We start from the raw sequence: 72,089 nt of genomic DNA on the forward strand, positions 1-72,089 counted from the left end.
CGACCTGGACAGGTGGGCGTCAGCTGCCTCGTCCCCGGGTGGAGGAGCACCTCACCTGCCCTGCTCGGTGGACACCGGCCGCTGAAGCAGCCCGGCGGTGGAAATCCATCTCTTCTCTGATGCTGGACTCGGCTCTCTGTCCACGTCGCGAGCCCTGTCCCACGTTCAAAACCATCAGCATGGTCAGTGGGCGCCTGGCGAGGCAGACGGGGGCTGCTGCGACGCGGTCCATCACCGTGGCCCCTAACGAGCCGCCTCTTAGGAAGCCTGGGCCTTGTCTCCGGAGAGCCGCCTTTCAAGGAACTTTGCCTTTTCTGCCAAGCGTGGGCTCGGAGAAGGAGTCTGCAAAAGAATATTCTTCCCAATAGTGACCCTTTTGCGGGGAGCTTTTGTTGGTTTCTCTTATCATCACCTGGGCCAGCAACCTGGAGAATTTGCTCTTTTAGCTGGTGAACGTTGGGACGCAGGGGCGTTTTGGTTTGGGTGTCGCCGGAGAAGGAGCCACGACGAGACACCTGAACCTGACAGCTGACCCCTGAAGTCCTTCCCGAGGCACGGGAGCCCTTCTATCTGCCCCTCGGAGAACGCGTATGCGACGAGCCCCCGATTTGGGGTTGTTTTCGCAGGGCAAAGGGTGATGCCGCCTATCTGATTGCACTTAGTGATACATTTTAATCTGTGATTTATGCCACCTGACATTGACATTCATTTAGCTCAGATTACAAGCAAAGTAATTCACTCCTTAATGAAGTGCACCCTGCATGACATATTGACCATGTGAGCTGACAATCATTGCTTTAAAGCAGACCCAGGTTACATTTTCTTTTGCATTGAAAGTAGGTTGTCAGTTAATAAACTTAAAACAAGGCCTCCTGACCTGCTCTTCTTCCACAAGTATTTTATTGGAGCGTCAGGGGAGCGCAAATTAAAATCAACTATTGTTAATGTGGGGAAAGAGCGAAGAACGCCTGTACCCAGTGTCGTTCAGACCAAGAGCTTTTCCAGGCCTCGATACACGGTCCCCTGAACTTCTTTCTTTATTTTTTTTTAAAGATTTTATTTATTCATGAGAGACGCAGAGAGAGGCAGAGAGATAGACTCCCTTGTGGGGAGACTGTGGTGGGACTCGATCCCAGGACCCGGGATCACGACCTGAGCTGAAGGCAGATGCTCAACCGCTCAGCCATCCAGGGGCACAGCGTTTTTACTTCGAAGACATTTCAAACTTACAGCAAAGTAGAACACATCCTATCACAAATACCTGATTGCCTTTCACCTGGATTGGCAAATTGTTCACATTTTGTCACATTTGTGTGTCTTCTCTCTCTTTCGTGGGTGTGCGTGTATGGGTTTGTACCATTTTATTTTATTTATTTTTTTAAAAAAAGATTTTATTTATTTATGAGAGAGAGAGAGAGAGAGAGGCAGAGACACAGGCAGAGGGAGAAGCAGGCCCCATGCAGGGAGCCCAACGTGGGACTCGATCCCGGGTCTCCAGGATCGCGCCCTGGGCTGAAGGCAGCACCAAACCGCTAAGCCACCCAGGCTGTCCCGGTTTGTACCATTTTAAAGTGAAGAACAGGCGTCATGACTCTTCATTCCTAAAACTTCAGCACGTGTCCTCTAAGAATTAGGACATTTTCCCATATGGCTAAAACACCACTAACACACCAAAGAAAATGAACAATGCATTAGTATAATCTAATACACCGTGCATATTCTAAGTTTTCCAGTTGTCCCCAAAATGCATCCTAGAGTTGCCCTTTAAAATCCAGAATTAGAAAAAAAATTAAAAAAATAAAATAAAATAAAATCCAGAATTAGGGACGCCCGGGTGGCTCAGTGGTTAAGTGTCTGCTTTCGGCTCAGGGAGTGACCCCGGGGTCCTGGAATCAAGTCTCGCATTGGGCTCCCTGCATGGAGCCTGCTTCTCCCTCTGCCTGTGTCTCTGCCTCTCTCTGTGTGTCTCTCACGAATAAATAAATAAAATCTTTAAAATAAATAAGTAAATAAGTAAATAAAATCCAGAATTCAATCCAAATTTACATCTTGCATTTGGCTGTTAATCATTTACATAGAGTTCAATGAGTAAAAACGCAAGCACGGGAGATTTGATCCACAATCCTCGGAAAAGGCTAGCGATAAAGTGCTCATAACGTTTTGTACCAAAGTATTCCTAACTGATACCACTGGAAAGCATATCGTGCGCATTAGTGGTCTTTTCCTAAAATATTTCACACTTTTCCTCGTTTCACTATATTTAAGTTGGTGGGCGTTTGTATTAATCTGTATGCATCATCTTAAAAAATCCAATTTCATAGACCTGTGTTTATTCTAAGGTTTCAAAAACAGTTGGAGGATTCATGCCCCAAATCTAGAGGATTCATTGCAGCTCCACTCCGAAAGGGACAAGAACCATGACCTTTCCTGCTTCGAGCCCAGTTTTCCAGCGATATGTTGTTTCAGATAATTGAGTTTTCTTCTCATTTAGACTTCTACTTATTCTCTTGAAGGCAAACTGTGTTATAATTAAAAATGGGGAGAAAAATTAATTTCAAAGCATATTCACTGGGGCAAATGGTAGTTTTATTACTGCCACGGACATTCGGAGATCAAGTTGTGGAGACGGCGGTTGCATTCCGTGTTGCAAATGCGCTTCTCGTCTGTGATCACACGTGCCTAAGGGCTGTAAAGTGGCTGTATCGCTGCTTCAGAGCTTAAAGGAAATATTGAGACTCTGCATTTTTTTTAATTTTTTAATTTATTTATGATAGTCACACAGAGAGAGAGAGAGAGAGAGAGAGAGGCAGAGACACAGGCAGAGGGAGAAGCAGGCTCCATGCACCGGGAACCCGACGTGGGATTCGATCCCTGGTCTCCAGGATCCCGCCCTGGGCCAAAGGCAGGTGCTAAACCGCTGCGCCACCCAGGGATCCCGAGACTCTGCATTTTGTGAATCAGAGTTTGTGTGGCTCTTGGTACTTCATTTGATGTCATATTTTCATCAGCAGTGCAAAAACTATTGCAGAAAATGGAAGAGGGGGGCAGTCTGGGTGGCTCAGCGGTTTAAGCACCTGCCTTCAGCCCAGGGTGTGATCCTGGAGTCCCAGGATCGAGTCCCACGTCAGACTCCCTGCATGGAGCCTGCTCCTCCCTCTGCCTGTGTCTCTGTCTCTCTCTCTCTGTCAAGAATAAATAAATAAAATCTTAAAAAAAAAAAAAGAAAATGGAAGAGGGAGACTGTGACCTCTTATGTTCACTTTGCGGAAGACAAAAACTTTTTTTCTTTTTTTTAAAGATCTTATTTATTTATTTGACAGAAAGAGCAGGGGGGGCGGGGCAGATTGAAAGGGAGAAGCAGGCTCTCCGCTGAGCAGGCAGCCAGACCCCGGGCCGACCGTGACCTCAGCTGAAGGCAGACTCTTAACCCCCTGAGCCAGCCAGGTGCCCCAACAGCAACCTTGTTTTTATTTTTTATTTTTTAAAAACATTTTTATTTATTTATTTATTCATGAGAGACACACACACACACAGAGAGAGAGAGAGAGAGAGAGAGGCAGAGACACAGGCAGAGGGAGAAGCAGGCTCCATGCAGGGAGCCCGACATGGGACTCGATCCCGGGACCCCAGGATCGCGCCCTGGGCTGAAGACGGTGCTAAACCCCTGAGCCACCCAGGGATCCCCCAGTGACCTTGTTTTTAAAGAAGTGGAACAATATTCTCCTCTTTCAGATTAAATCATAAAAAGGTAATCAATGCAATGTATTTAAAAACAGCATCAACCTTCCCCTTCCCCCAAGAAATCCTTGTCAATTGGTGATTTCTGTTGAATTTTAAAGTTAGCTAGAAGTTTCTCCTACATTTTTTTTGATAGTAGGAAAAATACATATTTCAGCACAGCTGAGATATGTTTTTCACCTTTTTATATCTGAAATAAGGCTGCTTCTTAAAAGAAGTGTCATGAAATTTTTTAAATGAGTTTTTTCCCCCTTTCTTAGTGATATTACATGTAATCCTTGTGCTTCTCCTTATGCTAAGCAAAATAAGTCAGAGAGAGAAAGGCACTGTGTGGTCACACGTATAGGTGGAATATAAAAAAGGCAAGTCCATAAAAAAAACAACAACAAAAAAACAAACAAACAAAAAAAACAGAGTAAAAAGGTGGTTACCAGGGGATGAGGATGGACAAGATTGATGGTGTTTAAGGGTTCAACCTTTGTGACCAGTAGTAAATGAGTCCTAGCGATCAGTATCGTGAATCTAGCCATAATATTATAATTATGCAATTGTTAATTAGTTGTGATATATAATAAATATCACTGCAATGCAATCGTATTATACAAAGTATGAATGCATTAAAGTAACAACTTGTACACTTTAATCGTGCACAGCGTTAGATGTCAAATTTTTCAAAAAAGCATGAAAAAATAGTAATTGTGCTTCTCTGAGTTGATGCTTCTTTAGTTTCGAGGACATATGATACCGGACAATACAACACTGTGCTATACTACAATCTGCCCACCGAGGTGTAATCCATATAGAAGGGACGTAGGTTTTTTTTTTTTTTTTTTTAATGAGGGTATTAGAGCCAAGTATTTGTATGATTGAGAAATTAGAAGGTGGTCTTAAAGAATTGATATTACAAAGCATGGGATATCTTCGGATAAATCAACGCACATTCAACTAGTTTCACTCAAAAATATCAGTGGCTGATTCATCAAGTGCCTTTTTTTCGGAGAAATGTAATTTAATGGTTTTAATCTAGTCGGCTTCCACCTTGCTATTTCAGGCCTTATTGAATTTATTAGAGATACCCACTTGCCACTCGGAGCGTCAGCCGGTTCCACTACCAGAAATAATGATCTGAGGGTCCGAGCAATGGGGGGTGTCAGCCTGGTATTTACTCAGTTTGAGAGGATTGTTTCTGTAGACAAACCGTGTTGCTACTGAGAGTGACCTTAATACTTGAAGGACTAATTCATAGATTATTCTGAAGACAGTGAATTTGTCACCATCGCATTTCTTTGTTTCGAAGAATGTTAAGACGAGCTGAATTCTTCTGTTGGAAAATATGTGGTAGCCCAGGGAAAGCAATTGTTTCAATACTATGGCTGATTCTGGACACCCAGGGTGACTTAGTGTTGCTACCGGCAGCCGATGGGTGGTGTCCTGAGGGCTCCCCACCCGTCCTGGCTCATGGGGCCTTCCAGATGCACACACGAGTCCTGGCAACTATGGCACTGTTCAAGGGGTTTAGGGTTATTCTGACCTCTCAGATGAGGATTCTGTGTTTAGGATACAGCCTCAAAGTGCTGCATTGCTGCTGTCCCTGGCAGGCAAAAATTCTCCAACGGCCCCGCTCAGCCCGGCCAGACCAGGCCTCAGCTCAGGAATATTCAGCTTGCACGAAGAACCTTCATCATTTCACGAAACACCAGATTTGGTCCGTGTAATTTTTTCTATGATGAATCCAAGATCCTCCCAGAGAAACATTTGCCCCAGACTCCTGGACACTAAGGCTCATGGGGTCAGGGGCTTCCCTTGGGAAGAGAAGAGGATCTTTTTTTTTTTTTTTTTTTTTTTTTTAATTTTCAAGGCTCTTTTCTTGATGTATAACTATATTCAGAAAAATATATCAATTATAAACTTAGTGAATTTGCACAAACTGAATATATCTGCCTAACCAGCATCCAGCTCCAAACCCAGAACCTTTCCAGCACCCGGGCAGCCTCCGTCGTGTCCCTTCAATTCAGTTTCTCCCCCAGGAACCTTAGGAACTTACTGATTTTAATCTCCTCGGAGAAGCTTGCTCTACCTTTTGCCGAGTCCCATGAATTAAATGGCCACACACTCTTCATTCTTAGTAACATCCTAAATACGGAGGGCGCTTTCTCTTCACGCTTGCATTTCTCAAGGTTGCCTTCAAGGAGTTGCTAGATGCAGTGAGAAAATGATGCCTCAGTTTTTTTTTTTTTCACAGAAAATTCTCAAGTGGTACAGCTATGGTTTTTCACCTTCGTGCTTTCAGGGTGACTGCTACTTCAGACTCCTTTCTGGAAAGGAACCACTGAGAAAAAATGAACTAGGATGTTGGGGGGGGGCATCTCCTCAAAGAATGTAATAGAGGAGTTTGTGAAATTATGTTTTTCTAATTCTTTTATTTTTTTTTACATTGTTTAGCATTCTGTGAAGGTTCTCTTTATTATCTAGAACTACTCAGTTATCCTAAAATAAATTTTTACTGGAAAAAGCAAAATAAATGCTTAATATTGTCCCTTTAATGATACCAATTTTCAAAGTAAATCGTTGTTTTCACAGTTGCCTTGAGAGGATTGGTCCTGGGGCAAGTACACTGTTGTTTCGCGTTGAGTATCTTAGTGATGGCAGAGGGAAAGCTAGGGTTTCCTGAGTTGAATAAGCAGAGTATGTAAACACATAAAATGCTGGGGGAAATGCAGAGTCAGGAGGAGATCTTGGAAAATTAAGTCTTTAAATGCGCAAAGCTGATGGGGACCACCGTTCCCATCCGCTAGCTTGTTGTCTTCGTGAGCTCCCCAATATGACCGGCGCTAGGATCAGAAGACTCGCTCTGTGGAATAGTCGGGGTTCTCTTTCTTGTTATTAATGGGACAGCAAGGTGGGTGGGGAGGCAGAGGGAATGGAGAGGTCAGTTAGTCTCAGCCCCACATGCTGAAGGGGTGGTGCGGAGGGAAATGGACTGGAACCATCAACTCCTTTCCATGGGGTTGTCAATACAAACTCTAGAAAAATAGTTCTGGGGATGTTAATATTTGACTCTGGGGCTTTTGTGTATGGCCTGGGACTGGGGGCAGGTTGGGCATGTCACTGAAATTTGGAGTGGGCGCATGTCCACCGTTCTGAGAACCGTATCCCCTGCCTATATGATTTAACATGACAACCAGATTACATTTATACAATTAATTAATGTTTGCTTGACCACTTTTATCCAATTTCTTTCCATAGCACATAAAAGAGAGCCTGACATAAATTTCTCTTTCAAAACAATTGACTTAGCAACTGCTGACCTTCTGTTCTGTCATTCTAAGGATTGATTGGATATTGTTGAATTGTTTCATTCTACAGTAATTAAACATAAAATTAATTATGCTAGTAACCCATTATTTCTCTGAACCAAGGACTAAGTCATTTGTTTTTGCTTGGTTACTCTGAGAATCTGCCATCAGATGAACAGAAGGAAAAATCACACTGTTGCAAACAGAAACTAAATATTTTAAGGCACATTTTAATGGCTAAAATATAATCTGAAAGCTTCTAATTTCCATATGCACAGCATATTGAATTTGTTTAATGTAATTTAGGCCATAAATCTTTTACCTTATGATATGCTCATTTAAATATTTTCTCAGGTGGCTAATCATTTAGAAAACATGTCAAAGAGGAATATATGTTAAGAAAGAGAGACGGATGGATAAAACCACCAGCGTCAGGAAAGTCATCATGAATATACAATCCTTGATTTGGTTTACTGCTCAACCGAGGTGAGATTTAGTTCACAAGTCATTTTCTTTGTTAGTTTTTGTACAGGAAACACTTAAAATTACCCTGATATTATGAGCATTGGATCTGGTACCAAGAGGCATGCAAGCCTGACAGGACTAAATTATCAAAATGTATGTGCTGATAGAAACCAAAATAGGTTTTTGCGATTTTCATTAGTGCAAGCCATATTAATTTAATTAACATGATTGAAGATAATATCACTGGATGAAGCAGCAGATACCTAGCCTTGACCTATTACTCACCCGTAGGCCATAAAATGATGCACCTGACAAATGGGTATGCGATCTCATATATTTCATATTTGGAATCGGCCTTTTGCTACGGGTTTCCCTGTGGCTGTGGGGTACATTTTGAACGTCATCAGAGGAAATTCTTGGTGCTTTTCAAAATTCAGGATTATAAGCGGTATTTTAAGTGTTGAACAGATTCTTGGACAGAGTCTTGGATATAGCTGGGGGACAATTCGGACTGTCATGATTTCTATGGTTGCCCCTGCTGAGCACCCTGTCCTCTTACTTGGCCATTGTACCTCCTCCTTATGTCGAGAATCCTCTCCCAACCTGCCTGTGGCTCTAGCTGGGGCTGTGAATCATGATATCCCACCAGTCTGGCCACAAGGGTGGCTATGGGGCCCAAGAGGCCAATTAATGGCCCTTTTCAGGATTTGTCTGGTTGGAAATAAGAGGGATGTCCTGTGGCAAACAAGTTGCCTACTCTATATTTCACTTCTTCTTTTTTTCTTATGAGCCCACCATTATTAATTGATTGGTTTCTTTGAGTGGGAACATTCCCAGTTGAAAATATCCTTCTCCTTACACTCTCTTGAAGCCAAAGGTGACCTTATCTCCCGTTTGCCAGCCAATGTGATATAAATGAAAGTCTACTGTGTGGGGCTTCTGGAAAGCTATTGTCTCAATCAAAAGGGTCACACTCAGCTGACAGGTGACTTTTGCTCTCACTCCTCTTCCTTCTTCTACTAAAACATGGCACGTCCAAAGCCTCAGAACTACGGAGTAGACACGGGGAGAGCATTGAATCGCTGAGACCATCTCGAGTAGTTGCTCCAGCCTTAGTCGTTGCTCACCTTTCTAATTCTTGCTATGTGAGAAAAGTAACACCTGTATTCAGGCATGGTCCTGTGTGTGGGTTGCTGTTATGTTCAGAATCATGTGGTCCGGTTTGCGTACTCCTGTCCCTATTTCAGGGCAGCTTTATTGAGAAGGTCAGTCTGAGAAAATGCAGTCAAGCCCCCCCAAAAGAATGAAGAGACCAAGTCTCTTGTGTCTAGCATTTCTGTGCAGCCTGGGGCTGTATTATATGAGCCAGTGGAACCTTGTTCTGCTAAAGTCTCCTAAAGTTTGGTTTCTGACATTTGGAGGTAAAAGAATTCCTGGAGATAGGAAAATAAAAGCAAACATACTGTTCATGCAACAAATATCCACAACTTCTTACTGCTTCCCTTAACTCTCTATCTGCTGGGATAGGAAGGAAGAAAGTAGGGCTCCAGGTGTGACAGAGCCAGGTGAAGGGCTTTGAGACGCCACCTTATATTCTGAGTCTTAGTTTCTTCATCTTCAAAATAATAAGAGTGAATCAGATGATCCCTAGGGTCCCTGAAGTTCCAAATGACTATGATTCGATGCTCATTTTTCTGAAGTGTGGGCTGGGAGGGCAAGGATGGGCGGCATAAGTATGAAAGAAACGTATTTAGAGATTTTCCAGAAATGCCCACTCCTACAAATTAATGAAAAAGAACGAAGTTATGGCCACATAGGAATTTGCTGTGGATATGGTCCCAAGGGCCCTAAGTGTTATCTGTCTAGGAAGGTGGTATGTAGAGAGTGAAGGAATGAGACAGGCTTTCCTGAGGATTAAATTACTTCTAAGCACCTAATTTTAGATCTGAAGAGGACTTTCATCATCACGTACTCAATAACAATAACAATAATTACCTATAACTATGGCCTATGAACTCTGCAAGGTATTTTTGCATGCATTATCCCATTTCATCCTCATAATAATGCTTTGAGATATATAATCATATTATTCCCTTTTTGTAGCTATTGTTTTTTTTGTGTGTGTGTGTGTTGGGTTTTTTTGTTATGATCTGAATAAGTCCCCATTTGAAAATAGTTGGAGTTTAGTATTTGCCTTTTTTAATAAAGCAGAGAAATCTGAATACCAATGTTGTTGACTCCAAAGCTATTTCTCCATTTTCTCACTGCATATTAAGGGAAATAATGGGTTCCAAAGGAAATGTTGATTGGGAGTTAATTACATAATTGCATCCAAAACAATTTAGTTTATTAATGTACCAGTGCAAGAGAGGCTTTTCTACCACACAGGCTGGTGAAAATTCAGAGGCACTCATTGAAGCAAAGTTGCATTGACCTGGGAGAAGACAGGAAGTGGATAAAGATTTATACGCAAGATTGTCTTCGTAACATTGTTGAATCAGACTTAAGAGCCATCAAGTGGCTCCTGTTCAGGAGCCCATTTTCCCCTCATGGACTGGGGTTTGAAGGGAGACACAACTGACATTTGTTGACCTCCTCCTGGGAGGCAGGCCCTGGGCTTGGTCCTCTCCACACTGCATCTCATTTAATCTCCAAGGGAAATAGGTAGGATTGATTCCATGTTACAGAGGAGGAACAGAGAGGTCCACTTGCTCAAGGCCACACAGGCAGGAAAGGTGGATGGAGCTGTGAATCCAGGTTTGTCACCCACCAGAGCCCAAGGTCGTGAAATGCGGCGGGAGAGTGGTATGTCTGTTTTCCCAGTTGCGTGATGGGAACCATGTTTTATTCTGTGAGCCGGCAAACAGCTGAGAACAGAGTTTAACCCCAAGAAAATTAGTTGAGTAGGCCCTATAATAACTAAACCTATTTTCATTCTCCAAAGGTTTCCTCTGGAAGCTCCAGACCCGTGTTGAAAGCAACCTTCTTGTAAGCTTTACTGAGCTGATATCTGGGCTCTGGGCTTTTTGCCTCAAAGGATATAGATGGAAACCTCTTGATTTCCTAGCATGAGGAAGAGAAAATCAGACAAGGAAGATGCCCTGGTTGATCTGCTTTTGTTTTTCTGTTTTTTGTTTTTGTCTCAAGGAAAGCTTATGAATTAGGTCATTTTATTTATTTATTTATTTATTTATTTATTTGGCCATTTCAATATGATGTTGAATCAGAAACACTCTCCTTGAAGTGAGAGGAAGCGGAGAGAACAGTTGCAGATCACTCTGATTGGGGAACAGAGGAAGAGAAAACGTTTAGTTATCCCTGTTCAGCAGAAGGTAGTGGAGTGGGCTTGGTTCACCTGAAAGCAACTAGTGCTTCTTAGGTCAATTCTCTTCCTTCCCTTCCATTCAAGTTCGGTTTGTAAATTCCAAAAAATCTCCAGGGAGGCAGATAGCAAAAACTTCCTCTTAGTAACCCTCTAAGCCCATCTCAGCACTTAATAACCCTTCTGTAAGGACGTTTTCCCTCTAGAGCGAACCTAAATCATTATGCTGCACGTTAATTCCATTTCCTCTCTTTTCTCCAGCGAGGAGAAGGAACAGCTGTTTACCATCTTCCTGAGAGTAGAATTGAACACACCGAACCAAGAGGCACCAAATCACCCTCAGGCGTCCCTCACTGAGGCAAAGGGGCCCTGATAGGTCCGTGGTCCTCGCAGGGGTCCTCTGACCACCGGCACCAGCGTCTCCTGGAACCTGACAGAAGTGCAGATTCTCGGCCCCACCCCACACCTGCCTACTCAGAACCTCGGGGGGTGAGTCCACCAGCAATTGGTGTTTTAACAAAACTTCCAGGGGATTGTCACGCTCCCTGGTGTCTGAGAACTGCTGATAGGGTAGCCGTTTTGATGGATGGGGTGATTATTACTATTAATAATCTTAATAATTCATGATGTTTTTGTAAGGTTTGTGTGCATGTCTACATGGCAAAGCGTATATCTGATGTATTTATTTAGGTAAGACTTACCTGCTGGCCATAGGACCCAGGTTTTTGTATACTTGAAATCAAGTAGATGTGAAGGAAGGCCCACTCCCTCTCCAACAAACGTTTAGAATCGAATCGACAGCCTGGCTGCACCTCTCAAGGTTTATGTAACGAAGCTCCTACCTGGGTTTCAAATTCCAAAAATAGGAGGAAGTATAGGTGGGAAAATAGAAAATAATGAGAATGTAAAACCCTCCAAACAGATACCCATTATTCACTTTTCTGTGTTCTTAGATTTTTTATTTTTTAGGCAAAACAGATGTGTTTTCTCAAATGGGGTCATACTATGCATAAGGTCTTCTCACCTGCATTTTTAAGTTAAGAATATGGCATGAATGCCAGTAGGACCACACACACACACACACACACACAGAATCATTTTTAATAATCAAATGGCTGGTTGCCTGTTGATGGACAATTAGGTTATTTTCAGTTTTTTTCCCTTTCTTTTTAACCGTTGTAGAAAACCAAAGTTCTGGAAAGCAGTGAATAAAGTGAAGATAAACATCAACATCCTTAGACTTGTGAGGTCAGGCCCTCAATGTTCTCTACCAGCTTCGTGGACGTTAGGAAACCAGGTGTTAGCTGGGCTTCCATTTCCTTAGAAGGCCCTCCATTTCCTGGGGAGTTTCTTTCAGGTTTTCTTTGGACTTTAAATCTGATTGGAAAGGCTTTTCTTAGAGAATACTAATATGTGGTACATCCTACACGCAGGCAGTTCCGTTTGTCTTAAGGAATGTATTTTGAAAGTTTTTTTCAATTTATGTGTAAGTGGATTTATTGCTATCTTTCCCTTGATTGGTTGTGACCACAAATATGTAATTTTAGATTATGTACATTTAAGTTGAATTAATAGCTGTGAGATATGGAGACACTAACTAGACCAGTTTACACTTGTGAGATACGGCAAAACCAACTAGACCAGTTTATAGCTGTGAGATATGGCAAAGCCAACTGGAGAGCGTGAGAATTGCGTCATTGGCTTTGGCTTCAAGAGTACGTGATTGGAGCCATCTTTAATGGCTTTAGTTGCAGTACAACCTGTGAAGAAGAGTTATGGCCTGAGGGAAGTTTGGAGACTCTCCCACGCATCCTAAATTCTGTTGCTGCAGTACATGGGCAGCTGGTCGCACTCCCATCTTGAACCTTCTCCTTTACAGAAACTTTCTTGATACCGCGATCAGCAAAATGTAAAGCTGCTCTTGGGCCACAGGAACACTTAATCTTTCTAACTCTCCTTAGAACTGAGCTGTATTAAAGGACTCTCCTTGCTTTTCACTCGAGCTTAGCCTTGGGAACTTGGTAATACTGAAGGAAATTCAATGTCTTGAAATGTTACCCAAATCTCTTAACTAGAGTCTTGAATATTCACAGATTGTATTGGCCCAGTCACGGTAACCACTGGAAGAGGCTGAGGAAACACGTCCAGGTTGGAAGACTAGAGACAAAAAGGTATTCCAGCATTCTCATATGGGTATATGTTAGTTGTCAGGGAATCTGTGCCAGTCGTGTGCTTTCGGGCATGGGTAGTGTCTGTGTAGTTCACTGTTGCATAACAACACCTAGTGCAGGCCTAGCCCAGGTGGAGATTCAATGAATACTGGCTGAAAGAGTGAATGAAAGAAAATATTTTCAGGACACCTGGGTGGTTCAGTGGTTGAGTGTCTGCCTCCAGCTCAGGGGTCCTGGGATGGAGTCCTGAATTGGGCTCACTGCGGGGAAACTGCTTCTCCCTCTGCCTGTGTCTCTGCCTCACTCTCTCTGTGTCTCTCATGAATAAAATAAATAAAATCTTTTAGAAAGAAAGAGAAAGAAAGAGAGAGGGAAAAAAAGAGAAAGGAAAGAAAGAAAGAAGAAAGAAAGAAAAGAAAGAAAAGAAAGAAAGAAAGAAAGAAAGAAAGAAAGAAAGAAAAAGAAAGAAAGAAAAAATATTTTCATGACTATTTCAATGGGCAGCCAGGAGTGCTGGTTTAAATGGTAGCTGTAAGGCTATGTGAGAAAGCGTGTGAAAATTTATAGAAACTTCTACCCAGGTGCCATTTTATGTAATGCTTAAAATGAACATGTCTATTGGGGGTGGAGGGAGACTCAACTACTAAAAATATTTGTTTTGGGATCTCAGCTCAGGTTGTTAAGATGTCCCAAAATATGGCATTTATTTGCTCAAGTCCAACTTCTAGAAATAAATATTTGCCAAGGTAGATATAGCCTAAATGTCCAACGGCTTATTTAGCAAAATAACTTGCCTAGAATAATCAAGAGTTCCCAAAGAACTATTGGTTATGACTAAGGTAGGCTGCTAGGACATGAAACACATCATATCCTTTTCCAAATCCTTTGAACCCGTACAGATATATTTTTCATGTGTTTCACATATTTGTAATTTTTTTGACCTTGCATATTCTTCCCTATTTGGGACAGAAAAAAAACCTTCTCCCACTATTTTATTTCTTTTCTTCCCATGCTGTCATCTTAGGATGTAAAGTGCTTTTCTTTGAATAGAGTAGGGAAAGAGAGATTGTATTTTCAAACTATCTTGGTAAGGTATAGTTTTTTAAAAAAGAAACATTCTAATAGCAGACAGTGCTATATTTAAGAAATATTAATGCATTTAGTATTTACGTGAGTTGGGCATGACCATTATTCTCATTTTGCGGGGGAAATTGAGGCACAGAGAGGTTAGGTAACTTTTCTAAGCTCACACAACTAGGAAATGAAGGAACCAGGATTCAGTCTGGCTATAGTTCCTGCTCTTACACTTGTGCTGTGTACTGTATTACCAAGTTTTTCTGGGATTATTGCTCTTATTTAGGTCATCTGAAGTCATTGCCTTCAACCTTGGGCTTGAGGCAGAAAGTTTCATGTTTGAGGATTTATGGATTAGGAGGCTGCAACAACTGCCTAGATTTTCTATTTTTTTTTTTTTACATTAAAAGTGATTATAATCACATAATAATTCCTGAATTGGGAAGGGAGATTTTTTCTATTATTTAAGTGGAAATTTTATGAGAATGAATGAATTCACTGAGAGAAACATGATGTTTTGTAGCTGGATTCCAATTATGTTGTTGTTTTTCTAATAAAGGTCAACATTTCAAAGAGATAGTTGGTGATGAAGGCTTGACCTAGAATGGCAATGTCTGCAGGTATCTCCCTCTTCTTTTGCTCTTTCTCTTCATACATCCCTTTAGAAAGTGAAAATGTCAGGAAGAAAAATGAGGAAATTTAGTACAGGTGCTATTTTCATAGGTGCTGGGAAGTTTTAGGTCTCCTATTTTTTACATTCTCCATAAAGCTTTATTACCATTTTTCAGAAATACACATATTGCAACAGAGCCCCAGACTACTAGGGAAAGGGGTTTTATTAAGCTTACTTGTTTTAAGGAGGAGCCCATTATGAAAGAGGAGGAAAACTGAGCAAGAACCTACTAGATCAGGATCTATCCTAACTTGGCATTCAACTGAATGAAATTTTTGGAGTGAGGTAGAGCTTTTAAATTTAATTTAATTTTTTAAATATTTTTTGAAAGATTTATTTATTTATTTGAGAGAAAGAGAGAGAGCATGAGCAGGGTGGGGGACAGAGGGAGAGAGAGAGAGAATCTCAAGCAGACTCTGCTGAGCAAGGAGCCCAACTCTGACTCAATCCCACAACCAGAGCTGAAACCAAGAGTAAGAAACTAAACCGATGGCACTACCCACCATCCCTTATTTTATTTTATTTTTTAAATGGTGAATCTTGTTCAACTTTCTTATAGAAAAAAAAAAAAAAAAAGAAAAGATAATCGCCCTGAGTTAGTTTCAGCTTCCCTAAGACCAGAACTTAATTTGACAGCTCTCCAAAATATCCTCCTAAGAAAAATCTACCAATTCTATTTTCTTTTTTTTTTTTTCAATTCTATTTTCAACTAAAGTTAGGAAGGAAAGATATCATGAGGTGTTGAAATAGGGTTTTATGTAACTCAACATACAGATTTGAATGCTCTGCAAATTAAGGAAGCAAAAGGTTGAAGCCTTTCAACTCCAGTCAATGGATAAAGTCTCCATCCTTAATAAGTAATGAACAAATGCAAATTACGGGAAATATTTTCTGAATGCTGATTTTTTTTTTTTTTTTTTTTTTGGCCACGTGTTAACCAAGACTGTTTCACCGTTTCAAACCAGTCATTGAAGTTAGTTTTGCTTTCTTCTCTTACCTTAGTGGAAATATCCTACATTTGTATGCAAAATCCCCAGATCCTTCTGACTTCTGACCGAGAGTTGACAAATATTGCAAACAAGCAGTAAAGGCCTGTCCATTAAAACTTTTGACAATGCTATTTGTGTATGTATAAACTTCCAGGGTATATGAAGGCAGTTAATTAATCCCTCTGTTAGGATCTTTCTTTTTTTTTTTTTTCCCTTTCGTTTTTCAAAAGGAAATTGATAAGGAATAAAAATGACTAGAACCAGCATGATCTCAGACCAAGTTAGCTGGATTTCCAATTGGGTAATATTCTACTGAAGGGTCGCTTACAAGGGGGCGTCAGATGCACATGTTAACGGTAGTGTTGAGGAGGAGGTGGTCAGGAATGGGGGAGTTGGGGGGGGGGTGAAGTAGAGAAACAAGACAAAAAGAGACCACAGCATTCTACTCTGCGCTGCTGGTGTTTTCAGATTAAGATGGGGGATTAAGGAATTTTACTCAGCAATTTGAGATGCTTTGTTAGGGACTGAGGAGATTTGAGCTGCTTTGTTCTCAAACCACATGTTAGTGAAAAAGCAAACAGGCACTTAATCCTGACAGACAGGAGAACTTGACATCAATTTGCCCCTTGGGAGGTGACCAGGAGTTCTAGTTGACGGGCTAAAATGGCCAGCCCTTGTTTTCTTGGAGCCTAATGCCAACATTCCATCCTAACCTGTGTTTCTCAGCAGAGTGGCCATAACACAGACGGTTGGGCCGACCAAGAGTTTCTAGATGTTAGAGACCCTTACATGTTTTCTAAAAAACAAAGCAACCGTTGAAATGCAAATAATCTACAAGGTGCCAACATTTAAATAGTTTTCAAACAGGTCTCCTCTTTTGGTGACTCAGCTTTGAAAATGAAATATGGAGAAGCTGAGCTTCTGAGCTTCTTTCCTTTGGAAAATAATGGGTGGTTTCTTCTAACAATAAAATCACAAGGCAACATATCAATTTTGAGCCTATATGTGATTGTGAAATAAACATCAATTCTTATGTAGATCTTTGAGGGAGTTTTACTGAATAACCAATTATATTTTATGTCCTTCAAAGTCACTGAAGTAGGACAAAAGCAAACAAAATAAAAAGAAAAGAAATTAATGGCTTCTTGAATTGGATTTGATACATTAGTAAACTTAAGTGGTACACAGTCATACAGTCTGGCACATAATCTGAAATTGCGGTAAAAAGGCTAATTTTGCCATCTTGAGTTTGTGCCACCCTCAATCCACTGACCTAAAATGCACTGTTAGTAGCCTCTTGATTTACTAGACTTTGGCATATGTAGGGAAACCATCTGAAAATCAGAATTGAAGCAGAAAATTTATAAAGCATATTTCAAAACAAATTTTATTACATTATAAAGATCTTTTGGTTGAATATTCAGCTGGTCAGTGGCTCTTATACTCTGGTGCGGTATAAAAATCTGTTACGTCTTAACGATCAGAAAACAGGTTTTGTCATCAATGCAAGGTCGTTATAGTTTTGCACTATTTACACACACCGCTTTGAGCCAGACCATCCCTCTGCTCCCACAGCTCTTGCCGACTGCTCACTCACTCAGGGAAACCTACCTCTTCGTTAACCAACTATGAACTACTAAACCTACCTCTACACTAACATTATAGCTGATTTTTCTCCATTCTGGTATGAATTCAAAAAGTTCTTAAGTAACCATCGAATTATATTCAGATAATCTGTCTTCTAGGATTGGTGAGGCCCTCTTTACGTTTAAATAGCACCAAACTCATGTTCAAATGACCATGAACACATGATGATGGTACTTTTTGAAGAAGAACATTGACATTACTTCAGATTACCAAATCTGGTTGTTTTGGATTTGAAAACTTTAATTTGAAGGAAAAATGTCTTCGTGTTGGCCAGTGGCATAAACCCCTATAGGTGTTTGTATGCTTACTTGTCAGATCTGAAGAAGAGAGACCATTTCAATGACTTTGTACGTCCTTATTTATTTATTATTACAAGCACCAGCAGGAGAGAAATCCCAAAACTTAAAATACTTCACAAGGGCACACATTGATTCGCTTCATTTAAAACATCTTTAGATGGCCTTTGAGTTGTGTTGTGGTTCTTTGTTTTTAGGGAAGTTTACTGGGCATATTATAAGGATCAAATGCATGGTGAGCTAAAATCAGAATGGTATTCGTTCATTTAACTCTGGTACAGTAGAGCAAATTCAGGGTGACTCAAGGGACGCAATGTCTTGTAAAACATATGTACTTAATATAAGGGTCATAAAACTTATTAAATTAAAAGCTAGGTTAAAAATAGGAAGAAAATTTATGCTGCTGTCTAAAATAGCAATAATTTCCCTTTGGCTTTTCTCTTTCCAAGTAATATGGATTCTGGTCAGGAGGAAAAAAAAAATAAAAAGCTAACTTACAAAATCTTCATTTTGTAGGACCAAATGCAAATCTCTTTTAACCTCAGCGTGTGTCGTAAGGGACAGGTGATAAGGCTGAAAGTGAAGGGGTGGGAAGATAAGATGGTAAACCTTGACGGGTGCACTCGTGCCTGGGTCTCCAGGTGACCTCGTCCGTGGCCTGAAATAACAGACTCTTAGCAGGTGTCCAGGAAGAAGAGTTTTAAGGGTTAGGAGGAAAATAGGAACAGTTTTTTTTCAGTAGTAGATCGGGCCACCGGGCAGCAGTACAGTAAAGGGGCGTGACTTGACTTGACTTCGAAGCACCCGTGTCCCCTGAGTCCACACGGCTCATGTGGGTTTGCTCAAATGTTTGCTCAAATTTTTATCCTCAGCGTGATAGCCACTTTCCCAGTTGGTGCTCCCAGAGAGCGCACCTCAGGAATTCGAAACCCAAATAAATACCAATTTCCTTCTACTGTACTCACCCAGGGATTCATTTGGGATTTTATCTTCACGCAAAAGTCTGAAGGCTGTCGAGAAGGAGCCTTGTCTGGTCTGTTTGTTCTTAGACCCATTCCTGCTCTTTCCTTGCTCTTTCCTAGTCCAGGGGGCTTAGCCCTGCAAGGACGTTGCCATCTGCCTTCTGCAAAGGTTCTGCCAAGGAAGCCTCTGAGTAGAGAGGACGGGAGTGGCTGGGATAGTCCACCCCCCGGCCCCATGCGCTTTCAAAGAGGTTCTCTGGCCACAGCGGCATCTCCTCCGAGGTTCCCCAACCTGTCCCCTTGCCTTGGTCCCTTCAATCTAAGGACAGCAGTGGCTTCCTGCTATTGCCAAATTCTTGGTGGGTTTCCCTTTGACCTTTCAGTTCTTTCAATACCTTTGTACCCTAGTTTAAGTTCCCCTGATGAGCTCTCTGGTGGTGATTCTAGTTTTCTGACTAGATCCTGACTCCTACAACAACCAACTGCTTTTTCATTTAGAGGTCATGGGTTCAAAAGGCAAGTGATTCCGTTTGAAATCTTCGGGGGTGTCTCTTTGTCTGTTGGTCAGCGAGTAGGCTGCTGGGTCCCAGTGGTCACCTTGGCAGTCGGCACTCTAGTTGGCACAAGTGGAACAAACATGTTGGAAGGCACAATGAGTAAGAACCTCCAAGGTCCTTATAAGGTGGGTGTGGTAGGGGTCCGGGAGAAGGCACATTGAAGGGGACACGTGCACCCAGTGTTGACCTGGGCTAACTCCCCTGAGCTAGACAGCCCTGAACACGGAGGCTTCCTACACCCCTTAGAAAAACCTCTCCCAAACCCCCATAATATGTTTTCCTTTTGTCCGTGAAGTCTTTTTCATTTTGTTTTATTTTTTAAATTCTGCAAGTAAGTATCCTGTGAAAGCAGCCACATTTGAGCCAACGTGGACAATTCACACACACACACACTCAGAGGGTCCGTTAACTTCCTTCGGTCAATGAAGGAACACTCAAAATCCTAAACCAGTTTCTCTCTCTCTTTTTCTTCTCCCTCTTTCTCTACTTTTGGTCACATTCCTAACAGACCTACAAGTTGGTTTCCCTCAATAAAATTCGTAGACTGGTATCTGACATGAATTTGCCCCAAAGAATTCTAAATGCCAGGGGAGAAAATACCCAAACCCCAAACCAGAGCGATTTGCCATTCAAAATACACCTTCTTGAAGACGAACGTGGACAGGGAATAGAGTACGCGGGGATTTTAATCCTGTTTCTCTAGTGACAGCTGGGCCTGGAGCAAGCAGTTCGGCCACTAACATCGTCATGGGGCGGGGGGGGGGTATGAGTGGAGCTGGGGGAGACCATTGTTTTTGCTTTGAACTTCAGAGCCTTTGGGCATCCGTTCCCCATTCACCGGACTCCCACTGGCCTGAGCCGGATTTCCATCGGGCTCTCAGTAAGGCTTGGGAAAGCTCAAGAATGGAATGCTCATTTTTTTTTTTTTTTGAAGTCTTTCTTTTGAACCCACTAATTTTATGAAATTTAAGCACATTGTTCATTGTGTAATTATAGATGAAATATTAGAGAAGTGGACTAATTATACACAATGCACTCAAGCCCAATTAAACTAGCATCTGTGGTGAATGTAAGGGTATTCTCTTTCACTAATAAGAAATACTTTCTGAACAACAGAGAATAAAATCGTTAAATTGGATATGCTGTGGAGATTATAAATATCCTATTAGCATAGAAAATGAGGGTTAACCTTACTTAATCACCGAATGCCAGATCATGAGAAGTCATATTGAACCCCTGTAATGTCACTGTATCTGTTCTGGAGAATAATAATAAAAACCCCACTATTAATAAACATAGCTCACGAGCTGCCCTTCCCGCGTACTAAATTAAACTGTTGGAGAAACTCAAGTATTCCCTTAATTGCTTAACAAAATGGCAAAAATGCTTTTTGTCCCTTCACCGCCATACGAGGGCTGATTGAGGTCTATGTCATCTTAGTAGCCGGAAAGGTGTGTCTCCCGAGCTGGGCAAATTAGCCCGCTTCAAAATAAGTCAAATATATAATCCCTTCTAGCGAGCACCACGACCTTTGGAAAATGTAAATTAAGTGATTGCACACACCGGGGGTGTGTTCAAAATGAAAATGTGTGTGCTTGAGACGTGCAGCCGCTGTGGCCTCGGGTGTTAGCAGGCAGCCCGTGAACCCAGGGACGTCTGTGTCCCGATCTGGGTCCCAGGATGTCGTGTGACTCTTGCTTCTGTGCTATGTCATTGGGTCTGGGCACAGCAACCACTGTAGTTCAGCAAGAACGAGGAATGACCCCAATTCAAGTTCTACCTTGTTAAAAGTGTTGGTTATGGGCATAACAGGAGATCCGTGACTGTAGACTCGAGGGCAGCGTGGCCTGTGACCCTCCCAGCTCAGGGATAGAGACCTGCGAGCTGGAATGGAGCCTCACCAGAAGGCCTTGGCTGGGACAGACTCCAGGAGCTGAGAGCAGTCTTCCTTTCTCCTCCTCACCCTCCCTGCTGGTCTCTCTTTTTTTTTTTTTCCCTCCCTCCTTTCCAAAGAGTTCTTAATTATATCCCTTCCAAGATTTGAAGGCTGTTTGCCTTATATGCTGGTGAAGATCTTAGGGAGCTTGGAAGATGAACAGATTTATAAATATTGAGAATGACTGTGGCCATTACAACGTCATGTTGCAAATCAGGTGCATTTATTATTATTATTTTTTTAATTTATATTGTTAAGTAGGCCCCATGCTGGGGCCTGAACTCACCGCCCTGAGATCAAGACCTGAGCCGAGATCAAGAGTTGGACCCTTAACTGACTGAACCACCCGGGGCAGGGCCCCAGGCACATTTATTTTTTTAAAAAATCAACATGTACACCTCTTTAAATTATTATTTTATTTTTTTAGCGGGGTCCCTCCTCTTACTTTGCTTACATCTTCTCCCCAAGGAAACAAATTCAGGCCAAGCCTCTGTGGAAGCTCAGATGAAATCTCAGAAACGGAGAAGAAACTGGCGGAAAGGGGTCCGCGGGGGGCTGGGCAGCACAGCCTGTCCACACCTGACCTGCAGGGATGGAATCCAGGAGCACAGAAACGTCTGCACGGGAAGTTGACATCTGAAAAGGCAAAAAAGCACAGCAAAGACACAAATACAGGCTGATGTGATCACCTATGTTTCGAGATGCCAGTGCCAAGAAGGCCAGGTGCGTGTGCAAGAGAAACTAGAGGGAACTCCTTCTGTGTCCTCGGGACCGAAGCCTGCTCAGCCAAGGGCGGAGCTTTTTTAAAAATTTTTATTCTTTATTTTTTTTTATTTCAGTGCCAGATGCCATTCCAGTTTCTCTCTAGGTTCCTTGGCTTTTAAGGCCACTTGTAAAAGCAGTGTAAAGGCAGCCTGCATTTCATATATATTCATACATAGACGCACACACACACACATAATCTTCTATGGCTTCTTTCTGCTACAGATATGGAATGAATAAGGAATTAATAATAATAGCTGTCTTTGCCCCTTTGGAGCAAACCAACATGTAAGAGTCTCAGCTTTGATTTTCGTTCTCCTAAACCCAGTGAAAAGGTGCTCTGCGTACAGGGGTGATTTCTACAATTCATTGGGAGTGGTGGGTGAATTAAAGACCGTGCTGTGCCCACACGTTTCAGTCGACGTTGTGAGTCTCTCACGACAATATTCACTTTAAGTGGACCTTTCTCCTTTTCTTTCTTTATTCTCTTCAGGTCCAGCTTGCTTAGCAATTTAGCCAGACCTCAGCATCATCACATTATGGGTAAATGGTTTGGTGGTGACATGGGATCATTTGGACTTCAGAAAAGGCAGTAGTCAGTGTCTAGAAGGGGGTGAAAATAAAGCAAAAAAAAAAAAAAGCTCTTTTTTTGAGACGATCAAAAGGGACATAAAGGCAAAAACTGACTTTCACTGCAACAGGACTGAGGACCAGGCCTCCAGTGTCCTTATTGTAATTCATTGCTTGTTTCGAGGCCCCATGATAAAATTCTTCCATAACAGACAGAGGACTTTGTGAAATTGTAAATGAGTATGACTTCAAGCACTCTGTGGAAATATATTCTCCCCTATAGCCCATACATTATTTCTGCTTAGTTATGGTGGCTCACATTTCCCGTAACTATCAGAGAGAACTTAATTCAACTCACACCACATCACTTTAAAATTGTGCAGCTCTCTTAATCAACCTTTGTATCAGCCACAAATGTGCAGTATGACCTAATTTGAAAATGTCTCAAAGTGCTGACTCAAACTGTTAGTGAATAAAGGCTAGTCATTACCATTATGACACTAATGTGATGCAAAATAAAATTGAGTTGCATCAGCTGAACGTTAGTTTGCAAAAATATTAGTGATGGAAGCCATTTTGTGTTCATATTTTATTTATACTTACAGATATGTATCTATACGGACATATGCATATAGTTATTTATTTTTTTGTTTTCCTGAGACGGGCTCGCAACAAAATTTTCAAGTGCAGAGGGAGGAAGTCACGTTTCTAACGCTGACAGAGCCACCGGATTAAAAGTGGATCGTGCCTACACCGTGATCTCCCCTCTACGAGGTGAAGCATGTGCTTGCTGAGTTCTTGCTAGAATATTTATATGCACATGGGCACTAATGTATGAAAATTAGCTTTTCCTCTGTACTTTTGGTGCTCGATTCTAAGATTTTCAACAGCCCCGGAACTATTTATTGCTTACTGCTTTGCATCACTCACAAATTCTCTGACTTGTGTGTTTTGGGATGGCAAGGGTTTGAATTTATTTCTTGTGTGGACTCTCCCGATTCTTTATTGATCCCCAATTTTTTTTTTGTTGTTGAGATAAATACTCTGAGTAAATATTGTCGTTGATGACTTTTGAACAAAAGAAAGCAGGGCATGGGACTGGAAATTATCCAGCCTCACCGCTTCTGATAATACTTTAAGGAATGCATCATTAATTATTTTTTCCTTATACAGTTTAGATGTTTTTCAAGAAACGTACGTGTGCTTACTTAATACTTATGCCTTCCCCGAGCTAGTATTGGTTTCGGTCTGTAAGCGGATCATTAATAGTTGAGAATAAGTCGGCGTGAGTCTTTCCTAAATTACAGAAATTGTCCCGGGGGTCAGTCAGAAATTCTGCTCTGCATCCCAGTTTGGGGCTCCTGAATTCTGAAAATTCTGAACATAAAAGCTACGCATGAGTGATTGGATACTTCAGATTTTATGTATTTAACAGTGAGAACAGGCCAAGCACAGAACTAGAAGGGAGATGGGTTATTCTCTAAAATTTCCAAGGACCAGAGGTTTTGGCTATCAAGAAATTATTTAATGTGATAGAGTGTCGAGATATGTCCACTCTTCATAATATATCACTGCAAGCGATCGCTGGAAAATACGGCTAAATTAAAATGCTGACAAGCTTCGTTCATCCACTTCTTAGAAAAACAAGTAAAACCTTAAAGCAAGATGTGTAGAAATTTGCTACCATGTGATGACTTTAGCGTTTTAGTCCGTTTTACATTATGTCACGTGTGGTTTGGGCTGTTTTTATGACCTATGTTTTATTTCCACATTAAGATAATCCAGATACTGAAAAAGTAAGTTTGAGAAATTTCAGAGTGGACTTGCCAAGAAAACCAGCGTTCAGAAGCACGGGTGCTTTTGAGCACACGCACAGGCGCACACTTTCAATTTACCTAAAAGAGGGGAAGGATCGCCTTTTTCAGCTAAAATACCATTGTTCTTACTTTCAGGTTCCAGGGGAAAAAGGTGTGTGGGTGTGATCGCTGTAAATGGATTGCCAGTCTCTTAACAGTCCATCATTCTTAAATGATAGAAGTGTAGCAGCACCCTCTGAGAAAAATCTTTCCTGTGGGTTTGACTTTGTCCATGCCACGACAAATTGCGTGCAAAGTTGGAACAATTCTGAGGTGTAAGACACCTCCATGACTGTCCTTGGAATACTGAGGAGCTGACATTCCTATTTGGAAGATGAGGGGAGCATGGCCCCTGCCCTCTTAATTGATGATTTACCGTGCTCTCCCTAGGGCCACAACCGATGATCGGTAAGCTTGTTGAATTTTGAAGCAAATACTAAATATAATCAATATACAAAAATTAAAAAAGAGAGAGAGGAAAAAAAAATGCAATGAAAATTTATGACCTTAACATTCCTTCAGGGTCAAGCAATTTATCAAATTCTCTCACTTTCTGGTTTCAATTACACAGCCATTGTGGAAGGAACTTATTTTAGCAGGTTCATTTGCCTCAGTGGGGAATACAGGACTTTGGCCTAATGCTTCACCTTTAGTGCAGGCCATTTGAGCCTTAGAACAAATACCAATCATCACTCTTTGGGAAAAAAGAATCTGCATCGGCGTGGCCTATTGGAATGGGGTTTCTGTCAAGGTAAACGGTTGTCGGCAATGACTGTGGTAGAGTGGCGATAAATCCCATTTTATTGCTGAAAAATTCCAGCTTCTCTCCATGCCTGACAGCTCCCCACATTCTCATACCCATTTGGGCAATTTCTGCGCTATGTCCATCTGGTTCTCATTACCTCTCAACCTGCCTGCGTCTGATCCAGAAAAAGTGCAGGTCAGAAACAGGGGGAAAGAACCGAGGTGATGGACAAAACAGAAAGCAGGGGGGTGGCCCTTGGGGGTCGGGGTGGAGGTGAGCAACAACAGGGAAGGGGGGGATCCCAGCTCAGGGTTGGGCCAGTGGCTGGAAGGGGCCGTTCAGACATTCTTCAGAATGATAACGACAGAGGCCCAGCCAGGAGGCCGGAGGAACCTGAACCTTTCGATTCAGGCCTTTAAAAGGCACCTGCTTTAAGGTGGAGGAGGGAGGGACAATAGGGTGGGCGGATGGCGGAGGGCGCAGATTGAGAGAAGCAGAGAAGGGACGTCCAGCCCCTTCCCTCTATGAAGGGCTCTATATCCTGGAGTGGAGGCCCTAGTCCAGAAGAGACCCGAGCATCAGGCATCTAAGGAGCTTGGAGTGCCACGTACACAGTTGCCATGCCTCTAAATATGGGGATAAAGCTCTGCTGGGGATTCTGTTTTGGTTCAGGAATATGATTTTTTAGAAGAAGAAAACTCTAGGGCCTTCTACAGAGTTGTCTTCATGTGTTTTCCCGAGAAAATTAATATTTAAAATGAACGCATCCTCATCGGTGCCTTCAGGATGGGTTCCTTCATGGAATGACGGGACCAGCACCGAGTCCCCTGGGTATTCGTGACCCCACTCGCGATCGCTTTCAGAACTGCTGTGCATTCGTGCCTGCAGAAAGTCGGCCCCGGTCTCTGAAGCTGAAATCCTTTGGATCATAATCGCTCCTTCCTTAAAATGACCTATAGTCACCGTAAGCTGCCTCCTGGGGCCAAAAAAAGGAATAGAAACAGTAAATATCTGACAAGAGGTATTAGGAAAAAGCCCCCTTAAAGATCACCCGATGGTAGACTGGGATGAAACTATGTATGTCTCTACGTTTAATATAAAATTTACTTATTATTACTGTGCTGGGGTAATCGCAATTAATAGTAAAACAAAGTTTATGGGAAGTGTATTGAAGTACAAATGATGGAGATCTGAGAACTTTTAAGAAAGAAAAAAAAATAGAACTAGCTGAATGGTGAGTTGGATGGTAGTTGTTTTACCACCTGTTCCAAAGGCAAATAATTCTACAGGCAAGTGTCTTAAAACCAGGTTGGGGGGGGGGGTGTTCTGAAATATCCTGGAAAGCTCTGGCACTGCTCTGATTTGCAAACCGTGTGCGAGGCTAGGTGTGTTTGGACAGACCCCATCTCTTGGCCCCTTCTGCATCTCGGGGTGCACGCTGCATCTCAGGTCCTCAAAATTCACTTTTTTTTGGACAGTGAGACCCCTCGGGGCTGCCATGAATATCCCGGTTCTACTCCCTCCTGAACTCTAATATCAAGATTATGATACATTTTGGTTGCTGAGCTGGACCTCGTGGACGAGAAACACTGGCTTCCCAAATCCGAGATTTAGTTTCTAAAACTTTAAGCCACGGAGGCTCGGAAGAGGTTCCAGAACGTGTGTCCGAAGGCCGCGTGGGACGTTGAAGTGGAGAAAGAGATTGTTTGAGATTTTCAAGTAACCGGATAATCTGGACGGGAGGACATTGCAGGTGATCAGAAGTAGAAGTTAGTTATTTGTCAGCTTTAACGTGAATACCTTCAGTCAACGAATACGGTTGTAAAACAGACGTTTCTCCCACGTGCATATCGAAAGGCATAAACTCCTGGCCGGGCCCTCGCATCCGCCGTCGAAGGGGCCTAAGGGACGCATCCCTAACTGGGAAAGGGATTTCAGATGCTCAGCCAGAGAGCATCTCTCGGGCCTGAACTTTGCTTCTCTGGGCTGTACCTAGATCAGAGACGTGGTCCTTTAAAGGGTATTTGTTTCTTTTAGTAGCAAAGCAGAAAAATTAATGGCCTGGGGGTGGGGGGGGAGTGACAACTTAACTTGATGCTTGATAGCTGTTTACTTATAAATGTGTGTCCAGATTTCAGCGTCCTGTGAAGGAAAGGGAAAAATAAAGACACCAAAGCCTTCGTCTGGTCTTTACGCAACACATGGAAGAAAGTGCTTAGAAGGCTAGTGAAATATTTACTAAACAAATCATTCACGTTAAACTTTTATATACGCGAAACCCAGAGCACCTACAAAAAGAGAACCACAGTGAGCTATAGGAAATATTTCGGCATCAAAATGGTTAATGGTATTATAGCTTCAAAAGAGCCTATTGGCTCACCCTCAAGGATGCCCTGCAGTTGTTGTGAAAGTCATCAGATGAAGCTAGCCTTCTCAGCTAGCCTTCAGATTTGTCTGCTAACAGTAAAAATACTATAATAAATCGGTAACATATGTTGCCAGGCAAGGAAAAGTGATATAAATAAAGAGACCAGGAGACCCAAACCAAGTACAATGTGAAAAGAATTTAACTTTCAATCTCTTCGCTGGCTAATTATCATTTGAAAAGTAATTTGAAAGTGTTACAGTTATTTGCTGATATGCTTCCTCATTTTTTCTTTTTTTCTCTTCAGATTGCATTCTTACCCAAATACTCTTCGTGATTGTTGCCTGCTTTGCGGCTTTGGGGTAAGTCCCAGTTTTCCACAACCTTAAGGAAAAAAAAAAAAAAAAAGATGCATAACATAAAAGATGCCAAAAAGACTTATGTGTCCTGATGTGGTGGTGGGGGGGTGGTTGTGAGATATACGTGGGTTGGCTTGGAGCGGGGGTGCGGGGAGCGACGTTGGTAATGAAATAAAGAGAAGGGGTTTGTTTCTGCAAAGGATCAAGAGTGTGCGAAAGTGTGCATTGCAAACGAGGCTCCCTTCAGGAAAGCCACCTCTGGCATGGAAATGACAAAGCTTGGAACACACACAATCAATTATTTTCACTAGCATTTAAAATACAGAAAACAAAATCTGCTTTGGGAATTGACTGAATATTTTATTTAGCTTTTTTATTGAGACATCCTTTGAAAAATGGCATAATATAAATAGTTTTGCAAAGCAACAATATAATCAATCTCTAAACTAGAATATAAATCAAGGATTTCATTAACTGCTAGTAGCCAGTTTAAATTGTAGTCTTGTCCATAATGTCTATCTATCTATGTATGTCCAAGTTATATTAAAAACCTTTAAATGGCTTTGTAATATCAGCTACATCTAGCTATTATAATAATTAATGGTACTGTTTTATAAATCAATACATGTATTCTTGATAAATTCATATCCAGTTAATGGTGTAATTTAAATAAAAAATTAATGTAATAAAGGACGTACAGAAACAGGCAGGAAATCTTTAAAGGTTAAGAGACAAATTTGTCTAAATTCATTTTTAAGCTGTTTTGAAAAAGTTTATACTTAAAATCAGCTGAGGTTTACCTTGTTTCTGTAAAACTAATCTTGCCATGTCTATTGGTAGCCAGTAATGAATCTGCGAGTTATTTTCTTTTTTTTTAACTGTGAAGTTTTAATTACATACGTAGGATGCTCTGAGATAGTTTACTACCATGATACTCCTGTGCAATTACTGAGCATTCTTTAGAAAAAGAGAACAAAACTAAAAATCTCAAGCCGGTAATTTATTTTTAATACATGTATTAAGCGTAAATGCCTTATATGTGTATGTATATATTTTTGTATCTGTAAAAGAACTGCTCTGAGAATCCCCAAGGCCATATACAAATTTTATTTAAAGTGAAAAAGGACTGATTAGTTCAATAAATTTGCATGCGCAAGAGGAGAGCCCCGCGTTTTTTTTTACTGCTTTCACCGAATGAACATCCTAGGAATTTTAGAAAGAAGAGAAAAAGGCACTGAAGGGTCTGAAATGCGTCTTGACGCTGCACCCGGGTGCAGAAGCACACCACAAAGAGAAGCGTGTATCATTGCCCCGATTGAAAAATAAAATAAAAAAATAACATACCAAAGGCGGATGAGGGGGTAACGAGATTTAGAACAACAACTGGATGTTGTGTAGTATCAAGTGCAATCTCAAATCTCTCCAGATACAATTTCATCTGGTCCATAAAGTAAGCCTTTCGCGCAAAATATCTTTCAGAATTACGCAGACCAGCCCACCCTGCCCTGCTCCGTGACATGGTGCAGAAATGTTACTTTAATCCACTGAGCTTTTTCTGACATTTTTCTTAACATTGCTGAGCCTTATTTGGAGCAGCAAAGGAGACGTGTGCAGTTTCCCCTGACACTGATGGGTGTTGCAAAATGTTACATGAGAGAGAGAGAGAGAGAGAGAGAGAGAGAGAGAAAAGATTTGCTGCCACTTTATCAATAGAGCTCCAGGAGCAATTGCTATTTGTTAAAAGTTTCCATTTCAAATGAAGCTAAATCTTAAAGAAGGCTCATCCTTTTAAAAGCCCGCTGCTTGCAAGGGGGAAACTGTGCGATCACACGTTAAAGTGCACCCGGCCCCTGGAACCGTCTAGCATGTATTGTGTTTTTCGGTGAAACCTGCAGCAAAACCACTCCTAAGAGGCTTAATTTAGGTTTTATAGGAGGGACATAAAAAAGACCGGGTTACAGCAACACGCTGAAATATGGGGTACATTTTAAATATCTTCATTTAAAAACGTATGTTTATTTTCCCTCCTGGGATCACTAACGTGGGTCTCGACAGAGGAAGCAAGGACATGCTACATTCTTAAAAATTATCTGCTGAAGGGATCACATTCCGAGACAGGTCTGAGCATTTTTATTACTACCGATAACCTCTTAATTATGTCACTGCCTTCCACTTGTTAATCAAGGGACATTCAACATGGTTAACCGGTGACTGGTTGCCTTCAGACGACTACATGGTTATTATTAAGAATTAAAAACTCATTTTACTCCCACCCTCATGTTGTTGCCTGTGTGATCTTAGCACTGCGAAAAACTGCTTTTACCTGCTTTAAACACAGAACGCCTAAGAATGGGCTTAGATGCCCCAAAACGATGCTGCTAATTACTTCTAGGTGCGGCTCACGGAAAGCTTCAAGGGGTAGATAATTTTCCGCTTCCTGTCTCAGCAACACCCCCCCCCCCCCGCCCAGCACCCCCCCTCACCCCTGCTGCCTCCCCCACCTCTCCCACAATTCCTAGTTGAACCAATTTTAGGTTTCTTCTGCAGCCACCAGCATCTGAGATACTCAGAGACGTTTTCAGCGAGCGAGGCATAAGTGGAGTAAATAAAATCATGTTTCACTGTGGCTTTATCAACCCTCCTAGGTAGTTTTCCTGCCAGCGAACCTGCACTGTTAAGACCCAGAAAATTATGCAATAGTGACTTCTTGGAGGTTCTCTAATCAGATGATGGCCGGTGTTAGGAGGGAAGGGCCCAAGGCAATGTGGCTGGCACTTAACGCGGGCCTTGGTCATTACTTGTCTGGTAGAGACCAATAAACAGATGATTACTATCCTGTAAGGAGCCAATATTTTACATTTATCCTAGTTATTTCTTTTCTTTTCTTTTCAACGTCTTATAACAGCAAGTGTTTGTCAAGAAGATCTATGACGAATAACCTCACAGGCCCCTTAAAAATAAGAATTTTCCTAGCGTGAAATGATGCCCTTTGTGGAATGCGGAGAGTGATTTTGGCTTTCATGAGAGCAAAGGTTGGATTGCTTTAAAGTCGTTTTCTTTCAGGTGTGGACAGTCCCAGACACCTCCCCTGACTCTCCTGTCCCCCCCTCTTCTCTCTCTATGACAGGTTCACAGGCTGCAACCAAGGGGTTTTAAAATGCAAATATTTATATTGGAGCTCTGGCAATAACCGAGTCATTTTGCTTCCTCTGTTAGCCTGTGATAATTGATGCTTCATACCTGGAACTACGTTTCATTTATCTCCTTACACATAGAAGATATTACATAAATAAGAGGTAATTTATGGAAAGGAAGCAGCCATTTGAAACAATAATAATCCCAAATTTGACTATATAATCTTGAAAGACTCTAAGAGTCAAAGATGCAGATTTCTACGGTCTTAGAGAAAACTTGATTGCAACTGGGAAATATGTGCATTTTTGAACACTTATTGAATTTGAATGCCTGCATGGATTAAAAAAAAAAAAAAAGAGGAGGAGGAGGAGGAAGAGGAATAAAAAGGAAGGTAGGAGAAGAAAGGTGTGAATTTTGCCTGTGCTTAAACGCACGCGTTCAGCCACACGTTCAGACTTCTCGTTACAATTTTACGGACTTTCCCTTCAGATCTGAAAATCACTTTAAAAATAGCCAGCGCAGATTGCAAAACAGCGAGGCTCCTAAAGTGCCTTTTCTTCCCTGGGATCCTCATCTTAGAATGAACAGAGAGGGGTGTGCCTAGACCTGGACCCTGATTTCACCACCTCATACAAAGCCAGGCAGATTCTTGAGCCAAACAAACAAAGGGGGTGTAAGCGATTTCATTTATTTTGATAATCCTCCTCCTGCACAGGGGCATCGTGCCGTCTTTGTCAAAGTGAATGACAACAATTTGGCTAACTCTCTCTGAGCTGCACTCAACAGTGACAGGCAAATTATCAGAGGCCCTGCACTTCTTATTATCAGAGGAGAAGCCATCAGGGGGACGCACGGAGGATACCTCTCCCTTGTCACTATTTGTCAGTGGGACAAGGGCCACTGCTATGGGTAGCTGACAGGTAATTTCAACAATAACAATTACTCCTATTACTGGTGTCATAAACAATTCGCCCAAGGCATGACAATAGCAAAGCTTTATAATTCAATGCCATATAAATAAATGCCAGCAGGTAACAAGTAATTTAGCTCCAATCAAGCTTTCACCCCGGCATTAATATTGTTATTGCAAGAAAATGGAAAATTGAAAAAAATTCAATATGTTAATGAATTAAGAGAGGTTCCGGGGCCGGACAGAGGGGTTGAAAAAGGGAAACCAAAATTATGATGGTGTCATATTTGGTGCCATCCTGAGGGCCAGGGAGCAGCATAATTACTTCGAGGTAAGAAGGGGAACCAGGAATGCTGCTGCCTTTGACTTCAGACCTGGGAAAAATATGACATGGCCTTTCAAATCCCCCTCTCTCCAATTTCAGAAGAGTAGAAGTAGAAATATGAGAATGTGTATATAATGTAGCATTTCACTGGCTTTTTTTTCCCTCCCCCCCTCCCCACCTGAAATATTTCATATGAAACAGAGGCACGAGTATCAAAGGAACATTTCCGTCCGTTTAAGAAAAATCGCATCAGCACCTGCTTCCTTTACATTAAGTCTTGTAATGAAACTATTTTAGTAAAGCCTGTTTTTCTCTGCGGCGAAGGTGATGCTGAAAACCCCCCTTTGCTCCCCAGCTGTCCACCTCCTGGACGTGGACTGCCCGGAGGACACAGTCCAATCTCCCTCCATAAAACTTCCCGATCAAACGCATTTGCCATTCCAGGGTTTGTCCGGCAAGACAATGTGCCATCATGGTGACAGCAGTAAAAGAATTTGAAAATCTCTAATTAGGAGAGCTGCAGAGCAATTAACGCATGTCAAATTTTACTTCATCAAGTGCCACTCTAATTTTCCTCTAAAAATTAATGGATTTTTCCCCCCTTTCCTTTTGGTATGTGTGTGTGTCCCCTTAAGGCAATGTTGATTCAAATCTGCTCAAGATGCAGTGTTGCACAGCTAAGCATCTTCTTGATTACAATCCGCCACACTTCTAACTGCGCTCATTCTCACTGCCACGGATACTTTGTCAACAGTCAAATTACACCACGCTGATAACAATGCATAATGGTGTTCCTCCTCCGAGGCCCCTGGCAGGAGACGGGGTTCATAAAAATGGGATGTTTTCCTCTCAACTGTTTCTAGAGGAAGTTTGTATGACCAGGTCACTCGTCAGGCGTTAATTTTTTGCAATTAATTTGCTGATTTCCAGAAAAGGAATGCAAAGACGGAATATGAAAGCATCTCCTTGAAAAAGGAAATCAGAAGGCGAATGAGCAATCGAGACTCTCTGTGGCCAAAGTTTTTTGCTTAAACACTTTGTTCGGAGACATTTTCAAGAGCGCCCGTGTTGGTAAAATACCAGGGTTTTCTTTTTTTTTTCTTTCTTTCTTTTTTTTTTTTTTTCTTTACTTATGAGCTATAAACATTGGAAGCCTCTCTTGAACAGACAGTATTTAGATTGTGAAAGAAGTTTGTTTAACTGCCATATTTGCCAGAATCCTCAAAACATCACAGGACACAGAAGATAAATGGCCTTTTTTTTTTTTTTTTTTTTTTTCTTTTAAGGTCAGGACTGTATCTTCCAGATAAATGTTGATTCATTTTAACTATTTTTTATCCCACTTGCTTGTTGCAGATTCATGAGCCTGAGTCATCAGCACAGGGGAGGATTATTTCTCACTGAAAAAAAAAAAGAAAGAAAACACAGTGATTAGATGATTTTACAGTCAGTCTTTTTAGAGATTAGTCAGATTTTCGATTTCTGCCACAGGATCGGATCCAAAACAAAAATGGGGGAAATCAAACAAGATGCTGAAGGTATCTCTTTTTGCAGATTCTCCAGGGAGTGGACAACATTCACGTGGACCGACATTCCAGTTCTCTCATCCTGTGAATATATTTTTGATTCTATATTTTCTTTGATCATGTTTATTCAGTAAAAAAAAAAAAAAAAAAAAGAAATCTAAGTTCATGGAGTATACACTTCATTTTTTTTTTTTTTTTCAATTCACAGGTATAACCCGGCCTTTTCATTGACGGACAACTGAGATCAAAAATCTTAAATTTGGTATTTCGAGGTTTGTATTTCCAGATATCCCCAAACTCTTCCTTTTCTGGTGGCCCCTCCCCAGCGTGTTCTGACGTGGTCTATTTCAAACAAAAGAAAATGACATCCCTCTTTCAACTAGTAAACGTTGGCTTCTCCAAACCGACCAGGGGCAAACTGGAAGTTTTGCCATTAGGTTCACACAAACTGAACTGCGTTCAACATTCCCAAACATTCTCCTCTGAACTTCACAAATGTGACGATACTGAGTTTAGAGTTTCCTGTGGCTTGTTGACAAATAAAGGTACCTCGGTAGAAACCAAGCTCTGTGCATTTTTGGGAAACGAGAACGTGGAACGATCCCATATTAAAACATTACAAAAGGACTGTAAAGGGAAATTTAAAAGGGGGAAAACTTGATTATATAATGCAATCCAGCAGTAATCAATTTTACCTTCAATATCTTGCTTTTGTTTTCAAAATGCTAAATAAACAATACATAATGCATCCCTCATCAGCCAAACCATGGAGGCTCTGTGCTCAAATAACAGGAAACATATTCAATTTTCCTAACAGAAGACAGTTCATTAAGCTGTGCCACATCAAATAAAACTTTAATTTCTCCAGCATCAGAGTCGCAATGAAAGCAATTGAAGAAGATGAGCCATATGGTACTTCTATCAGCAAACACATATTGCTCATTCCCCCAAAGTTTTCTAATTCTGCTCCCCAGACCTGTGTAATATAGATAATGTGCTCCGAGAGCAGCAACCATGAGCTATCTAGTGTACACTTCTAATACTGTATTTAATGGGAAATAATGAATCATAAAAGCCTGGAGAAGACGGCTTTTGCTAACCTAAATCTCAGCTGTAATTTCATTGTTCTGTGCCTAAGATGCTGTTCGCCCTTTCCAAACAACAGCAGTTGAACATAATTATGCTGCTTCAAACCTGGGCTTGAAAAAGCATCCCTAATAGAACCAAGTTTCTATTAACTCCTGAAATCCTGAATTTAATGATGCGCCGACGCAGCCACTGAGCTAACTGGGCGGATGTCATTTTAAAACCCAAATAAGCATTTTCGCCTTCTTCCCTTTGGCCAGACCGCTCCATGCATTTATGTTCCCTCCTCCACCCCCCTTCCCCACCCCCCACCCCCATGCAACAGGAGTGGCGTGATTAAAAATGAGGAGATTTTCTTGTTATTAGCAAATTTGACATTTGCCTGATGAAATGCACATAAAATGTGAAAGCTACACAGTCCTCAGAAGAAACGTCTCCACTCCAGCGCAAGCAACCGGGATGAAATAATTTAGGCGAAGAGAATGTAAAGATCCTTGTACATCCCTACTGCAGAAAGCTGGGATTGTGTTAAAAATGAAAGGACCAAACCTCGCTGAGCTTCTAGAGCAAGGGTACTTGGACACACGTGAAGTGTCTAGTGTTTCTGCTCTCACCTCAACTGCTTTGATTATTAACCTAAACGTCAGACGTGCGCTCAGATGCAGCAATTTCCGTGTCATGGGTCCAGCCTCTCTCTGGCAAGACCTTGGGGCCGGGGCCTAATTCCTTTTTCAAGAGAAATGTTCCCCGTCCCCACCCACCCCCACCCCCTGCCCCCAAATAGGTTGATGATTTTAGCTCTTCCATTTTTTAAAGCTCATCAAATCAATATTTTACCAACACGCTGCTAATTTAAAACACTATCAAATAACACCGCAGATACATATTGAAAACATATTTTAATGGTTTTGTTTGTTTTGGCAGCATAGGAACCAAGGACGATTAAATTAAAAAGAGACTTTTAAAAGTTAGAGATTGCCTTTTTAAAGCTTATTACAATCAGCATGTTACATGCCTGTCTCCGAATTAGCTCTACACACTTGATTGCCATCATTAAAAGTAGTTGTTTGGGTGCTGCTCTGTGATGGTTCCAACCCTTCCTCGAAGCCGATCTGGGCTAGTTACTAACTTGGAATCTCTTTCCGTTGAAATTTAAAAAAAAAAACAACAAAAAAACAAAAACCAAAAAAAAAAAAAAACAACCAAAAAAAAAAAAAAAAAACAACAAAAAACAAAAAACACAAACCCATTCTCGCCAGTGGCAGAAACAGTCCCCAGAAAGTGAAATAGCACAGCGAGGCAGTAACATTAAACCCCCGAAAAGACCAACAGGTAAAATAACTACAGCGACATCTGAAACACACTCAGGAAAAAAAAAAAAAAAAATCACAACAACAACACAGAAGCAGTCCATTGATTATATTTCATGAATGCCTTAAAACAAATGTTTAAACAGTTTTCTGAAACAGTGCAGAGAACCTCTGCATGCTCCACTGGGTTGCAATGACAATGGTCTATTGCAATGTAAAACACGCTGGAGGATAAAAAGGTGCTTTTTGTTACCATTTTATCAAAGCTGTTCATCTTCGAGCTGCAGGCAGCATTTTGCTGGAATTGCAGATATTTCTCTGTCCAGGCTCCTTTGTTTGTGCATCTCATTTGCATATATTTATCTCCAGCTGAGGGTGCTTTCTGCTCATTAAGGCCTCCCTTCACATTATTTCATAAGCCAGCTGCTAAGAGGGATTTCACCTGTGGTGACTGAGAAAAGAGGGGTGAAAAACTAAATTCTTCATAAAAAAGGAAATCTTCTGAGTCTCTTCCCCTATAAATGGGCACCATTTGTGTTAAACAGCCTCTTGTCATGATAGATGCCTCCAGAGGTCAGGGGTTAAAGTTGATTTGAAGGTCAGCAGTAAAACAACAGACAAACCAGACGCCAAACTGGTTCCTTAGCTGTCGGTGGGAGCTGTGGTACAAACAGGTCTTGAACCTTTTTCAACCTCTAATAAAACAGGGGATGAATCTGAAGTGGATCAACCAGGCCCCTGAGGCAGCGGCACAGAAAAACACAAATAATATCAATATCAGGCAGCCACAGGAAACAATGGGGCATTTCTCCGTGCGACATGCATGCTGCTATTGTTTCAAGGGCTGGGGAATTAATTCCACTTATTTATTTAAGGCGTGTCAACTCACTGCCTAAACCTGTTTCAGTGTCAAGATGAATAAAACTTTTATGGCTCATAAAATAGAGCCATTCATCTCAATGTTCTTTGTGGTGCGTGGTGTGTTTTTTGTTGTTGTTTGTGTGTGTGTGTGTGTGTGTGTGTGTGTGCGTGCGTGTGTTTTCCTGGCACACCGAGCTAGGCCTCTGCTCCTACATGGTTACATCTGAACCCACGTTGCTGTGATCCGCACCATATTAGAGAGAGAGAAAAAAAAAAAATGATTTCACCGGCAAACGGACCTCAACAGAAACGACAAGGGAAGCATTTTAGCTGTGATGTAATTGTCCCAAAATTCTTCCTAAACACTCCTCATGCGGTTGCATCTGTTTGGAGCGTGGATTATTTACCAAGCGGAAGTCTCGGGTTTTAGAGGAGAGAGAAGCTCAGACATGATAGCAATAAAAAAAAAAAAAAAAATTGTTTCCTGGACTATTCTCGATCTGCATTTTATTCCAGAAATGCAACCTTGTTGGAGCAGCTCTTCCCATTCTTTTTTTTTTTTTTTTTTTTTTGGCCCAACTCTTCACTGTCACATAGTCAGCTAGCACCCAGCTAATAAACCAATGCCTTTTTTTTAGCTCCGAAGGTTTGACTTTTATGTGCAATTTTCAACCTAAAATGCCAAACATAAATGGAAAGGAACGTGCATCGAAGTGCATTTTGTATCATAAGTTTTTTCAAAGTTCAGTCGTAGAATTAACTTTACTTTTGATATCTAACGATCTGAGTAATCACAGCACACGTTAGCATCACGCAAGTTAACAAACAAGTTAACATTTATGAAATGCCACACACAGTGCTAAGCATACGCATTTTCTCCTGCAATTATTAGTGATAATTCAATCCCAGTCACAGGAACCCACGTAGAATGGGCTGTAATAACAAGCCTCTTCATTACCCAGGCTATATCTTAGTCAAAACAAAACAAAAAAAATTCCAATCAAACAGTTCCATCATTCCTGCAGATGCCTTAATAGGTAACATCATGGGGCTATGATTGCTTTATATGAAAAGGAGCAAAAAGACACAATTTGATGATGTTTCACTCATGTATGTGACAGCCCTTTGCTCTATTGCAATATAAATTGATTTGTGGATGAATCACCGTGTCATCCCAGGCGCTTTGCTCTCGGGGCCTCCCGTGAATATTGTACTTGACTTCTGATGCCACGTTACTTCGAATTTGGTCAGTTTTTCCACACAGACTCAAGTGTTTCCAGCAAGTAGCTTATTTGTGCTTTCACCTTTTGCCCATGCACAGAGGTGCAGGAAGCCCTGGGGAAGGGGGGGTTTGCTCAGTTTCTTGGGGTGCCGATCACAATCACTGCTCAAGACTTGACGACTCTGTGCTTCCCATTCGACCGGGCGCGTGTGCCAGCGGCCTTGTTGACGAGGCTGCCCCGTTTGAAAATGGAACTGCTTTCAAGTGGCCAGAAAAAAACATTTCAACTCAAAATTGATTGGGTAATCTATGTCAATGTGTTCTCATTTAAGCATGGAGCGGGAGATTGTTCTATAACCAATTACAGTTTAAAACAAAAAAAACGCAAGGGGTCTTGCTTCACACGAGGAGCACGACTCGTGGTCAGAGAAAATTTCCAACTTATTAAATATTGTTTGTATCCTCATCTTCGTAGACTCTCTGCCTTCCCAAAGCATTTTGTAGATCCGTCTGTCTGCCTTCGGACCTTCCACGTTAAATCCGACCCCACTCAATCTGCCCCCCCCAAACCTAGAACCTCCGAGTAACTGGACTAAAGTAAAAATGCACAGCTGACCCCCCCCCCCCAAGTGTGCACCCATATCTCTCGTTTTTCTTTCCCTCTAATCTAATCACTAATTCTTAAGCTTGGCCAAATAGTTAAAAATGTTAAGTGCTAGCAGAGCCTCTTACCTCCCCCTCCTATCTGTGTCTGTTTATGGAATGGGCCTGGTTTCCTCCTCTTCTCCTTCAGCCCGGGGTCCTCAGGTCAGAACACTGTAAATACTCACGGCCCTGGCCCGACCCATAAATCTGAGCAAAGGGCAGGCTTATATATTCAGATAAGCGTGGGTGAGGGTGAGGGTGAGGGTGAGGGTGCGGGCGTGGAAGGCGCGAGACCCAGCGGAATCTGATGCTTCACAGCCACGTTCAGAGATGAGAACTGGAAAGGCCAAGAATCTTTAGTGGGGGAGGAAACAACAGTTTTGTCTCAAAACATCTCTCCTTATTCCTAACGGATGAGGTTGGCACTGCTTCCTCTTTTTTTTTAATTTTGTCCACATTGCTTATATTCATATCCTTACCAAACATATGATCCGAGAGGCAATCAAATGAAACAACACATTCCATTCATTTCCAATGTCCTGTTTCCCCCTTATTTGTGTTTTGAACTTGGTGCGGTGTGCAGGGTGCGTGCGTGTGTGTGTGTGTGTGTGTGTGTGTGTGATGTGAATCGGAGTCACTTTACCAGAAACTCTTCTCCACTGTGATTTCTCAAACCCAAGGTCTTTGACTTAAATAACCATGTTGTTAGTCACCACATTGAATTGCAAAGAAAAACATGACTGAAGAAGTTGGAAATGACAAAGTGGATCCACAAATGGGCTGCGTTTCCTTCAGTCTTCAAGGCTTCGACTTCATGCCCCAGCCCGGATCTTTTGGGTTGGAGGGTTAGAGCTCACGATGGTCTGGGACTCCCTAAAGTCCACACCCCCCGCGGGAGACGTGGCCCTTATGAACATGGATATTGTCATAGCAGAAAACCCTGAGCAAGGTGACCTTGCCTGATGATGCACTTTCTATCACTCCTCTGCCCTGATCCTCCTTTACACGCAAGGAGCTGCGCGCCACACGTTTGCCTTTGTCACGTAAGACACTGGGGAAAATGTGGCACTTGATGTGTTTTCATCACGGTTTTTAGATTTTTATCACACGTATATGTCCTCTTTATCTGATTTCTCCAGGCTCTGATTTCTATGAGCTCTTGGCTCATAGAGAACTGATGGTTCCAAAAAAGGGCTAATTCACGTTCCTCAAAAGAGCTGCTTTTCCTGGGTGGCAAAATGAGCAAAAATTCCACGTAGGTAAGAGAATCTTGTGGGAAAAATTGTCAAGAGAGTGATTGGGCTGGCAGCCCAGAGCATTTTCTGCACTTGAGCCTCATCATCAACAAATCCTTGAAATAATAATGACGACAACCATAATATTACCATTTACGGAGCACTTACTTCTGGAAGGCAACGTGCGCTAGGTGCTTTGGGTATGTGCTCGTTTTAGTCCTGTGACAACGCAGCAGACGAAGCACTGGCAGTCTCTATTTATAAACGAAAAACTCTGAAAAGTGAAGAAACTACTCCTAGAACACACGTCGAAGCCCGGAACGTGGACGTGAGGCTGGCCCTACAGCTGTTTCTTCTGAGCTGCCTCTCAGGGCTGCAGGTTTGACGTCTTCAAGATGAGGGTCTTGGGTGGAATGGGGTGGGGTGTCTCTTGAGTGGCGATATTCTGTGTCCTGGTTGGTTTTCTCCAGCCCATGGCTCTCCTGATGCCTGGTCCTGGTGCTTCTGACGGTCCCCGCGTCTTGGCCGCCTCTCCGAGTCCTTCTGGGCCACATGACAGAGACCAGACTCGTCGATCCCTCCCCTGACCTGCTTCCCCTCCTAGATCCATCTGCTGTTGACTGGGAGCACCCTCCGGCCCACTCAGCAGTCCAAGGGGGCTCTCTGCCTGCCTCACCTTAACCTCGACGGCCACCCAACTGGGCCGAGCAGACATGAGTGCGGGGCGTGCTGGGCCCATTCTCTGGGTGTGAATCCTGGCTCCCGCTTGCCCGCTGTGCAGCATTGGATCAGTTACTTGACCCCTTTGTGCCTTGATGTTCTCGTCTATAAAATGGGGCCAGAGATATCACTTAGTTTTATAAGGTAGCCTAGGTGAGACTCTTGGATTTGCTTGAATGAACTTGTTAAAATAGGCTTCAGGCTGTTTTCTCTGTAGCCAGGCTCTCCCTTCTGTAATCCAGCCTCCTTGCTTCGCCAGAGTTATCCTCATAAAATAATAAACATGATACTCTTCTGCTTAGAAATCTTTAAGACTCCAGGTTGTCCTCAAGTCCAACCACTGTTGCCCTCAAGTCCAACCACTGAGTTGGGCAAAGGCCCTCAGGATCTCCTGCCAGTTGGCCTTTCCAGGGCCATTTTCCACCATAGCCTCCTAAGCAATTTGCACTCTGGCAGCAAAAGATGATACCCCTGACGTTCTTTGATGCCTCCAGACTTCCGACCGTGCTATGCCCTCTACCAGGAGTGCTCTCCCTCTCCGCTTCCATCTAGTGACGTGCGCCCATCTTGCATGGCTCGGTTCAAAAGTCACCTATTTTTCAGGACAGCATAGATTGAGCTGGTCACTTCTAGAAGCGTGTCCCTCTGTTTAAGAAACTAATCGTTAGGGATCCCTGGGTGGCGCAGCGGTTTAGCGCCTGCCTTTGGCCCAGGGCGCGATCCTGGAGACCCGGGATCGAATCCCACGTCAGGCTCCTGGTGCATGGAGCCTGCTTCTCCCTCTGCCTATGTCTCTGCCTCTCTCTCTCTCTCTCTCTCTGTGACTACCATAAATAAATAAAAAATATTAATAAAAAAAAAAAAAGTTTAAGAAACTAATCGTTAAAAAAAAAAAAAAAAAGAACCTAATCTGTTGAGTGGTGGTTATCTGCACTGTAATTATTTGTCTACTACTAGGCTGTGGATTCCTGTGGGCAGAGACAGTGTCTTTTTCAACTTGATACCTTTTGTTCTGGAGCTTCACATAGAGATTAAGTTCAGGTTAATATATAAAATATCATTCTTCACTCCTAAAAAAAAAAATAACTTAAAGTAAATGAGGATGAAGTGCCTATAACGCTAACTAGTTGAATTAACTCTTGTTAGCTTAAGATGATAAAGACAGTGAACTCATAACAAAATTAAATTAAAAATTCAAGCGAAAAAAAAAAAACTTCAAGCAGAATTACATTGTTCTTATGGTCCCTGAGATGAAACCGTCATGGTTTCTTTTTTTTTTCCCTGATACACTATTACATGTCACAATTTTCTGACACCTTAAGAAAATCTGATAATGGAAATTCTCTAGGACGCCACTGAGGTCTCTCTATTTGATACAACGTTTCATTAGAAAAGAGCTGTTTTTTTTCCTTATTTGCCCTTATTCCAAGCATAGTATTTCATGGGAGGCAGCATATTTGTGATTATGATCATAGGCTCTGGTTGAATCCTGTCACTGTCACTTATAAGCTACGTTAACTGTGGGGAGTGATTTTCTCATTTTCTCGGGGCCCGTTCTGTCATCTGTAAAATGGGCCTGGTAGTAACAGCTACTGCAGAGAGGGGTTGTGAGGGTCCAATGATGAAATGTATCTAGGAACCTGGATCAGTACCTTGCAGGTGACTTGCAGTAGATGCTCAATAAACACGCCCTATTATGTGGTTGGTGTTTACAAGAGAGGCGCCTGGAATCCTGTTAGGAAGGTAAATGAAAACAAAATCCCTGGACGTGCTCATCACAGCACCTGGCACATAGGAAGTGCTTAGTACGTGCTAATGACTACTGTCTTGTTGAAAGTAGCATTGAAATATTTTTACTCTAGAATGCGCTTTAAAAATTTACTTTATTGTGAAATATATCATACCTATGGAAGACTGTAAAAGCACTTCAGTAGGTAAAAAACAATAGGGCGAACACCTATATCCTCCCTGCCCCAGACTAAAAGATAAAACACTGCCAGTTCCTGAGAGTTCCCTGCAAGCCTTCTGGACACATTCCCATCCCTCCTCTCAGGAGGCTCCTGCTCTCCTGACCCTTGGATCTCCACAGATTTGCTCTACTTCATCATTTCAGCTCTTATAAACGTACCTCTGACCAACAAGCTCCTTGTTTCTATCTTTCAGGAACCTTATATTAATGGATTGTAGATTAAGATGTTCTGTGTCTTGCTTTTTGCATTCAACAGATGCAACTGGGTTGACGCAGACAGCTCTAGTTCATTCGGTTTCACTGCTGCAGAGCATTTTATTGTATCAATACCCCACAGTTTATTTTATTTATTTATTTTCTATTATGGGCATCTGGGCGGTTATTGATTGATTGCTATCACAGGCACTGCTGCCCAGAGCATTCTTATACGTGAGCCCTGGTGGACACATGAAAGGCTGAAAGGCTCTAGGAAGTTAATCAAGGCGTGGAGTTGCTCAGGTGTAGGGTATGTGAATATTCAAATTTACCAGGTAATGGTCAGCTCTTTTCTAAGTAGAGGCACCTGCAAAAAATTTTTTGACAGAAGATTATTACAGACACGTTTTGGGTCCTCACGAAGATCACTCTATGTGGTAGTCAGTCTCTGAGATTTCTCTGGTTTCAACCGAAAGTCCAAACGCGCCACCCCTCTTGGTATTCACACCTTTGTGTGGTCCTCTCCCACACCATACTGAGGTTGGTCTGCATGACCAAGAGAATAGAGTAAAAGTGTTGATGTGATTAAGTTACACAAGACTGTAGCTCTGTTTAGGGCATCCTCTAGCTTCCTGTCTCCTTTGGATCTCTCCCTTTGGGAGAAGCAGCTGTCATGTTGTGAGTGCCTCTATGGAGGGGCCCACGAGGTGAGGAATGGAGGCCTCCACCCAACAGCCAGTGAGGAACTATGACCTACTACCATGTTCATGAGCTTAGACGTGAATCTGAGAGGAATGCTCTTTGATAGTCGGGCTCAAACCTCATGGGACACCTTGACCAGAATTGCTCAGCTAGTCTGCACCTGACACACACAGGCTGTGTGACACTATCCGTGTTTGTCTAAGCTAAGTTTGGGGGTAACCTGTGATGCAGCAAATATAACTTATACATATTCTACTAAAGAGGCGGAACCTTTAAGTTTCCTCAAGGAATTTGGGAAATAAAGCAGGATGATAAAACAAACAGGTTGAAACACTTACAAATCTAGGTGTTATTAAATTAGTTGGTCGTGTGAAAAACACCAGAAACTGGGAAGCCGAGGCGAATTTGTCATTCATAACCTATAACAACATGGATCAGGTGTCATGAAACTTTTTCCTTGATTTATAATTATTAAGTCCTTTAGATGTTTGTGTAAGTTGCTCTCAATGCAAAACATTCATTATAGCATAATAGTAAAATAATAGAAAGCATCTAAATATACAGAAATAAGACGCATAGTTAAGTAAATATCCACTCGATAGACTATTATAGTCACGAAAAAATTTTGCAAAAAAAACCCCAAAAAACAAAAAACAACTAATGATGTGCTCCCAACATAACGTGAAGTGAATACAGCAGGATATACAACCAGGATAAAACCCACCTTACGAGGACTTAACAGCAAAAGTGGGCATGTCTCAGCTGGATTACATGGGATTCTGTTTTCCTCTCTAAACTTTTTCTGGACTTTGTAAGTTGTCTCTAACAAGCGTGTGTTATTATTTTATTACTAGGAATTGTATTTAGCACCTGGAAAAATTACCTTTCAGCACTGAAAAGAAACAAAGGCTATAATTTCTACCTTCAAGTTGGAAAAAAATATTCTTTTTTTTTTTTTTTTTGGAAAAAAATATTCTATTTAACAGATTCCGACAACAGAGCATCTGCGAAGGTTCTGGTTGCTACTTCAGGTTGGCTCCCATCTATATCATCTTGGTCTTTGGACATAAGCATGGTTCGCTCTCTTGTTATAATTGCTGATGCGTTTTATTTTTCTCACACAAATGAACGTAACCTATCTGTGGTTTTGTTGACATCAGAGGTTCTGGTGAGGGAGGTGGAGGATACATTTATGGAATCTCTAAAATTTCATGTGATTATAGTTTATATTCTTCTACTGTGGCTCATGAAGTTGAGAGGAAGAAGAAGGAGGTAGATGAGACATCATGAAGGGGCCACGTGTTGGTGAGGGGCTGCCTGCGACCTTCTTAAATTCAGAAGCGTGTTTATCCAACAACGGCTGCTTCAGTAGGTCGAGTGGGGTCTGTGGTCAAATCCTGAAAAATGATGCCTCGTGACAATAACTATGAAAAAAAAAACTTATTTTGATATTAAAAATATTTTGATATATTTAAAACATCTCAAAACAGTATCTGAATAGACTGAAAATATTTTTACTTTTTAGAATTCTGATTATAAATATATTTTTGCCCATTAAAAGAAACTTGGAAGAGTTTTTGAAATATAGGATCTGATTTGAAAGAATTAACCAAAGCCCTGACACTTAGGGAGAACTGCTCCAACATTTGGTGGGTGTGTCTCTTCTCATATTTATATTTTCTTTATGCATTTCCATTGTATCCTGGGCTTCTAGCCCTTATGCTTTGTTGTTACTGTATCTTCCCATGACGACAGTAGCTATGTCTTTCTGACTAACCATCCTTTTCTCAGTCTTTAGAGTATAGTAGGTACTTACCAAATCGTTGTTGAATGACTAAATTGTTTTAATACAAGGAAAAGAGAAGATCCATAAGCAGTAAGAGAAGCTTCAGGATTAGGAAGAAAGCTTCATGGCTTCTAGATTCATCTGAGCCATAGTACTGAATCGCCTTTGCTTCCCAAAAGAGGGAATCATTTTTGTTTTATCATGCGCAAAACCGATGACAAATATTTCAGGCAATAAGAAAAAAAATATTGCCAGTTACGGCAAGCACTGGAAATTTATAATTTGGTGACTTCATAAAGATCTAATCAATCCAACATCACGTTTCCAAGCATTCTTTTATTAAGTGCTCCATTTATAGGGAATCTCGTAGCCAGAATTTATTGTTTGTTTAGATTTTTCCAATGCCCTCATCACTGAGGTCCTTGGTTGCATGTGTGGAAGATTAAGAGATACAATAAACTCAGAAGAAAGGACCAAGCAGCACATACGAAATGTAGGCCAAAGTAAATAAATATGTCACTTTCTAAGTCCTGGAGTTCAGCAAGAATAAAAACAAAGTCTTACATGTAAAAGAAGTAAAATTTTCATAAGGAAGATACTTCAGCCTTAAATTGATCTGACTTTCCCAAGTGAAGCAGTTGTTTGATCTCTAAGCCAGGACTCAGAATTATTTTATATCTTACAATTATGCATGGAAAGTAAAACTCCCCAAGGTGTGGATGAAGGACAAGGCATTTGTTTCCAACTCGGGACGAATGACCTTAAAGGTCCTATTGAATCGGCTCTTAGTAGCTGGACGAGAACAACGTACAGCTAAATGCAATTCCTCCTAGTGTCAGGTTAAAAGCCAAATTCCCCAGGTTCAAGTCCTAGTTGTGTGACAGGTGACTTGCTCAATCTCCTTGTGCCTCGGTTCTCTCATCTATGGCGTGGGGACAATGACAGTATCCATCTCGTTGTGCTGTGGTGAGGATCTCGAGTTAACTCGCCAAGATCGGCGAAGAGTGACTGGCAATAAGGGGCGTGTAAATATGAGCTGCCATTACCATTAGACCGTGTAACAAAACACTTACCTATTGTTACGTTTGGTGTCACCTTTTTACTTGACAGGAGGACACCGTGGTCCAGTTCTACGGCTTAAGTTTTTTTGCTCATTCTTTACTTAGGCTCCTCCTTTCCGCCTTTACAGGAACGCTTCCCTCGCTCCCCTGTTGGCCAAATCTGGTCTCTTGACTCCCCACCCTTGAGGTAGGAGGCTACAGTGGTGCTAGGGGCAGAAATGGCTCAAGGCTTCTTTGGAAATTCGTGTCTTTGCCTTTCCGGACATTCTAGAATTAGTCATAGCGCTTGAGAAGACCTGCTCCATGCTTTAGAAATCTCTAAGGAAATATGAGCAATCTCTTAACATGCTTTTCTTCGTAAAATGAACCTCTTCAAAAATGTTGTTGGTTTGTTTTCAGAGTAAGGGGGATTGAGCCCCTCATATTGCTATTATTTCAAAATGGAGAATAAAAGAACAATTCTGTGTGGGAAGATCCTTGTTGACATGTCTGTGCACGAAGTAACCGAATATAATCTTTCCTCTCCTGGGAGATCTGACATGAGAAGCTAGGTGTCCATCCGACTGCGTCTTCGCTTGCCACCTCCTCCGTGGCCACAGCGCGCAGTAGACGAGGGTGGCGCGTAGAGCAGGAGCTGACGTCCTGGCATTCCCCCCGAGACCGCAGACTGGGTGACGTGGGCCGATGGCTTCAGTTCCCAAGACTCAGCTGCTGTAGCTACATTATGCCAGCTGTGTAAGCATGCTGGCATCAAAGCGGGACCTGGTCCGGGTGGCCTTGTGAGGTCCCGCCCAATTCTTAAGTGCTTGCTTCAGTTTACTTACTTTCCTGGGAGGGCATCGTAACCTCTGCTACCAGTCAGAAAATCTCTAACATCTGGCACTCCAACAAAGAAATCTCCCACTGTGGACTCTCTTCTAGACTATTTACCTTCATCCATGGGATTGGAAAGCCTCTTAAAGAGGAACATTTCTCTCCTCCCACCAAGGCCCTACGTATCTTTCTAAATGCCTCTGGGATCACGGTAACTTCCCTGCATAAAATCTTGCAATTGCTCTTCCTTGCATATGGGGTAATAGAACAGTATTTGCGTGGCACCCCACAACCCTTCGTGGTGGGCCCCGGGGGTCCATTGCCCCATGGATACCCTGGGCTGTGGCCCTAAGAAAAGCTCAGTGTTCCCCTTGTTGGTCCTCTTCTCTCTTCCCCATTCTTTGCCTTTGAATGGATCATTTCCGCTGAAGTTAATGTGCTTCTTTGCTTTCTCTGCTTCCTACACGATAAGCGAGCATCTTGTCCTCTCAGAAGCCTGTCATGAACCTCCAAGATGGACTGGAGAGCCCTCTCCTCTACCCATCTGACCCTCACTCTTCCCATTGCAGTGTTGGCTGTGCTGTGTTGTGTCTTTTTTTTTTTTAAGATTTTATTTATTTATTCATGTGAGACAGAGACAGAGATAGAGAGAGAGAGAGAGAGAGAGGCAGAGACACAGGCAGAGGGAGAAGCAGGTTCCATGCAGGGAGCCCGACGTTGGACACGATACTGGGTCTCCAGGATCACGCCCTGGGCTGAAGGCAGTGCTAATCTGCTGAGCCACCCAGGCTGCCCTTTGTGTGTGTGTGTGTGTGTGTGTGTGTGTGTGTGTGTGTCTTTTGATGTGTGTGTTGCTCAGAAGCTTTTGAGGACAGGGACTGGATCTTTCATTTTGGCAATTCCAGCACGCAATCCAGAGCCTGGTATATGGTAACAGGGTCAATACATGCTTACCAAACAAGTAAATGGATAAAGCCTAAATTTCACAAGATCTCCTGTGTATACTTAGGGATGCCATAAACTTAGACACTATAATTAGGTTGGCATGTGGCTGGTAGAAAACTATTCCCAAAGAACTTAGAGAGGGCAGGCCTCAATCAGACAACAGGCCTGTGACGGTTTATAAGAATTAGGAAGTATTTGAGCTAAGATGCAGAGGCTACTGAACCCCGGGCAGGACTCTTCAACAGGTCCTACACCCAAATGACTCAGTTTTGAAACCAATGAGGTGTAACATTCGATTTTTTGGGCTAAGAAGTTCGTTAAACTACTGCAAGTTGTGGGAGACGAGCTTGTCCGAAAGTGACCCCCAAATGAGCCGCTATTTATTGAGCACCTACTATCTGTTGGGCTTTCTCATTGGATGCTTTAAAATCACAGCCTCATTTAATTCAACCCTCACAACATCTCTGAAGTAGGTAATCATGGCCTTATTTTGTGAAGGAAGAGACTGAGGCTAAGGCGGATTGATCAATGTGCCAAAGGCCACACTGCTTCCAAGAGACAGCACTGACCGGGCTACTCCAAAGGCTGGATCAAAGTGGGGACACCTCATTTTTTCTGTACTGAGTGCTGATTTTAAGAAGGTCACAGACAAACGAGACTGCATCCTGAGAGGGGAAGCTGTTGAGGATTCAGAGGTGACAATTAATCACATCTTCATCTTCTCAGATTTCTAAATCAAGCGAGGAATACGAGAAGTCAGACAGAAATCCAGATGTCAGCTTATCCGGGGAAACGTGAGCTGTGGTTAAACAGACATGTGAATCCTGTACCCCCAAACCAAGTGCCACATGCAGCTTCCAGAACCATGAGCCAGCAAGGGGCCTGCCCCCTATGCTCACCACATGTGGGGGGAAAATCGGGCTCTGAAGTCAGGTGGTTTTAAAATAGAAGGTCCTGTGTGGACTTAGCCTTGAAGGCTCAGTGAAGCCTCCTGGATTCATCGGTCGGGCCAACCAGGGTGACTCTGCATCTCCTCAGAGAAACATAAAGCCAGAGAATCAAGTCCTTGCCCCCTCCCCTGGCCAGAGTGCTAAGCGACTTATCAATGTGACGAAAGTGGGGAAAGGACTGGTGAGATGGTTGGTTTTTTGCATCCACTTGGCCAGGCAGTGGTGTCCAGTTGTTTGGTCAAACACCAGTCTAGACGTCGCTGTGAGGGTATTTTTTAGATGTAATGAACATTTCAATCAATAGACCCGGAGTAAAGCAGATTACCCTCCCTAATGTTGGTGAGCCTTATCTAATCAGTCGAATGCCTTGAGAGCAAAGATGGGTTCCCTGAAAATCAAATTCTCCTCCTGACAGCAACATCAAATCTTACCTGAATTTCCAGCCTGCCAGTCTGCCTTAGACTTCAGACTTGCCAGTCTCCATAACTGTGTGAACCGATTCCTTAAAATTAACCTTTCTCTCAATCTCTCCCTTTTAACATTGAAATATATATATATATATATATATATATATATATATATATATAATCTATATATATATATATAGATCCTAATTCTGTATTATATATAATGATATATATATATATCATATATAATCTCCCACTGGTTCTGCTTCTTGAGGATTCTGCTAATCTAATACAACTGGAATTGTTGAATCTACATCTGAGTAGTTAGGACGGAGGCCATGAAAGCTGTGTGCATGTTTCTTTGGGTCTCCATTGGACAAGCTATTTGGCTTAGTCAACATATCCCATGAGTGTGGACTCTCTGGAGATCTTTTGAGCATTTGAGATGGTGTAAATAGAATCTAATGACCTTTGTCAGTGGTGGGGTGGAAAAGATGCTCTTGTTATAAGGAGGCTGACACAGGTGGCTGGCTGCTGGGGGCTCTTGAACTATTTTGAGAGCAGCAACATTATCTTATACTCCTATTAAATAATTCTGATGCAATTTTCCCCCATGTTTTAACAGTCATGAGGTTCTTTCATGCCTGTTAATTTGTTGGTTTTCCTGTAGGGAAAACAAACACACAACTAGGCATTCTGGAATTGGGTCTAGAGGGTAATAATGGCAAATCAAGAACAACATTACAACCTTATTTTTAAAAATTTATTATTATATTCAAAATTTTTATTTATTTGAGAAAGAAAGAGAGAGCTCGCATGCCAGAGAGCATAAGCAGGGGTGGGGGGCAGAGGGAGAAGTGGACTCCTCACTGAGCAGGGAGCCCGACTCAGGGCTCGATCCCAGGACCCTGGATGGCGGATGCCCAACCGACTGGGCCACGTGGATGCCCCTCAAATTTCAACTTTAACCCGTATTTCTGTTTTCTTCACAACGAATCGTCCCTATGCATTTTCTTTTTTACGGTAGTCATTTTTTATGACTAGCATATTAGTAATGTCATATTATTACTTGGTTATTTAATTATACATTAAAATGCATAGCTCATAGCATTTTTGACCAGAACTAAGCAAGAAATTAAAATACAAATGAGAAAATAACCTAATTTGTAAATAACATTTCTCTGAAATCAATTATCTTATTTTCATAGGACACAGAATTGGAAGGAGAAATCTGTCTGTTAAATTCATCCCAAAGAATAAAAGGATTATTGGAATAAAAAAAAAAGTACCGCCTCTTGAAATGTTAATGAACACCAGCTTTATCATTTCTAAAGAAGATTTGGGTTTTGCTTCCCTCTTCCAGCGAAGAATTTTCCTGCTTCCCTGGAACACGGGAGGGACATGGGCTTGAACCTGAGATTTGAGACCGTCTAGGTAGCCGCCCTGGAAATTTCAAGATGATGCCATTCCCTCCCCCTCTGGGGCCGTTGCATTTCTGTCAACGTTCTTGATTTTGTCACTGTCCACACAGCCACCCCCCGTGCCCAGCACCTCCACTTCTGCTCTAGAAGGACCAGAGGAGGCTTCTCGGGGCCCCTCTCAGGGCGGAGGTCTCATCGGATGGCTGGGGCTGGGGGTGGGCACAAGCCTCGTTCTGGATCTTTCCTGTGGATGCCAACCCAGCAGAGTGGAGACAGGCGTCCTGTCTCTGGAAGGGGCCTCCTGCCTTGCAGCCCCTCCCCGCCTGCTGCCCGGAGCCAGGATTTCTCCCACAGGCGATGGCAGGGACTGAGCGGGGCTCCTGGGCCACAGCAGCAGCAGCACTTGAAACCTGGTGGAAATGCAAATTCTTAGCGCCCCCCCACCCATGAAGCAGAACCTCTGGGAGCCACCCAGTGATCTGTCCCTCGGGCCTGTCCCCATGCTGGGCCCCCACGTTTGAGCTCTGCTGGGGTGTGGTGCTTGGGCTCCTCACAAAGCCAATATGTGGACATTTGAGGTTTTCAAAATAAGATGGAAATCGCCTTTTTAACAGAATAGTTACTTAGTAAAGGTGGCCCTGGTCACGTAAAAAAAACAGTGAGAGAGGGGCGCCTGGGTGGCTGCATCTGTTAAGGGTCATGCTCTCTGGGTCCTGGGATTGAGCCCCATGCGGGGCTCCCCGCTGCCCCTCACCTGCTTGTGCTCCTCTCTTTCTCTCTCTCATTGTCTCTCTCTTAAATAAAGAAATAAAATCTAAAAAACCCAAAAAGACAGTGAGAGAGAGAGAGAGACTCTGTGTGTGTGTGTGTGTGTGTGTGTTGTTTGGAGACAGAAGTGACAACCAGGAAGGCCCAGTTCAGAGATGTTGGAGGCCCCGACTGCAGCGACCCAGGCAGTAGGGCCGGGGCAACGTCTAAGAAGGGTCCTCATCAGTCTGTGGGCCATAGCTGCCCGGACTGCCTTCATTTGGGATCCCTACGGTTTCATTGAGCAAGGATGGCTCAGCCCGGGCCTTGGCAGAGGTTGGCCTCAGGATGCCAGGCCATGGGGGCCAGGGGTGACCGTTCCTGCTTGGCTGGGACTGGGACACTGGTATACTCCTGCCCCCACCCCATCAGGAAGGGGCTGGTCTGGGGCTAGAGGCCCGAGTGGGACTCCCACAGCCACTTCCACGGAGCTGTGTATCTTGGGCAAGTCCCGTCCTCCGTGCGCCATCTTGGGTAGGTTGGCCAGATGGGCGCCCGTGCCGGGGAAGGGTCGCGATGGTGCCAAGGGCACTGCTCTCGTGCTGCCTTCGCCTCCTGTATGCCCTGCGGACTTCAGCAGAGGAGGTCGTTCGTTGTACGTAGGCCCTCTCCTCTCCTACCACGGAAGAGGTTCTCGAGGTGACTGACTTCTAGGTTCGCTTCCGGCTCCGACAGGCCGGCCTTGGCTCACTGTCCTGGCTTTGAAGCCCCGTGGTGATAGGTTTTATGCATCGTTTCAAAGGGCTGGAGCCTCCTCTGAAGATTTGTTTTCTGGTGGTGGGCTTAGCAACTCGAATCCTTTTTTCTTAATCTATTTTCTTTTACAAAGAACAAATGCCCCCAAGTACAATTTGCACCCAGATTACTAGACTCTCAACTTAAACGTTACCAAAAGCTATAATTTAGAAATTCTTTTATCTCTCCCAAGCTAATAGCAGTTTTGCATGTCTTTATATTGTTTTCATCTGTTTCCTCAGACTCCCTCCCCTTCGGTTATTGTCTCTGGAATATGTGCGGGCTTGTTGAATTTTAGTGCTGAATTTGGGATATGGAAAAGATTACTCTTAATTATATTACTTATTTATTGAAACGTAATAATGTTTATACGGACCTTCTGTGCTACAGAAGCAGTGTGCTCTTTTTCTGAGGATGTTGCCGGAAGGTTGCCGAGGCGAGGACGCGAATTCAGTAGGGTCTGAATCTAAAGCAATCCCGGAATGAACTCCCCTTCGGTACCTGCAGACCTGCTAACTTCCTTCTGCGGGAGGCGTGCACCTGGCCTGGTAGCCAGTCAGTCGGGTTCTGCGTTCCCCTGACTCCGTGAGCTGGCGTGTGCCCCTTCTCAAGCAGTCACCACGGGGCCTAACCAGGACCTCCCTCCCGGGGAGGTTAATGCACGTCGGACTGAGGTGAGTGGACAGGGCCTTCTCCCTCTTGTTGGCCTAGTGCTTACCAGCCTGACTCTCGGACTGCAGCAGGTCAAACCACAACCCCGGCGGCTCTGAGCAGAAGAGAGAAGGCCAGTAAAGACTAGAAAATAAATCCTTATTGGGGAAGAAGAAGAAGAAGAAGAAGAAGAAGAAGAGGAAGAGGAAGAAGAAGAAAGAAGAAGAAGAAGAAGAAGAAGAAGAAGAAGAAGAAGAAGAAGAAGAAAGAAGAAGAAGAAGAAGAAGAAGAAGAAGAAGAAGAAGAAGAAGAAGAAGAAGAAGAAGGAGGAGGAGGAGGAGGAGGAGGAGGAGGAGGAGGAGGAAGAGGAGGAGGAGGAGAAGAAGAAAGAAGAAGAAGAAGAAGAAGAAGAAGAAGAAGAAGAAGAAGAAGAAGAGGAGGAGGAGGAGGAGAAGAAGAAAGAAGAAGAAGAAGAAGAAGAAGAAGAAGAAGAAGAAGAAGAAGAAGAAGAAGAAGAAGAAGAAGAAGAAGAGGAGGAGAAGGAGGAGGAGGAGGAGGAGGAGGAGGAGGAGGAAGAGGAAATTCTATGTCATCGAATGTTCCACTTTGCCAATAGGGTCATCGAGCTTGACTTCTCCCTGTTTGTCTGGGCCGGCTGGCAAGGCGGGGGCCGACTCCCACCGAGGCTGCCCCGCGTCCCTGAGGCGAGAGCTTCGCGGGTCCTCAGCTACATCTCCAGCCATGGAGTCCCCTCTCCCTTTGAGTCTGACAACATCCTTTGCAGTTCTCTTCGAATGTTCCAGGGCTTTTTCGCTTTTTCGCATAATTGTCGTCTGTGCCTGCCAAATGCCCGAGATCGTCCCCTCCCTGGCTTTCCTGTAAATACTTCCCTCACCCCGGGCAGCGACCTTGTGGCTCCATAGGAGCACCCTCTCTGCGGCTCTCCGCTCTGCTCTATCCTTCCGTTCTCAAAGACTTCCATGTCCTGCTCCCTCGGTGCTTACGTGATTGTTCTAAGATGAATCCTCTCTAAGGGGAGCCCGATGCGTGCCCGTAATCTCTCCTATAAATCTCTGCCATTTGCACTCCTAATTGGATTTCTGGTTTCTGCTCTTCCAACCACCCCCCCCCCCCCAAAAAAAACCAACAACAAAAAAACAAAACCACGATATACTGTGATGTTCTAGAACTATGACGGGTGGTTGGCCTGGTGCGACTTTGCCGAAAACCCAGAGCGGTTGGCAATTGTCGCCTCCCAACCAAAATGCTGCTGCGGATCCTGCACACTGGAGGTTGCTGAGCAGAGGGGTGAGAGGCACATTTATAGAATATTCCCGCCAGTGGTCGTGGCCACAAGGCAATGAAGTTCACGGGCTTTAGCAAATGGGTCATTTAATGAAAATAAAGTGGATTAAAATAACTCGTAAATCAGGGTCAGGACGTCTGAATGACCTCACCAAGGACAGGATGACAGACACATTGAAAATGAAAATGCCAAAAAAAAAAAAAAAAGAAAGAAAAAAGAAAAAAAAGAAAATGCCAGGGCTGTGTGGACCACCTGCCGTGTTCTGTTGAGTGCCACCACCTGTCCCTGCTCGGAGCCTGCCCTTCTGCAGCGGGGTCCACCTCCCTGGGCCTGCCTCCGTCTGGCTGGCCTACGGAGCCTGCTGGCAGCTGCAGCCCCAGGCGGGAGCGGCAGGACACTTGGGGCCACCTCTCGAATCCTTTCCTGGCTCTGTCCTCCCTCTGGGACTTTGGCCGGGTCATCGCAGCCCCTGATTTCCACGTGGGAACCACGGTCATGGTAGCAGCGGGCCATCTTTTTTCTGGTCCACACTTGACAGAAGGTGTTGCTCCTCCCAATCTGACGTTCCCCCTCTGGACCTTCTTGCTGGGTTTCCCACGGAGCTCTTCGTTCCTTGAAATACAAGGCAGTGAGTATTTTCCCAACGTGTGAGCAAACTTGGACGTGGACTTGGGATCCGCGGCCTGTTGCTGCAGGAGGCCTGTTCTGGAAGCCTCGGGAGGGTGAGTGCTTAGTCTGAGGAGCCCATTCTCTTGTGTTGCAATTCTAGCATAAGGACGTCTAGCTACCACCTTGGATCGTTCCTGCAGGGTGGGCCTCGTTTTCTTTCTTAGGGTGCCCAGGCTTGGGCCTGTGTGCTCGCCTATGGAAGGTAAGCGGGCGGCATTGAGGCCTCTGGACTTTTATACGGATTTTTGTCTCGTGCCGCCTGGTTGTCACGCAGCTTCCGCTCTGCTAACCCAGCTGTGGGGCTAGCTCTTCCTGAGGTGGTGTCGGAGGGAAGGCGCCGTCGGGGGGGCTGCAAGGCCGCAGCCTCCAGGCCCGCCCAGGATGCCCCAGCCTCCGCAGCGGGCCTCCCTCGGCTGCACCTGCCTCCCGGCCCTCAGCGCCCAAGTACACTTGGCGAAGGCAGCGCAGTGCGAGTCTGTTTCACCAGAAAATGAACTTTGTTTCAAAGCATGGTGTTCCATGCTTTCTGTGTTACTCTAAACGCATGCTCGCTGGGCTTCCATGGGCCCTACAAATAATTCCTTCCAGACCCTTCCTTTCCACTTGCTAAGAAGGCTCCTTCCTGTCTCCCTTGACATCTCTTTCCTAAGCTCTTTTCACACTTACAGGAAACCCTCCCTTCCCGCGGGGGGCGGCGGGGGGGAAGGCTCGGATAGGACAAAGGGCAGGCAAGGGACTGGGAATTTTCGGGTTCCAGGGATAACCACTCGCTCCCTGTGGAAACCCTTCCCTGGGCCTTTCACGGAAGACGGGAGGCACGGAAGGCACGTTCCCCACAGAGGCCCTGGGAGGGTGACTTGGAATAAGACACACGGCAAAGTTGTTTTTGAATATTTTGAATATTTTCACGTGTGCGTTTGCTACCACTTTTGCTTGTTGATTTTAATTTTAATTTTGATAGGTTATCCCAATTCAAGCAAAGAATACGTAACTCATTTGCCGCTTAAATTTAAATGATTGATTCCCCAAACATGTATTTACTTTCTTCCGACACTGATCATTGTTATCGGGCCAGATTTTGACCTTTTTTCACCCAAGGAATTTAGAGTCGGAAATAAAAGGAAAAATGATAAGGAAGAGACTCAAGTGTAGTTCAAGCCCCAAAGTATGCTAATTAACACATCTGTTTGCCTTTGGAACATCTGGGACAACAACTATGTACTAATTCTCCTAAAAATGATTTATTTAAACATTTGTGGAAGATTCAGGTGTGTGGTTTTAATTGCACAATTAATTAATTATTGGTGAGGTCCTTTTATTCCTTCCTAGTAATCAACATAATAAAACACTGCAGTGTAAATCATGGCAGAAAGGAATTAATAAATATAACTACCGTTTTCATTTTTATTCTGAAAGTCTGTTTAAACAATTTATTTTTGATGTTTTTCTTCCTTTTTTTCCTCCCTCCCTCCCAATTTTTCTTCTTTTCTTCCTTGCTTTGGTTTCTATAAACAAAAGACAATAGTGAGAACAATGTTATATAGAAGAATTTAATCCAAAAGTATTTAAGCTATGAAAAGAAGAAGACAAAGGGATGGGTGCCAGTGGTGAATCTGAGCCCTGTCTATGACTGAATCAGTTAAACAGGAAAAAAAAAAAAGGATGCTTATGTATTGTACATATGTGATATATAGGCGTATATGCATATATTTGGTTGTTTATAAATCACCCGGCATAGTCACAGCCAAAGAAGGCTTCATTCCTTTCTGACATTTTGCTGTTAGAAATGTGATTCTGTTACTAATTATTTCTTATCTTTTAGATCAGGTGTTTTCTTCTCGATTTTTTGCCACACTTTGAATGAACTGATCAGTTTTCAATAAAATGTGAGCTTGATGCTCATATAACCTGGCCGGTAGTAAATACTGTCACCCAAAAAGAACTATTTGAAAATCACATCTACCCATCTTCCAATGTACCTGGCACTTCAGTGTCCTCCATTAGTCTCTCACTTGGGGAAAAACTTCAAAGGTTTCTGGTAGGATGCAAATCTGTTGGAAAAAGCATATCATGAAAACATGGTTACCCATTATTAGTTTAACTTGAGTGAGCATCTAGCAGCAAAAGAGTGGGATGCAGATCCAGTGAGTATGAGACTACAGGAAGCTCGGCGGTAGAGACCTGGCTGCCAGTTGGACCCAGTTCCTTTACCTTGGGTGAGGACGGGGTTTCAGTCCAGGGCCCTGTGTATCTTTGTGAGAGGAGGATTCTGGTAGGATAAGACACGAGAGAAAAGCTTCCCCTTCACAATGCTGCTTAGAGTGAGGGTACACCGAATAAACACGTTTATTCGAGTTGAGGCTAGAGGAGGTATGTACTTGTAAGCAAGAGCTTTTTGGAGCTTCCCAATTGTACCTCCCTTGCCGATTAAGTGCATAACCTGGACTGTTACTTAACATTCCCGAGGCTGTTTTCCCATCTGCCAGGTGAGCATGGCAGTGTCCATTTTTGTGGGTTGCCATGAGGACTAAAGGGGGGGTAATGCTTGTACAGTACTTAGCACAGTACCTGGCCCATATTCAAGAAACATCAATAAACTGTGTATTTACATGAGTATCTATATTGATATCTAAGCTCCTGCCTCTTAAGAGGCCCTAAATTGCATGTAACAGAAAATTATGATTCAAACTTAACCATAAAGACTTAGACCATAAAGGGAGTTATTGGCTGACATAAATAGAAAGCAAAGTTGGGCAAGCCTTCAGGTTGGATTGTTTCAGTAGTTTAGTAATATCACCGAGGTCTCCCGAACTGTCCTCCTCTCCATCCTTCCTTTCTGGTGTTAGTGTTATCCTAAGGCTGGCATTTCTTTTAGGTTGGCAGATGGCCACAAACACTTTCTGGGTTTACATGTTTCCCCTTCTAGGAAGGCCTATCAAAAGAGTGAGGAATCTCTTCCCCAGAGCTTTCTGTGTCTCCATGATCCAACTCGGTCTATACCCATCCCAGACCTGAAAACTATAACTGGGGGAAGGGATTATATCGACGAGATTGGGCCTGAGTCACATTTAGGCCTTGATGTCAGCTTCCCCCCAAACATAGAAGGTGTATAAGGGGTGATGTGGATATCCATGTAAGGGGGCATGGATGGGGAGCAACAACGGTGTTCACCAGTGTTGACTACTTTGAAAATGCTACCAGTAAAGCTAACGACTGGAGAACGTGTCCTCCCCTGTAGACCATTTTGGAGAAGGTAGGAGGTCTCCGAGGTTATTTAGACTTTGAGAAGCCTCATTATCACAGATCTTGTTAAGAGCAGAACCCAAGTGTCCTAATGTTACATTGGATCTCTTCCCAGCACACAATCCTACCTCATTAGGACTTCCTGCAGTGTCATCTTCTAATTTTACATTCATTTCAGCATTGTTTACAATGTCAAATCTCTAGAGGCAACTTAAATGCCCATTAAAGAGGAAATGGAAAAATACATTATATTCGTAAAATTTAATACAATGATGTAGACCTACATGTGATGGGAAGTTTTATAGAAATACTCACCCAGCTACCATTTCAAGGAAAGCTTTGATCAGAGGAACATGGTATCACGCCCCTACTTGTGTGTGTGGGTGTGTGTGTGCTCATGTGTGAGTGTGCTTATATATATGTTTAAACATTTCTTTAAGAATACTAAAATACTAGACAATGGTTGCCATGGGTGGGAATGGAAACTGGGGATCTGATTGAAATAAAAATGTTTTCATTAATTGACTTTTCACTAATCGATTATTAAAAAAATACAACTCGAGAAGGACTCAGTCTCCTTGGTTTCAGAATTTAGATATCACTTTAGGGTCTATTTTTTTTTTTATCATTGTGATTTTAGGTACACCACTTCATTTCTCTGAACCCTAGTTTCCTCTTCTGCCAAATGAAGATAATGGGCTTATCACACAAGATTTTCATGCAGATTAACTGAAAAAAGTTATTTGAAATTGATTTTTAAACTCTCATGGGCCATCCAAGGGCTAGTGATTACCATGTTGCATTTTTCTTGATGATCATTTCCTTCTGCTCTCCATCCCACTGCTTCGAGGATGATGCCTATGGCAGCCGAGGGTAATTTCTGGCCAGCCAGGAGCACTGGCTGAGAAGAGAGATTGGGGAATTCAGGGAAAGTCTATTTGGAGTCTATCAAACTCCCCCTCACCAGCCCCTGACTTGATAAGCATTTTAATGACACATAACTGGACCCAGTTTTCCTGGCTCCCTGCTTGTTCTTCATCTGTCCAGAAAAGATGGAGGAGTTTAACTCCACTTCAATTCATTTATTTGTTCAACCAGTAGTTATCGAGCGCTGATTGTGTGCGAAGCACTAGGTTGGGTACTTAAGGCAATTCGCCTATCCCCTGGACTTTACAGTAGAGCAGACTTGACAAATATTTATTAATGAACTATTGTGCATAGTAATAAGCACTTATTTTGAATAAAAGATGACCAGAAACTCTTACTTCCAGTGACTTCTAGGGTTGCAGTTAGAAGAATATCCATGAATGCCAGTTTCTAGGTCTTCATTGCTAATGTGAAAACAAGCGCCTTCTAGCTCAGGGTTTGTATACGCCACACACTCATCCTGCACGTATTCTGAGATGCGTCCACGGTTAAGGGGCGAGTAGGAGAACAGACATGGGGGTTTTTCAAGGATCGCCTCACGCCTTCGAATCTGCGTCTGTAAGTTTGATCTGATCATTGCCTCTCCAGGCGGAGAGCTGTGAACGTTCCTAAGAGAAGCAGAACAAGCAGAGACCACGCAGAGACAAGAAAAATATCTCTTCAGGACTCAGCATCGCTGATGAGAATCTGGGAGGAGCCACAGGCCATGAATCCCCTTGGGATCTTCTTTCCTAAGAAGATGTGACTCTTGTGCAGCAACTGCCTTCCCTGCCCAACTGTCCCCCACGCGGCCTCCCCCATGCGCTTTCCTACCCACCATGGAACGTCCCTATCAGAGAGCTTGAATTCAAATAATTTAGGTCTGAAAAAGAAACCCCGTGTTAGAACACAGGCATCGCTGACAATTAGCCAGAATTCCGAGGAGAAAAAAAGGGAGGCCCCGGCAAGGTAAACGCGTGTGTGTTTATATAGCGTGTGATGGGTTTTGAAGTTTTCCCCAAGGAGAAAGGCCTTCTCTCCTACTTCAAAAGCCATTTTCATGTTTTTGAAATTACTAGAAATTATGGGCTAAACCCCCTTCACACGTAATTTATTTCACCCCGTATCTCATATTTTGTGATAACATGCAAATACCATATGTCGCACTTTCCCTTTATGGGTGGAGGAGGGAAGGAGGGACGATTGGCTGAATTATCACTAGGCCCTGCAAAACCTTCCAGTGAAATCCGCATCCACCACAGTGACGTTTACCGGTTATGGCAGGGTTGATCAAGTGCAGATTTTCCTGCTGCTGGAGCTAAATTGCAAGCTGCTCATAATGCCATCAGATGCTGCTGGGGTTTCAGCCCGTGAGGACTTTGAGGGCGCTGCTCCCTCTCCCTGTTTTCTGTCGCAGCAGAGCCCCCCACGTCTGGGCCACGCTCCGCCCTGTTGGAACCAGGCGCCTGCAATATGCACGGCTCCCCCTCACCTTATGGGATCCCAGTATCCAAATCAGCACCCCTAATGCGTTCCCAGAGCCTTCCTTTTTGTTTTCCCTAACAGGTACTTATTTCCTTAAATGAAACAGGTCCAATATATTTCCTTAGGAGTATATGTTATTCATAAGACTGACGGAGGGAAAGAAAAAACAAAAGACAAAAAACCACCCATCTTGTATTCTCCTCTTCTATCTCCTCGGAGGCGAAATGCTTTATGCTGGGCCGACTGAGTCAAAAACACAAAGCTATGACTCAACGCGTAGCTGCTTCAACCATTTCTTTACCAACAATGGTGAAAAGATGTGATTTTACAAGCAAACAGGAAGAAAAAGCTTGAACACACCCTGGGAGCGTGTTTAAGAAGTTGATTTATGTTTCATGCTGAGTCTTACACCTGCAGTTCAAGTAAAATCCAACTTGGCTGCCCCAAAGAGTCTGGTTTATTAGGTATCAAGGAGTTGCAAGAAGCCATGTAATTAAAACCGTAATTAACTGGAAAAGGAAAGTGCCACCTGAGTTTTGAGAGGCTGTCAATTTTATTTCCATTACAGCTCTCCTGGCTCTCCTCTCGGACTCCCCCAAACCCACCTCTTTTGCTTGATAAGAAAACAATATGTAAACATGCCCACTACCTACCTCTATGTGTTTTTAAATATATTAAAACATGTACGTATGGCTCCTTCTTCTGGAAAAAGTCACAAGAACTTCAGATTTCCTAGATCAACTTCTCCATCAGAGAAATGTTCCAGAAGTGTGTTACCCAATACTGTAGGCCCTAGGTAGCTCCTGAGCACTCGGACTGTGCCTAGGCTGAAGTAAGGAGTGCCATAAATGTCAAGTGCCCATCAGAGCTTGAAGACAAAGTGCGAGGGGAGAACATAGGATCTCAATGCTGTTTTTAATATTGATCACTTGTTGAACCACGTTCTTTCAGATATACTCAGTTGTGCAAAACATGATGGCGTTAATGTCACCTATTGCTTTTTGCTTTTTTTTTTTTTTTTTTTTTTGAGAGTGGCCACGTAAGAAATTCAGTCATGGACATGGCTCAGGCTATTTCCATCAGACCGCGCCATCCTGGAGGTTGGGTCCTGTGTTTCTCGCTCAAGTGTGAAAGAATGCCCTGGAAACATGTCTTCTTGCCCTTCCTGCCATCCCTATGGCTGCACAGGGCTGGGTGAGGAGGACAAAGGGGTGTGCGTGGTGGCAGCGTTCAACGGTGCCAGAACACGTGTTTGTGATTGCCAGATTGTTCGACTCAATTTCTCAATAAAGAGCTCGAAGGGAGATGTCTGAGCAGCACGAACGGAACATCAAAGGTCCTCCCTTCTCTGGCCGCCCCTTGGCCTACGGAGGTCTGAACGCGCTATGAAGTATGTTAGCACCACAGCAAGAAGTGCTGGGGACCCCCGATGAAGGTAGTGAAAGCGAGTTCAAAACCAACACGTGTGCCTTAATTTGTGAATTAAAGTGCTGATAAAACAATCTTTTGAAAAAGGTCAATCCACTTACATTAGACTCTGTAAACATCCGTCTCACGTTATTACACCGTCTTTCGGAACCGGATCCTTGGAGGGTAGTAAAGAGGATTTGTAACAAAGACACAATTATATCATCGTTTTGAAGGTGGCTGGGGACAGATGCTTTTTGGCAGTCTGTAGCAGAACCAGGCACAAAATTTTAAGTGTCTTGGCCTTCCTTTTTTCCCTGTTTAATCATCTTTGGAGTGGGGGGGGGGTGGTCAGCAGAGAGGGACGGCGTGGACACGTTCAGGAAGGAAAACGGCATCTCATTTCCCCGTTAACAGTTTAGTAGTGACAAAGCTCTTGATGAAAATTTGCCCAAGGAAGGGAAGAGGCAGACGCTGCCTTTCTTGGGGTCACAGGGGAGCAAACGTGTCCTCGCAGCCTGCCTCTTCCCAGTTGCGTATTTTTAAGTTGCATTTGTTGCAAGGTAAGGGTCTCCGTAATCTTCCAGTTCAGCACAGAAATGTGTTGGCACGTAATTTTGGGAAGTGAGCCTGAGGTACCCAGAGCAGATGACACACGGGGCTTAGGTCCTGATTCAGCTACAAGTCAGCGGGGCACCCCAGGACCATCTGCGTTCTATAAATTACAGTAATGCCGGCACATGCAGCCTGTAAATCACTGGCGAACAGGCGTCACCTTGTGACACACGACATGAACCCTGTTGTATATTCCAATAAACTCCCATAAACCATCTGATCTAAACTCCGGCTTGTATTTCTTCAAGGGTTGGAATACTCAGACTTTTCCTTGCCGCCTGATTCCCCTTCAACATGAGAGGTGAGTCCACCCAGCACGTTCCCTTCTCTTTCCCCGAAACTAGGCATTTTGCTTTTCTTTTCTTTTTTTTCCAAGTCCAGAATCTTACTTAGTGGCTGACATGTGCAATTTGGTGAACTTTAAAGGACCGATCTTTTCTCCCCCCTGCTTCACCTTCTTTAATAAACTTGTTTCTTTCAACACGACTGTGAATGTCAAAGTCTTGTGGTTACGACACAAGGAAAATACGATTTATAAACAGCAAATTAATGGCCAAATTGTCAGTAACCTACTTCACTGAATATAAATAAACGTGTATCCTAAAGGGTCATGTTGTTAATGTGGCTTTGCCGGGTTTCTGGCAACCTACACAGCTGCCTTCTACAATAGTTTTTTTGTGTGCAGAAGTATGAGGAGGAGGAAGGAAAATCAGAGTGGAGATAGCATTCAATTACATTTATGGCTCATCCATTGATGTCTCCAAGCAATAGTGTTTGCTTGGAACACAGTGTTACCCTGGTCGTGGAGCTCTTCCTTCATCTTTGAAAATCTATGAAAAAAATCTATTTTCATCTATGAATATCCCTTCTCAGGAGTCTCTTCTTATGGCCCCTCACACCTGTCATGCTGGCCTACAGTTGCAGAGGTGACGGAGAAAACCCAACACTGAGTCCTTCTCAAGATGCTCAGCTTTGCCTCTATTAGGAAAGATGGTATTTTTTTTTAAAGCAGTAATGACAAGAAAATCTAAATTTTCAGTTTTCCATATAAGCGTATGTTGTCTCTTAAAAAAGTTCTTCCAGTTCAGGATCTTTGTTTTTTGTTTGTTTGTTTTTTAAGATTTTATTTATTTATTCATGAGAGACACAGAGAGAGAGAGAGAGAGAATGAGGCAGAGACACAGGCAGAGGGAGAAGCAGGCTCCCTGCGGGGAGCCTGACATGGGACTCGATCCCAGGACCCTGGAATCATGACCTGAGCCAAAGGCAGACACTTAATCGCTGAGCCACCCAGGCGTCCCCAGTTCAGGATCTTTGATGCAACATTCAAGTATTTACTGAATATCACTTTTCATAGAAGTACAGGTATAAACAAAAGGGATAGATCATTACTATTCTGTGTAGGATTTAAACAAAGCATACAATAATTAAAAAATTTCAGTAGCTTCTTAAGGACCTAAAGGGTGAGATAATCAAGACTTAATTTTACTGGTCTGACATATCCTACTCGAATTGAGCTGTAAGTTAGGTTAAATTTCCGTGTCCATTGTCTGAAAAATGCTTTAACCATTATTTTATATACCTTCAAGGCTACACAAAGAAAGTGCAGTGCTATTTTTATTTATGGTTGATTCAAGGTTTGTAAAGGATTCACGTACTCAATGAAAATTAGATGAATTGCTCTAAAGTTATGGGGAGTTCTTTGGGATATAAACATACTGAATGTGCATAAAGTTTAAATGTTCAGGTTCTGCTGAGAAAGTGCCCCTGAAGCCGAACATAATTGCCCTGGTGGAAAAGAGGTAAAACTAAATTTTGCTAAGACACACAGCGCCACTACTGTGAATTCAAAAGTACCACTTTAAGGAACTTCTAAATACATAGAAACATGCTTTAATTAATGCAGTTTATCCTGTAATCTTGGGGATTTATTGATATTGGCAGAAACATTTGCAAATAACTTAGAAAATTTCATGACATATTATGCATCTCAAAGGATTTCATTCAGTTTTTTTTTAAATTTTTTTCCTTGCAATCAATAATTTCTTTCAAAACTTTTAATATGCTAAGACAGAGTATGGTTAAAAGATTGTTGGAAATTCGCAAAAGAAGGATTTATGAAAATAAATATGAACAAAGATGAACTTTGTAGCGTTATGTTATTTTCTTTCATTGACATAATTTTTGAACAAGTTCTGCCTCTGTTTTCCATTACACCTACATAGCTCTCATTTTTATTCAACATCAAGATATTACTGTGGGTGCATCAAATCAGAGTTTGGGTTCTTTGAACCTATCACACTATTTTATTTCCAAATATCTGGGGTTTGATAAAACCCCAAATGCATACTAGAAGCACTTTTTCCATTAATTATTAAACCCATGTGCATTTTGAGGAAAATTTGATCCATATGGGTTCTGGTTCATTTATGCTTTACTCATCAAAATACTTTTTCTTAAAGTCCATGTCCAAGAAATCTTTTGAGCCCCGTTAAGTTTTTTGAGGTTTGCCAAGAACAAACAAAGTTGAACACCAAAAGATTCAAGTCGGTTTGTAACCCTATACCTATGGAGCATTAGCGGGTTCTAAACTTGGAGTGAACACATGCTCTCATCCCTAATAGGTAGTTGGATGTACCTCCAGAGGGAAGCTGGAGGACTGGTACAGAAAGCAAAAGTTAGACGTACGTCAACACAGGCACCAGATAATCCCAGAACGCATCCTAATTCATTAAAAATTTACTTTGCGTAATTTTTGGTTCACATATGCACAGATGTTCCATGGAATTTGAGCTGGGAAGGGTAAGAGGCATCATCCCAAGAAGGTAACAGAAAAATGTGTTATTATCTAAAATGTGAAACCTGAGTATGTGGATAATAATTCCTAAATCATGAGACTTGCTTAAAAACAAGTAATTATGGAGAACACACAATCACCTTTTCGTAGGGAAAATGGGAATGTGGCCCACGATGCTTTTTTTTTTTTAATATTTTTCTTCCTTTTCAAGTGTCTAATTTGGAGGTGAGTTTTTTGTTGGTTTGTTCGTTCATTTTGTCATCATTTGTATATTTTGTCTTTTGCCCTTTTTCTCTCCCGCAACCAACAGGCCAAGTTAAACTGAAGCCATGAGTAAAGGTAAATTGCATTTCAAGGCACCAGTCTTTGATTAAACTGAATTGTTAAACTCAAAAATCCAAAAATCCAGAAATCCAGAAAACTACGGTCAAAAGAGGAATATAAGTAAAATAATATACTATTTCAAGATGTCAGGGAAAAGAAAATCTAAGGCTTGGAGTTATGTTTTAAAACGTTTTTATCTTCTAGGCCTGGGTTGCTCAGTGGTTAAGCGTCTGCTTTGGCTCTGGTCATGATCTCAGGGTCCTGGGGCTCTCAGGGTCCTGGGATCCAGCCCTGTGTCGGGCTCTCTGCTCAGTGAGGAGTCCCCTTCTCCCTCTCCCTCTGTCCCTATGCCCCCGCCTGTGCCCTCTCTATCTCAAATAAATAAATAAAATCTTTTTTTAAAAAAGTCCTTATCTTCTAGAGATTCCTACCGAAATATGTGTAGATGACATGACATGATTTTCTTCAGAATTCTGTGAGAGATAAAGATAGATGGAGATATAAATAGAGCAAGATAATTGTCGGTGCTGGGTGCTGGGCAGATTGATGTTCCTTACCGCATTCTGTTGCCGGTATTCACGCACTGGGCATCCCCATGCCTACCGTACCTGCTTTGGGTCCCCCTTAGCTATTGCAGTAGTAATCCTGGGAGCAGTACCTGGCCTTAGTGCACCATGCATCCCTCCCGCCACAGACAGCATCTGCAGAAACCTGGCATGCCATTCAGGTGCATGAACAACTTTGAAATAAGTGTGAGAAAGTGAACACTCCTTGGGACAATTCTGTATTACTGGGGGACAGAACTGCCCAACGATTCTGAGGTGCATCTTACATGGAGACTCAGAGGGTTCCGGGTGGAACCCCCAGTGTGATCAGTTTGATAATATACCCTTGACGGGTCTTTCCTTCTTCTTTGTTATACTTTTTTTGGGACTCTTTCTCTTGTTCCTTAAGATTACTTCCTTAAGGAAACAACCCGCATCAAATCCTTATAGTAATTTCTAAACATACGTGGTCTTATAGCCTGAGTCTTTATCTCTCAGGCTAAAGCTACCGATGTTTGAAATTTTCAATAGCCAAACTGTGGAAGCAGCCTCGGTGTCCACCGAAAGATGAATGGATAAAGAGGATGTGGTCTATGTATACAATGGAATATTCCTCAGCCATTAGAAACGACAAATACCCACCATTTGCTTCAACGTGGATGGAAGTGGAGGGTGTTATGCTGAGGGAAATAAGTCAATCAGAGAAGGACAAACATTATATGGTCTCATTCGTTTGGGAAATATAAATAATAGTGAAAGGGAATATAAGGGAAGGGAGAAGAAATGTGTGGGAAATATCAGAAAGGGAGACAGAACATGAAGACTCCTAACTCTGGGAAACGAACAAGGGGTGGTGGAAGGGGAGGTGGGTCGGGGGTGGGGGTGACTGGGTGACGGGCACTGAGGGGGGCACTTGATGGGATGAGCACTGGGTGTTATTCTGTATGTTGGCAAATTGAACACCAATAAAAAATAAATTTATTATTTAAAAAAATAAATTTTCCATAATAAAAAAAGTTTTGAAAAAGTCTTTACACTCCTTCTCTCTATATAATAAAATCTAAAGTTTATTTTAAAAAGGCATAAATAGGCTCTTCTTTAACAGTTGGAATTTTGTATCATTACTGTTTTGAGATTTAAAGGTTTTTATTGATTATTCAGTCATAATTCTGTTACAGAAATATACATATAAATTGAAGTTCTATTATTGTCTTTTCAAATGTCCTATAACCACAGGGTTTGAAGCATTAAAATATTCTGCATTGAGTTAATGTTACAAATACCTATAGCACTCAATTGATCAAAAATAATTAAAATATATTTCCAAGTTTAAAATATTATTAAAGGGTAAAATTTCTTGGAAACATATCTCTGAAAGAAATAGCTTTTTCCTAATTAGTTCGCATAGTATAGAATATTATTTTAGAACGAGGAAGATTTCGGCATCAATTTTATTCCTACTTTCCATGGTTATGGATGTAAATTCTGACAAAACGTATTCACTTAAATAAGTGGGCGCATATAGAAAGAATTCTTGTAATCGTGTCCACTCAGTTCCTTGAAATTATCCTGAATTATGTTAAAAATCATATTGTAATTTACCTTCAAAATCATTTTTATCCAACAACTTGATTAGTTGTCCCTGCAATTTCCTTGATAGCAAAAAAATTGGAGATAACTTTTTCACAAAAGGACTTGTGAGGGCCGTTCACCAATATCTCGAATCATTCATCTGTTTGGCCATGTACCCCAGGGAATATACCATAAAAGAATAGAATAAGTGGGAGAGATGACATTCTTTTATAAAGTTAAGAGAGAAGCAGTTTTGAAAGGGATGCTTGTTTATTTTTTGTCATACCCATTTTTATTTAAGTTGAGATATAATTCATATACCATAAAATTCACCCTTTTAAAGTGGGTGGGTTCAGTGGGTTTTAGTCAATTCACAGTTTCACAGCCATTATCACTCTATAATTTCATAATATTTTCATCACTCCCAGAAGAAACTCTGTAACCATTAGCAGCCACACCCATTCCCCCTCTACCAAAACCCCCAAAAGCCATTAATCTACTTTCTGCCTGGATGAGCTGCTTATTTTAGCCATTTCATGTAAGTGGACTCATACAATATGTGGTTTCTTGCATCTGGCTTCTTAAACTTAGTGCAAAATGTTCAAGGTTCACCCACCCTGTGGCATGTGTCACTATTTCATTCACTTTTATGGCAAATTATATTCCACGGCGTATATAAGACATTTTCTTTCTTCATGCATTAGTTGATGGGCATTTGCATTGTTTCCACTTTCTGGCTATTATTAACAATGCTACATTCGCATACAAGCTTTGTGTAGACACGTTTCAGTTCTCTTGGGTATATGGCAGGGAGTGGAATTGCTGGGTCATATGGCAATAGCATGCTTACCGTTTTGCAGAACCGACCAACTGTTTCCACAGCGGCAGTAGCATTTTACATTCCTCCAGCCACGTCTGAGGGGGCCAGGTCTCTACATCCTTGCCAACACTTGGTTATTTTCTGTTTTTTGATTGTAGCCTTTGGAGCAGGTGAGAAGTAGTGTCTCATTGTGGTTTTGATTTGCCTTTCCCTAACAGTTGGTGATGCTAAACATCTTTTCATGTGCCTATTGACCATTTACAAATCATCTTTGGAGAATCGCCTATTTAAATCCTTTGCCCATTTTTAATTGGATTGTTTATGGTTTTTATTGTCATGTTGTTGTTCTTTATGTATTCTGGATGATAGTCATTTATCAGATTTATAATTTGCAAATAGTTTCTCCCCTTCTGTGAATCCTTTTTTTTTTTTCTTTTTCATTTACTTCAGGGTCTTTTGATGTGTAAACATTTTTAACCAACTGAACAACCAGTTCTTGGTTCTGGCTCAGGTCATGATCTTAGGGGACATGAGATTAAGCCCTGCATTGGGCTTTGTGCTCAGCAGGGAGTCTGCTTGAAGAGTCTCTCCCTCTGTCCCTCTCCTGACTTGCATTCTCTCTCTCTCTTTCTCTCTCAAATAAATAAATAGACCTCAAAAAAAGTTTTTAATTTTGATGAAGTCTACTTTATTATTTTTTGTTCTTATTGCTGTGTTTTTGGTGTCATGTGTAAGAAACCATTTTCTACTCCAAGGTCATAAAGATTTACACCTATACTTTCTTCTAAGAGTTAAATAGTTTTAACTCTTATATTTGGGTCTTTGATCCATTTTGGTATATATGGTGTGAAGTAGGAGTCCAAATTCATTCTTTTGCATGTAGATATACAGTTGTACCAGAGCTATTTATTGAAAAGGCTATTTTTTCCCATCGAATTGTCTTGTCAATGATTTGCCATGTGCAAGGGTGTATTTTTAGATGCTAAATTCTAATCCATTGATCTACATGTCTAAACTTATTCCAGTACCACATAATTTTGATTACCGTGGCATTACAGGACGTTTTGAAATTGAGAAGAAACCCAACTTTTTCCTACTTTTTCAAGATTATTTTGGTTATCCTGGGTTGCTTACATTTCTATATAAATTTTTGGCTCAGTTTGTCAGTTTCTGCAAAACGGTAGCTGGGATTTCACAGGGATTGCATAAAATCTGCAGATGAATTTGGAAAACATTGCTGTCTTTTTTTTTTAAACATTGCTGTCTTAACAATATTAAGTCTTCCAGTCCATGAACACAGAATGTATTTTCACTTTTTTAGTCTTGTCTAATTTCTTTCAACATGTTTGTAGTTTCATTTTATAGGTATTGCATTTTTTGTTGAATTTATCTTTAAGGGTGTTATTCTTTTTGATACTATTTTTAAGAAGATTTATTTATTTTAGAAAGAAATAGGGTGGGAGCAGGGAGGGACAGTGGAAGAGTGACAGAGAGAGAGAAGCAGACACCCTACTGCATGGGGCTTGACCCAGGTCTCTATCCCACAATTCTGAGATCATGACTTGAGCTGAAATCAAGAGTTGAGTGCTTAACCGACTGAGCCACGCAGGTACCCTACTGAGGCTACTTTAAAAGGAATTGTTTTTTAATTTCATTTTCATATTGTTCACTTCTTGTGTATAGATACACAGCTTACTTTGGTGTATTTTTCTTGTACTTTTTGGGCTTGCTGAACTCATTTATTAGTTCTACTAGTTGTCTTGTGAATTCCTTAGGATTTTTAATAAATAAGATATGTCATTTGTAAATAGAGGTCTATTGTATTCTGTCTTTCCAAACTGAATAACTGAATTTTTCTTTTCTTTTCTTTTCCTTTCTTTCTTTTTCTTTCTTTCTTTCTTTCTTTCTTTCTTTCTTTCTTTCTTTCTTTCTTTCTTTTCTTCCTTCCTACCTTCCTTCCTTCCTTCCTTCCTTCCTTCCTTCCTTCCTTCCTTCCTTCCTTTCTTCTTTCTTTTCTTTCTTTCTTTTCTTTCTTTTCTTTCTTTCTTTCTTTCTTTCTTTCTTTCTTTCTTCCTTCCTTCCTTCCTTCCTTCCTTCCTTCCTTCCTCCCTCCCTCCCTCCCTCCCTCTCTCTCTCTCTCTCTTTCTTCTTTCTTTCTTTCTTTCTTTCTTTCTTTCTTTCTTTCTTTCTTTCTTTCTTTTTCTTTCTTTCTTTCTTTTCTTATTGCCATGGGTTGACTCTCCAGTGTAATGATAAATAGAAGTGGTGAGAGTAGATATCCTTATCTTATTCTCAATCTGAAGAGGGAAAGCTTTCACTCTTTTACAATTAAGTGTGGTGTGAACTGTAGGTTTTTTTGCAGGTGCCCTTTATCAGGTTGAGGAAATTCTTTTTTATTTTTGTTGATTTTTTTTTTATCACAAAAGGATTTTTGTCAAATGCTTTTTCTGCATTGAGATGATGATGTGGTTTGGGCCCTTTATTTTATTAAGATTACATTGAGTGATTTTCATATGTTGAACCAACCTTGTATTTTCGGAATAAATCCCATTTGGTCACACTGTATAATTCTCCCTACATGCTAATGGATTTGGTTTGGTTGCATTGCTTTGAGGATTCCTGTGCCTGTATTATGTTATCTTGGTCCTTAGCTTTTTTTTTTTTTCTCTTGGTTTTGGTATCAGGGGAGCACTTATCTCACAGAATGAGTTAAAAAGTGTTCCTTCCTCCCTCTTTTTTTTTTTGGAGGAATTTGTGAAGGATTGTTTCAGTAATTTCTTTCTCTTTTAAATATTCTCCCAATTTTATTTTTTATTATTTTTGTTTTTATTAAGTAAACTCTACATGCAATGTGGGGCTTGAACTCACAACCTTGAGATCAAGAGTCACATGCTTTACTGACTGAGCCAGCCGGGTGCCCCAGGTTCAGTTCTTTCTTAGGCATATCGGTTTTATAGAAGACATGTGAACAACGTGGTAGTGTGGCACTTATTACTTCTGCCAGGCACTTAGATATTTGTATATGCATCCTCTTTTTCTTACCATATTATAAAGTCATTCATCTCTGAAATACATATTTACTGAGCATCTACTCTGTGCTAGGCATTGTGGAAAAAGCTGCAGGTCCAACAGTGAACAACACGATCCCTGCTTTGTTGAGAGTTTCTAGTCCTGGGATGATAAAGGACAAGCAACAAACA

The 72,089-nt window shown here is 42.2% G+C and overlaps 4 long non-coding RNA genes across 4 annotated transcripts; 2 read left to right on the forward strand and 2 right to left on the reverse strand.

Annotated features, from left to right (window-relative positions):
• Window positions 1–11,096: 11,096 nt before the first annotated feature.
• On the forward strand, window positions 11,097–21,873 carry LOC144324304 (uncharacterized). The gene is made up of 3 exons (XR_013389830.1): window positions 11,097–11,310; window positions 12,915–12,992; window positions 21,595–21,873. It is a non-coding gene; the product is annotated as an uncharacterized LOC144324304 (long non-coding RNA).
• LOC144324302 (uncharacterized) lies at window positions 21,558–30,228 on the reverse strand. Its single transcript, XR_013389828.1, has 3 exons — window positions 29,128–30,228; window positions 27,745–27,808; window positions 21,558–21,762 (listed from the first exon to the last, which is right to left on the reverse strand). It is a non-coding gene; the product is annotated as an uncharacterized LOC144324302 (long non-coding RNA).
• Window positions 22,980–34,964, forward strand: LOC144324301 (uncharacterized). Its single transcript, XR_013389827.1, has 5 exons — window positions 22,980–23,232; window positions 24,411–24,722; window positions 26,538–26,812; window positions 27,732–27,786; window positions 33,888–34,964. It is a non-coding gene; the product is annotated as an uncharacterized LOC144324301 (long non-coding RNA).
• On the reverse strand, window positions 32,333–39,080 carry LOC144324303 (uncharacterized). The gene is made up of 3 exons (XR_013389829.1): window positions 38,891–39,080; window positions 36,329–36,526; window positions 32,333–33,553 (listed from the first exon to the last, which is right to left on the reverse strand). It is a non-coding gene; the product is annotated as an uncharacterized LOC144324303 (long non-coding RNA).
• Between the last annotated feature and the right edge of the window lie 33,009 nt (window positions 39,081–72,089).

The sequence above is a fragment of the Canis aureus genome, chromosome 11 (assembly GCF_053574225.1).
Source record: "Canis aureus isolate CA01 chromosome 11, VMU_Caureus_v.1.0, whole genome shotgun sequence".
NCBI classification, from domain to species: Eukaryota; Metazoa; Chordata; class Mammalia; order Carnivora; family Canidae; genus Canis; species Canis aureus.